Below are 72,089 nucleotides of genomic sequence, written 5' to 3'. Positions count from 1 at the left end.
CATAGATTATAGAATGAACTCCATCTGGGATTTGGGGGAGAAATGTTTTTTCACAAATGCATAGAAATTTAAGAGCAGTAAGTAATGTGATATAAAACATTAAGAAAGAACTAGTTAATGCTTTCTCATCAATTGAAGGAGTGATTGTTCATTTCAGAACTTCAACAATGGCAATGAACTTACTGTATCTTTGTTCCATGATTAAATGTTACACATACTATCAGAGCCTAAGAATCATAACATTGTGAATTTGACTGGTGGGTGTATCAGTTTGAGTTGAAAATAAAAATCTAATATTTTCTACAGGACCATAGGCAAAGAATTGTGTAGAAGTTTTAGAATGACTTAGATATATTGAAATTTCATTTGTGTTTCTTTTTGGGGAGGGTACTGGAGATTGAACTCAGGGGTACTAGACCACTGAGCCATATTCCCAGCCCTATTTTGTATTTTATGTAGAGACAGGGTCTCACTGAGTTGCTCAGTGCCTCAATTTTTGCTCAGGCTGACTTTGAACTTGTGATTCCCCTGCCTCAGACTCCCAAGCAGCTGATATTAAAAGTGTGCACCACCATGCCTGGCTTCATTTGTATTTTTTTGAGGCATAATGACTTGCTTTTAACTTCTTATGTCACATTAAAGTCCTTCATTTAAAAAAAAATCAGCTTCTGCTACCATCCCTTAGGGACCTTGCCACTGTGACCTGAAGAGGGTCCACAAGATTGCCTCTTTACAATCAGGGATAGAAAATTTAATTTAAGAAAAAAATATTCGAAGTATTTATATAAATAAGAATGCTTGTTCATGTTTCTTGGTGGGCTGGAACTGCCATAACTAAACATCACAGATCGAATGGCTCAAAGAACATTAATTTTCTTGTATTCTGGAGGAGGGAATTCCAAGATCAAGGACTTCTTGGTGTGGGCACTCTTCCTGATTTACAGGTTCTGCTCTCTGGTGTCTCCTCTAAAAACACTAATCCTGTTAGATCAGATCCTTGACCTTATGACCTCTTTTCACTTTAATTACTTCCTACTTCAAACATAGTGACATTGGGATAAGACCTTCAGGATATGGATTTCAGTAGGGACACAATTCAGTCCCTAGCACTTCACCCCTGGGCCCCCCAAATTCATGACCTTATCAACATATGAAATAATTCATTCCTCTCCAATAGCCTCCAAAGTCAACTTGTTCCAACCTCAACTGTGAAGGCTGAAGTCTTCAGGCCCACACGTCATCTTCTTTGGATTGGTTCCTCACCTTCCAGGCCCACCTGCATGGCAGTATCAGCCCCAGCACTGCCGGGTGGCCTGGTCCCTTCACACCTCCCAGCTTGTCTTCTAGGGTCCCACATCCTGAAACTGAAATTGCCCCTTGTGTCTGGGGTGGTTGTGGCAGCACTGGTGACCCCCGACTGCTTTAACTTTGATTCCCTTTTCTTGAACAGCTCACTTTCAGAGTTGAATGGTTTTCTTTTCCCACTCCATCCAATGAAAGAAGTTCAACAGCCTTGCTCCATCCCACCCTGCTTTCTCTACCCCCTCAGTCCAAACTAGCAGTGTCACTGCTGATAAAAACCCATGACTAATCCTGGTCTCTGGTCCTGAGGTGGTTTGACTGATTAGATCCATGCGCTTTACTCATGATCTCAAAATCATTTATTCATTGGTGCCCTATAATCATGCATAACACTGGAATCCATTGCTCCATATTTACACATGCACATAGCATAAGCTGATCAATTTCTTTCATCAGTACCTCCCCTTTCAGTTTCTTCCTCTCTCCCCCTATTGCTCTTCCTCTTGCTCTACTGGTTTCTCTTTTATTTTTATGAGAACCTCCCCTGCTCTTTTTTTTTTTTTTTTTTTTCCTTTTTCTAAGTGTCCATTTATGGAAAAAATATATGACCTTTGATTTTTGGAATCTGAATTATTTAGCTTCACATAATGGTATCCAAATTCCTAAAAAAATGACATAATCTGCTCTTCTTTATGACTGAGTAAAACTCCATGTTGTATATATACCACATTTTCTGACTGTTCATATGTTGACAGACACCTAGACTGCTTTCATAAATTGACTATTATAAATTCCACTATTATAAACATGGGTATACATGTATTGCTATAATGTACTGATTTTAATTATTTTTGTTAATACCAAGAAATATAATAGCTGGCTCATATGGTGGTTCCATTCCTAGTCCTTAGAGAATTCTCCATATTAATTTTAGAAGTAGTTGTACTAATTTACAATCCCATCATAGTTTGTAAGGGATCATTTTTCCCTACATTTTTTTCCAGGATTGATTATTTTCTGTATTCTCGATGACTGTCCTTCTAAATGGAATGAGATGAAATTTCAGTGTGTTTTTTTCTTTTATTTGCATTTTTATGATTGTTAAAGGTATTGTATATTTTTTAAAACATAATTTATATTTCTTCATTTGAAAAGTGTCTTTTTAGTTTATTTGTCCACCTCTTGATTGGATCCTATTTTTGTGGTAAGATTTCTGAGTTCTTTATATATTCTGGATATTAATCCTCTCTTGAAAGAAGAGCTGGCAACAATTTTCTCCCATCAAGTAAGTTTTGTCTCTTTGTGTCCTTTGCTGTGCAGAGGCTTTACAATTTGATTTCATTCCTTTAAAAAAAATTCTTGATATTATTTCCTGAGCTTCAGTTGTCCTTTTGAGGAAGACATTTCCTGAGCCCATATGTTGGAGGGCTGCCCCTATATTTTATTCTAGAAATTGCAGCTTGTGGTCTAATTCCTTGGTCTTTTGATACATTTTAAGTTGACTTTTTTGCAGGGTGAAAGAGAGAGAGAGATCAGTTTCATTCTTCTACTATGGATTTCCAAGTTTTCTAGCACCATTCATTAAAAAGGTTGTTTGTTGACTATTGTGAATTCAGCTCCTATAAACATGGGTGTGGCCGTCACTGTAGTATGCTAATTTTAAGTCCTTTGGGTTTAAACCAAGGAGTGTAAGAACTGGGTCAAACGGTGTTTCCATTCCAAGTCTTCTGAGGAATCTCCACACTGCTTTCCATAGGGGTTGTACCAATTTGCAGTCCCACCAGCAATGTATGAGTATACTTTTTCCCCACATCCTCAACAACATTTATTGTTGCTTGTATTCTTGATAATTGCTATTCTGACTGGAGTGAGATGAAATCTTAGAGTAGTTTTGATTTGTATTTCTCTAATTTCTAGAGATGAATGTTTTTTCATTATACTTGTTGATTGATTGTATTTCTTCTTTTGTGAAGTGTCTGTTCAGTTCCTTAGCCCATATATTGGTGTTTTTTTGGTGTTACATTTTTTGAGTTCTTTATATATCCTGGAGCCAAACAATGGAACCAACCTTGATGCCCTTCAACAGACGAATGGATAAAGAAAATGTATATATATACACAACAGAGTATTACTCAGCCTTAAAGAAGAATGAAATTATGGCATTTGCAGTTAAGTGGATGGAGCTGGATAATATCATGTTAAGTGAAATAAGCCAATTCCAAAAAAACAAAGGTTGAATGTTTTCTCTGATATGCAGATGCTGATTTACAATAAGAGGGGGCACCTAGGAGGTACTTTGGATTTGGCAGAAGGGAGTGAAGGGAGGGGAGGGAGTGTGGGAGTATAAAGGATAGTGGAATGAATCAGAAATTATTACCCTATATGCATATATCATTACATGACAGGTGTGATTCTGCATGTACAACCGGAAGAACGAGAAGGTATACTCCATTTATGTCTTATGTGTCAAAATGCATTCTACTGTAACATATAACTATTTAGAACAAATTTTTAAAAAATTTTAAAAAGGTCATCTTTTCTCCAATGTATGTTTTTGGTGCCTTGGTCAAAGATTGCATGACTTTCTGTACGTTTGTCTGTGTTTCTTTGCCTAGCATGTTCTCTTTATCAAATCTCTATTCAAACACACATTTGGAGTTCTATTCAAAGAATAAGCTCTGCCTTTCGTACTAAAATACTCTAGACTTGGTGGTTTAACTGACATAATATTCTTTTCTCACATTTGGACACCTTGGAAAGTACAAAATCAACATGCCTGTTGATTCAGCTTCTTGGTTTGCAGTTGCTGCCGTCTCAGAAACAGAGAGAGGAGAACGTTCTAGTGTCTTCTCATTTCTTTTATTATAAGGACACTAATTTTATCAGGTCAGGCTCCACACTCATGTCCTCTTCTAATCTCAATTGATTTCTTACTCCAGATTTAGTTACATTTGGAGTTAGGGCTTCAACTTATACATTTTTAGGAGGTACGGTTTGCTTCACAGCATTGTGCTCTCTTATTTGGACATCTCATTGTAACTTTTGAGCTTTGGTGTGATATCTAAGGCTGTTGTGATCACTACCTATCACTTGGGGCAATGGGTTACTCAGTCTCACGGGAGAGACTTATGATGTGAAATCTCAAGGCCATTTGCCTGAGGATAAGAGAAGTAAACAATCACCTTTGACCCCCACCCACCAAGACAGTGCATTAACTGTTCTACAGTCTCACTTTGAATAAGGGCTCATGGTGAGTGGGCCCCTGGCTGGTTCCCATGGTCCTTGCACATGACAGTTCCAAAGAAGCTTAAGGCAAGGAGTGAGCTTCATAGAGAGGTGCTATCTGGCTGTGCCTGTGCAAAGCTGGTTGGAACCTTTTAGAACTATCAGCCTAGTAGTGGCTGATCTAAGAATTGAATCTAAGAGGCTGAATTGGTGACAAAAATATGTTAGCTCAGGCTGTTACAGATTTAAATGGCACAAATCTTATACACTCCTTTCCTTAAAAGAAAGGAATCTGTGTCCCTTCTCCTTGAATCTGGGAAAAATCTATAATGGAATATTAGAGAAAGGAGGCTGTGACAGTTTTAAGAGACTATCAGCTTCTAGTAGGTTTGTCCTTTAAAATATGGCTAGTTTTGGAAACCAGGTATTAGAGTGAGAAGTTCAAGTGATGTGGAGAAATCTCCTGTAGACAGATTTGGTCAGTAGTTTTAGCCTAACTCTCATCCACCACAAGCCCAGGGACTGTGCCATCTTAGATACCAATCTCAGCTCCAGTTGTTATCTGATACAGGAGAGAATCCAGGTGAAAACAGCCATCAGAGACCTCTGAACCCACAGGACTGGGAGATAGAAAGATAAATCAGTGCCACAAGTCACAGGATTAAGGCACCAAGTTGATATGATTAGGTAATGTTATTTAATATTCAACATACAAGACTCATTTGAAAAGTGTTATTTTACTGATTAAATTTTTTACATGGTTGCATTGTTTTCAAAGACATATGAGCATATTTAGCTTTCTTTTTTGATGTTTTATATGTTTATATATGCTTTGATATACATACATATTGTAAAATTGTTAGCATAATGAAATTAACACATCTATAACCTCACATAGTTGTCTGAGATCTCCATTTGCTTCTTACCTCATGTATAGTTAATCTATTTCAAAAGATAAAACCTCATGACAGTATATTCTTGATTGAAGAAGTACAGATTAGCAAGCTGGGGAGCCATGGAAGAACATAAGTCATAACTATTCAATTTTTGTTTCTAACAAATTGAACTTTTGTTCTTAAATTTTCCAAAGATTTGAACTATTGCCTTTGTAAATTCCTAGTGTTCATCAGCAATTGACAATCATTCCTGAGGATTACAGATTGTTTAGACAAGCTATTAGATTTGCCACATTTTCTCTGTCCCTGAAGAAGCTAGAAAACACCCCTTTTGCAAACCAGCTTTATTTAAGCTACTCACAACATGACCAGTTTTGTTAGTGACATTAACAATAAGATGAATTGCAGAAATATTTTTTTGATTTTCTATTATGTGACTCATTATTTCTACTTTCATTTATATTTAAATTATGTGGGTAAGGATGGAGAATATGATCTGAAAAATGACCTAGTACATTAAGAGGAAATTAAAATCACCAATTAGTATTGTTCTCCAAACTGAGTAAAAAAAATTTTTTTTGACTTTATATTATCTTTCTGAAAAAGCTTCTGACAGCTGGAGTTTTATACATAAAAGTATTCTGCTGTTTGGTTAAATGTTTTTATTTTGTTATGGTATTACCACATTTTTGTTTAAATTTCAGGCAGGCACCTCAAGGGGGATTGCATCATTTACTTATAATATTATTCTTCATGATATAATCTATAGGATATATAATTTAGATAGATACAATGATATAATCTATAAACATCATCTTCATATCCAAGTGATTCATAAAATTATGTCTATTTTATGAGTCACAGAAATGGGAATATAGCTTCTATTAAAATAAAAAGTGTCACGTTGCGGAAAAAAACATTATTATGACATTAACTAATTGTGGTTCATGGAAGTTAGTGCCACTAATTTCCTATTAGAGTTTATCTTTTCTGACATCCATACTCATGGTCATTCTTCTATTCAGGATTTCACTGGTGAACTACAGAATCCATTCCAATCATACATGTGCAAACAAGTGCGTACACACACACACACACACACACACAAACACTTAAGGTATTGATCATATAAACCACATGCTCTCTTAGCTCCCTGAGTTCCAGATCCTGTAGACATTGACTGACCAAAGGAGCTCTACTGCTTTAAAGCCAGAGGTCTTTTCCTGACTTCCCTCTCTCCAAAACTTTAGAGGGCCCCAGAAATTAACTCCTCAGAGTATTAATGTCTACTGCAGCAAACCTCTATTAGAGAGCAGACATCTGTTTTTGGAGAAGATATATTAATTGTAAACCAGAGCCTAATACTGATAGATAAAATCAACATTATAAAATAATTACGTGATAAGGTTACTGGATTATGCAGGTCATACTGTCCAATAATGTTATAGTTACAGTGAAAGTCTCATGTTTCAAAAAATGCTTTGCTGCTGCATATTCACCACTGGAAAAAGAAAAGAAAAATGATGACCACAGTTAAGAAAAGAAAGTAGGTATGTTTGGATCTTGGCCTAACTGAAACGCATGATCATAGTGAAAACAGCCTTTTTGCAAAGTTAAAAACTATATGTGCTTGAGAAAAATATTTTTGCTCATTATAATACCTGGGTACATCATGTTATAATTAAGATTGTGTCACTCTTTCCATTATAAATCACTATTTTAAAGACCCGTAAAACAGCTGTAAAAATGAGCTCCAGGCTCAATTTGGCATGTAAAATATTAACCCAAGAGAACTTATTTTTTTTAATTTTTATTTTATTTTTTTACAAAACTGTATTTTAGGCCCCTTTTAAAAATGAGGCAAAATTTAAAGTAGATTTTTTTTTCAGGTACCTTTTTGGCACTTCATAAATCAAAACTGGTCTTGCTTGTTAAAATACAAATCTTCCAAGTACTTGTGAATTGGGAGAGGTAATCACTTTGAGTGCTTCAAATGGCTCCTTTAAAAGAGCCTTAAATATTTAAAATATTACATGGGATCACTAAATATCTGAAGAGTTTTATAAGCCTCCTACTAGAAAACCTTTTGCTTCTTTCCTTTCCAGGTGGTATTAAAGACTTTGGAGAAGCCAAAGTACAGTGTAAAGTACTTTGCTATTAGAAGTATGATTCACTGTTTCAGAAATTCAGATTCCATGACAGCTTCATCTGGCAAGTGAAGCCAGCTATTTGTGGAGTCTTGTCTACCTGTGCCTACCAGGCATGCACAGAGCTCAACCTGGATGATACACACTTGGCTAAATCCATCCTAAAAACTTCAACCAAGTGAACCTGGTTATCTCATTATTTGAAGAGAAGAACTTACAATATTCTCATCATTACAAAGAAAATACTTCATCACTAGTGAGCATACCCTAAATGTTAATCAAGTGTCCATTTGGTCCAGTAAGATTCAACTACAGAAGCAAATGAAAAGTTCGCACATAAAGATCACACAGGAAAAAGAGCCAAAGGTTAAGAGATTCTGTGTTCAGGCGTTCTCAAAGGTACAGGGATTTATTTTATTTCAAGTGAAAGTCTAATTGACTCTCAAGGCAAGAAAACTGATTTTTTCATTAGACTCTTACCTGCTGGGATATCTTTCCTTCAAATCTGAAGAGAATGTAGACAGTTGGATGGTATTAGATATCACAATCATCTTCATTTAAAGATAAACTTGATGATCAGTTCTGTGTTTGAATTCATTATCATCTGTGGTCATTAACAGAATTCCTTTTTTAAAGTGAGTCACATTTTCAGGTCTAGCAATTGAATTATCCCTCTTTATTGTGTTCTTTGCAAGTGAAAAATGCTAGGCTAAATATTTTCATTTATACTATCTCTCGTTATTCTGCCAACAACTCTGCGTGTTAGTATTTATTGGCCCTGAATACAGCATAAGTATAAACCGCTGCCCAGTTATATTATTCCAGCCCTTTAGGACCAATCAGATCAGAAATGGTACCTTCTGCAAGTACCCGTTAGGAAGAGTGTATGTGTTTTATAACATGGCAACATATCAGCAAGAGCCCTCCTTTTTGAAGGTGGGAGGTCTATGTCCTCTGTTCTTAAATCCAGCAAGTCTATGTGACAACTCTTGCCACTAAAGTACAGCAGAGTTGACTTTATGACTTCCAAGGCTTCATGGTTAAAACCCATTTGGCTTCCCTTTTAATCACTGTAACACTGGTGGGGTCATTATGTCAGAAACTCAAATACCCTGAGACTGTCAAGGCAAAAGTGACCCCACTTAGGAAAACCACACATGGATGCTCTGGTTAAAGGTTCCAGCTGAGCCCAACCTTCAAAGTGTCTCAGCCCAGACAGGTAAGTGAGTGAAAAAGCTCCTGATCATCCCAGCCTCCAGCTATGTTTTATATTTGGGCATTTGGGTCTTTCTTGAGGACCCCAATCATTATGGAGCAGAGAATATCATTCTTGATTGCATTATTTGTATTTCTGATAGACACAATCTGTAAGCATGTTACGATTATCAGTAGATGAATAAAGAAAATGTGATATGATACATATATACACATATATGTCAACATACATATACATACATATATACACACAATGGAATATTTTTTCAGTCATAATGAAATACTATCATTTGCATTAATGGGTGAAACTGGAGGTTATTGTATTAAGTGAAATAAGTCTGAAACAGAAATGTAAGTACCTTGTGATTTCCCCTACAGATCGAATCTTGAACAAGGCACACTGGCACAGACTAAAATGCTGGTTACCACGGCATGGGAAAGGTCGGTACGGGGGAAGGTGGTTGAAAAGATGTTGGTCAACACAAAATTTCAGTTATGCAGGAGGAATAAGTTCAGGAGATCTATTGTACAAGATAGTGAACATAGCAATAACACCATCTTGTATACCGACAAATTAAGAAAGCAGAATTTAACTGTTCTCCCTATAAATTACTTATAGGCATATGAGGCAACGTACATGTCAGTAAAATCAATATGGTCATTCCATACTGGATACACATATCAAAATATATTGTTCTATACCATAAATAGATATAGTTATTATTTGTTAATTAAAAAGTTAAATGTAAGCAAATGATTGTTCCCAAAGACTTTAGAAATTAGAGACAGACACTGCCACACCCTTGCTACCAGTTATTAAGGGAAAAACTTTTAAGACTCTAATCTGACTCAAAGACAAATGCACAACCTAATTTGGAATATCTGCTCTGTGAGCTCTTCAAAATTATTGTTCTTCAACATTGATAGGGCTCAAATCACAATTATGCACGACAGGTTCTCTCGAGGCTCTATTCTGTTACTCTCTGTCATGCATCCAGAAAACTTCCTAAATCTTAATCTATTGGGTGCAAAAACTCAGAGATATAAGGTTAATGCTGCAATTAAATGCCTCACTAGAGTTAGATACCCTATTCAAACAGGAGTGGAAGCTTTCATGTATTTTAACAAAATCTTATAGTTGTAATGTTTTTTAAGCCAACAGTATGGACTACTTTTAAATTTACAGCCTGTTCATCAGGAAAATTAAGGTTTTAATGTGGAGATGATAGCTGATACTATAGGTATGTGAAGTTTCTAATGTAAAACTGATTGACAATTCTTAGATTAATCATTCTTAGTTACTGATTGCTTTAGCATTTAAATCTAATATAATGAGAACAGATAAAAATCACTCTGTCTATGCCAATGCATTTTAAAATAAAGACATAACAACCAATAAGTGTTTGATATGAAATTACAAGTTAACCAGCTTTTGAATTTGATCAGACAGTCCTGCATATAATTTTGGATTCCTCTAAGCCAGGTAAACTTAGGTGAACTAGTTGGCATGCTGAAACCTCATGTCCTTCACACTGGTTGATTTTATTCATGTTCATTGGGTGCTCACTTTGTGCCAGTAATTGTGAATGGTTCACAGGACACAGCAATTAGCCAAAGTCAGACACTGTGCTGTCGTGGAGCTACAGTCCATCAAGGCAGGCAGAACTTCATTAGTAATTCCAAAAATGAAATTGCAACTTCAGTAAGTGAAGTAAAATTAACAACATGTAATTGAGAATACTGAAACAGTTTAATGAATTAATTTTTTCCTTTCTTGGGAAACTGACGTTGAAGTCATAATTTAAAGGCTAAGTAATATTAACTGTGGAATGAGGAATAGAGAACTATGCTTTCAAACTTCAGATGACAGCAAAGTGTGTGCTCATTTAAGGCTAGAATCTTGGGCAGGAATCTGAACATATATGGAGTTGTTAAGAACTCCAGCTTTTATCCTGACAGTCATGGACAACCTTTGAAAGAATGTTACAGTTTTTCATATCACCAGATTTTTTTTTTTTTTTTTTTTTTTTTTTTTGGTGCTGGGGATCGAACCCAGGGCCTTGTGCTTGCAAGGCAAGCACTCTACCAACTGAGCTATCTCCCCAGCCCCTCATATCACCAGATTATTTCTTTAAAAGATCAATAACTCAGATTGAACCACTTTGGAAAGCAGCAATTCCTCAAAAGACTAGGAGTGGAACCACAATATACCTAGCTATATCACTTCATGGTATTTACCCCAAAGAACTAAAATCAGCATGCTAAGGTAATACAGACATGCCAGTGTTTATTCCAGCAAAATTCACAATATCTAAGATATGGAAATAGCCTAGGTGCCTGTCAACAGATACGTGGATAAAGACAATGTGTATATATATTTACAGTGGAGATTCACTCAGACAGAAGAATGATCAGTTTTGTCATTTGCTGGTAAATGGATGAAACTAGAAAACATCACTCTGAGTAAAAATGTCAGAGTCAGAAAGTCTTCTCTCATATGTGGGAGAGAGACAGAGGGGGATGGGGAGAGAGATGGGGGTGGGGAGAGAAAGAGAGAGAGAGAGGGGAGAAGGAATCTCTCAAAAAGAGAAGGGAGACAGTGTACAGGAAGAGGATCTAGACAGAAGGATGGGAGGGCATGGGCAATTCCTAGGAATTAAATCTACCAAACTGTGTCTATGGACAAATATACCACAATAAATCTCACTTTTATTTGTAAATTTAATTCACTAAATAAAATAATAATAATAACAATAATAAAATGGACAGTAGAATAGAGCAAGTGAATCAGGGATTGAGAAGGGGAGGGAAGGTACCTGGGAATGAGATTGATGAGATTATATGTGCATTACAAATACAGATTAATGAATTCCACTATTATGTATAATTATAATACACCAATAAAATACATACTGTTTGAAATTTTAAAAAGTTCATTTAGTTTGCATGGAGAGAACATATAGAAAAATTGAAAGGATAGGTAATAAGAAGAACTTAATAGGATGTTGCCCAGGCAAAAGATGGCTGTGGATAAGAATGTAAAACGATCTTGATTCTGATCCTCATTCCATAATAATTGTTCTTTTAAAAGCTTCCAGTATCAGCCCTATAAATGAAAATGATTAAACAGTTTGTGTCTTCTTAAGCTATCATTAGAATGTTAATAAATACAAATTAAACTACCTAGTGTTTAGATACGTGTGTCTGAAGTCCAAGTCTTGGTTGGTTTTGTTTTGCTATTGAGAATACTGTGGGGTGGATAATTTATAAAGACCATAGTTTGATTTCCTTTGAGTTGTGGGAAGCACAGGGTCACACCCTATGAATGTCTTCATGCTGCATCATCCCATAGCAGAATGTGGAAAAGAAAATAAACAAAAGAGCAGGAGAGCAAGAGGGAGTCAAATCCCCTGTTAAATCAACCTACTCATGTGATAAAGGCAGGAATCCATTCATGAAGATAGAACCCACAGACCTAGTACTTTTTAAAGGTTCCACCTTTCAACACTGTGGTGTTGGGGATTGATTTTCCAACACATGAATTTTGGGGTACACATTAAAACCACAGCAATGCATAAATCAATGAATTACAAAGAAAGCATTTAAAGTAGTATAAACAACCTGTAACTCACTCAAAGGTTGACACAGTTGTATCAGACAGAAGAGGTCAATGAGCATAAGATCATTAAATAACCCAGCTAAAATGGACCTTAGCCATAGTGTGTACACAGTAAGACAGGATTTTGATTTTGATTATTTGTTTACTGTGTAATTCCTAAGATTCATTCTGGAATTTCATCGACTTTTACCTTGGTGCACATTAAGAAAAATGTATCTCCAGTGACTGCTACTTCATTTCTGTCCCCTGTTAAAAGTAAGAGGGACAATTTCATGCCACATGTTGACAGTTTATGAGCAGTCAGAAAGGAATACTTGATGTATACTGTTTTTGGCACAGAACAGAGATAAATGAGTCAGCCATGTCCATTTCAGCACATGGTAAATCTATCATGTCTACATAATGCCACAAGAGAATGTAAGAAGCTCTACTGTCATAGTCTAACCACCAGAAGACCTGACAAAAAATGTAAAAGCGAACTTGGGAAATACAGCACACCCAATCTGTCTCTGGCACAACACAATGTTTTCAATTAGGAAGAGATAACATACGGCTTAAGAGGTCTTTGAGGGTGATATCACTCTGTATGTACCCTGCCAACATCTCTCATGTTATGAACTTAAGGATCAAGTAATTGCACTAGACAAGCAAACCAAATGTTGGGCTAACCAAGGCAAGTGAATCAGGTTTAGATTTTCCTAATTAGGATTTAATGTGCTTCTCCAGAAAATAAACTAAAAAGGAATCTGGACTTAGAGTATCCATGTCCAAGACACTAAGAAAACACCAGCGCATAACTTTAAAGATATGAAAGAGAATAAGCAATGAATTATGATAGTGAAATTTATTGCAACTAAATATAAAGCCATCAGATAATGTCTTCCTTCTTTCTAGGAGGACAAATTGTATTACTGGCAATATCAGTAATCCCTAAAGAAAGGGATAAATGCAATTTATACTCTGTCTTCATACAAAACAGTAGAAACACATAGATTTAAGTATATTACTCTTCCAAGTGGTAGTTTTAGGAAAAATATGTACATTTGGGCAGACATATGTATATATGAAGGGCCATGGTCTCCCACTCTCTGAAACTGTGTCCTGACCTCCATGTTGGCTTTAATTTTCCTCTCCATTGTAAGGATATTCTTGCACTTCAAATTTTGATATCTCTTTAAAATATTAAGGAAAGAATAAAGTGAGTTAATGCAACCATTTAGTATGCTTCAACTTTTTGGCCACCTAGAAATAAACCTAGTTAACCTCAGATACAGACTTAAATAGTATCTGTGTACGCACATGCGCACACGTAGCGCGCACACACACACACACACACACACACGGTTGTGGTTTAGATATTAGGTGTCCCCCAAAAGTTCATGTATGAGACAATGCAAGAAAGCTTAGAGGAGAAATGATCAGGTTATGAGAAACTTGACTCAATCACTGAATTAATCCCCTGATGAGATTAACTGAGTGGTAATTGAAGGTGGGTAGGGTGTGGCTGGAGGAGGTGGTCATTAGGGACATGACTTTGGGCTTTGTATTTGTATCTAACAAGTGGAGTCCCTCTCTCTTTGCTTCAGATCATCACGTGAACTGCTTCCCTCTGCCACATTCTTCTACAATGTTGTTCTACCACACCTCAGGCCCCAAGTAGTAGAGCCACTGTCTACACACTGAGACCTCTAAGACTGAGCCCTCCAGTAAACTTGCCTCCTCTAAAGTTGTTCATTTCGGGTATTTTAGTCACAGCAGTGAAAAAAGGTGCCTAAAACACACCTGCACACACACACCTACCCCTTAATGAGAATAGTAGAGAACTCTTAATTTTTGCTATTCATACATGTTGGGTTCTGGTTTGATTAACCCAGAGTCTGTCCAGTATGCTGGTTAAAACTAGGCTATATTTGAATCCCAGCACTGTCTTTTATTACCTATTTTATCTTGGATTAGTTAAACTTCCCAAATTTAAAGCATGGACTAGTACCCTATCTCTTTCGAATGGATCAGGATTAATTAAATAATATTTATTTGTAAGATTTAAAACAGTGCATAGCTCATTACCAGCATTATGTTTTATTTTAATTTTAAAAATGGCATTACCTGAGACAACTATTATGTATTGTGATGATTAATTTTATGTGTCAATTTGGCTAAATAAAGGTGCCCAATTATGTCATACTATCAATGTAGATGTTGCTGTGAAGGTAGTTTTAAAGATCATGGTTCATCTGTAAATTAGTAGACTTTGGGAAAATAGGATTATCCTGGTAATGTGGGTGGGCTTCAGTCAATCCGTTAAAGCCTTAAGTGTATACGCTGAGGTCTCTGAAGGAATTCTGCCTGAGATTATGACATAAAAGCCCTGTCTGAATTTCCATCATGCCTTACCTTCCCTTATTCCGTCTCAGGATTTTGTTATCAACTCGTACATGAATTCCAGCCTGCTGGCTTGTCTACAGATTTTGGTTTTGACTACTTCCATGATTGTATAAGCTAGTTCTTTAAACTTTCTGTCCCTATGTCTCTGTCGCTCTCTAAACACACATACATGCAATGTTTATATTATATAGAAATCATTTTTCAAACACAAATATACATGCAAAAGTGTGTGTATATACATACATGTGTATTAATTTTTCCAATTGACCAAATTTATTTGCTCAATAAAAGTTTATTGAAGGTCTACTATGTACTAAAGAAACTATTTTTTTATGCTGACATTTCAAGGTAGATGAACGTTCCACTGCCACAGAGCTTTGAGTAGAAAATCTTTCTTGTTTAAAATTGTATTTCTAGAACCAGTATATTGAATTAGGTGTGGGATATGTGTGCACTGTTTATTTATTTAACCCATATTTATTTAATAGATGAGTCCTTCCTCCATTTCTGTCCATAGAAAACTTCAAAGTTAACCATTTAGATTAGTCAACTTGTCATTATTACAACAAAACACCCAAGATAATCTACTTATGCAGAAAAGAGACTTATTTAGCTCATAGTTTTGGATGCTCAAGAGTGTGTGCCTGTACTGACTCAGTTCTGATGAAGTCTCTTTAGGGTATATTACTTCATGGTAGATGGTACTGGTAGGAATCTGTGTGGGAGCAAGAGATTACATCTTGATTGAGGAAGCCAGAAATAATATGGATTGGGCCAGTCTGAGGTTTTTACAACAACCTTTTCCAAGAGCTACCAAGAGGTTACCAAGAACGAACCAACCAACCAACAAATGAATGAATTCTCTCTCTCTCTCTCTCTCTCTCTCTCTCTCCTTCTCTCTCTCTCTCTGTTGATTTCTTATTTTACTCAGATAAATATGGATTATTACTGTAGATTGAGAACTCTACATAGTCTAGTTCTCTGCTGTCACACTGATACCAATATTTAACTTCTTCTTCTTGGCAGACGTTCCTCCTTCTTAATACGTCCTTCCTGGGCCCCAAGACCTTTGTTCTTGGCTCTTCTATTTACCAAGAGCAATCTATATTTTTCACCTTCTTACTTGGTTAATATCTAAATTCAAATAGAATTTTTTTTCCAAAAAGGCCTACTTTGTTGACATTATCTGAATAAGAACCTCCTATTTTTCTATTCCTCATTGACATGCTTTGCCCTCTTAACTCTTATCATACCCCGCAACCTATCCACCAAATTGTACTCATTCAGTGTCTTTCTTTCCTACCTGTAATGTAAACACCATAAAAGGAAGGAGGTTCTCTGTTTTTTTCATTACTGAATCTCTGGCTCTTAGAACTCTGCGTGGTGCAGTATAGAATTGAGAAATAGATGTTAAGTAAACAGTTGAACTAATTAATACCAACCAACCGAACACCTTAGGAGATCTCAGAAGGGGCATTCTATGAAAATAAGCAATAAATATATATGATTTTATTTCTTTCCTACTTTTACATGATGGTGCTTGAGGATGCAATGCTTGGAATCTCTTTAATCTTCTTGAAGCAGAAGTAGAGGTATTACGAACAACACAAGAAAAGGAAAGTAGAAAATCCAATGATTTAGGCATGTGGTGATAGTAGTACAGCTAACCACCTGCAACTTCATTTCTTGATTTATCAACATACCTTTCTTATTGCAATATGCTGCTACTTGAAGCTCAAATCATGTACAACCACAAGAATGGGATCCTAATTAGAATAAGTTATACCCCGTGTATGCATGTCAAAATACACTCTACTGTCATGTATATCTAAAAAGAACAAATAAAAAAATGAAAATACTAGTATTCATGAGGTAAACAAGAGTGCTCCACAAATCCATCCTTATTACAAAGAAAATTACAATAGTGAAAAACAGAGAAACAAAAACAGACACAATAAACAACAGCAACAAAAGAAATGCAGTGAGATTGTGCATCCATTTGTGAAGAAAAGCAATATAGGTGACCTGTGAGAGATTATTAAAAATTTGACAATGAGATTAAAACAGCCTAAAAAATATAAGCTCAGTCTGGTGGAATAAAATAGGATAGCATGTCTAGATTCTAAACTGACTGTTATTCACTAGCTCTTAGACTTACTAAGCTTCTTAACCCAGCAGGAGCTACAGGTGCCTGTAAACTGGGAATAGTCCTTGCTGTTAGTACTATATTAATAATAAGAAAGTAATAAAATGACAACATGTTCAGCACATGAATGAAACTTGAAAACATCAAGCAGAATAAAAGATGCCATGTACAATAGTCAACATATTGTATGCTTCCATTTATGCAAAATGAGAGACTGCATAAATTGAGAGAATTTGACAGAAAATAAACTAGAGTTACCCTGTGTCGGGGGAGGCTGAGTGAAAAGTATAGAAATAAATAAATAAATAAATAAATAAATAAATAAATAAATAAATGTGCTCTACAACTAAAATAAATAAATATTGATCAATTAAAAAAACAAAAACAAAACCCTGCTCCCCTCAATAGAATCACAGGCTCTGGGACAGGAGTCCCCTGTGTTTCTCCTTTGCTAAAGAAGCAACATAAAATTTCTTTTTCTTTGTCTTGGTTATTGGATTGGCATCAGGGATGAGGGGCAAGAGCTGAGTTTTTGGTAAAAGGGCCTCACACTAAGTTGCTGAGGCTGTCTTTGAACTTTGGATCCTCCTGTTTCAGCCTCCCGAGTCCCTAGGATTATAGACCCAGGCAAGAAAGAAGACCCAGTTCACAGGTGCAGAGGTGGTAAATTTCGCCATCCAAAGATGAGTGGGCAGCTACAAGCAGCCACTTCCCTTCCTTCCCTTTGCACAACTTGCTACCTGTGTGGCCTCAGTCCTCAGCATCCTCTTCAGGAAATTCTGGGAATTCACCTTCACTCCCTGCTTTCCCTTTTGTAGAGGAGTGTGCAGTGCTGGGGATCAGCCCAAGGCCTCGCACATGCTAGGTAAAGTGTCTACCACTGAGCCACAGCCCAGCCCCTTCCTCCGTAAAATAAATAAATAAAATAATAATAGCACTTGCTTCAGAGTGGTTCTGGGAAGATGATGTGTAATAATGAGTGTAAAGTACTTGCTTGGAATTATCATTGTGATGTTAAATTTTCCACGTTAATGTGGGGACCTGTAATTAATTTGATAGGCAGGTAGAAGCCACTCTAATTTTTTTATTTTTTTTTTTAACAGACAGGCATTAAATAAAAGCATCACAGATTCAGAGCTACCAGTGTTCTCTCCTCCCTTCTTGTCCAGGAAAGCTAAATAGCAGTCTATTGAAACAAACTGTCTTCCATAAAGATAATATTTGAAAATATAAAATGGTTTTATTTACTTTGAGCATATACAATTCTCAAAAGGAAAGAGCTTTGAGAGGAAGGAATGATCTAGGAGAGATTATTTGTAAATTATTTACAAGTAAAAGGAAATTATTACAACTGTTAAAGTTTATTGTGTTTATAAACTTTGTTTTCATCTTTCATTAATGTACTCCATCTATAATCATATTTATAATAAAACTAAATGATCCTTAAAATTGGAATGTCAAAATAAATATATAATTTGCTGAAGGTGTTTAGGAACATTTTATAGCAATTTATTCTCTACTCTAGGATAGTAACTCTAACTTTATGCAGTATAAATATTTTTGTCAGCTGAAGTAGCAAGCAGACTCATTTCTCCCTGAAATTATTTTCTGCTTAGACATTTTCATACTTTCTCTAAACTCCACAGATATATTTTCTGGATCAAATTGTCAGATATCTATTGGTTCAATGACTTTTCTAAACCTGGAAAAGATAAGATTGACATGAAAAAATATTTAGTAGTCCCATTCCATGTAATGATGGTCGGCTTCAAGTAACTCATCTGCCTTTCAGAACAAGTTTCTACAAAAATAAAATTGAATGCAATGCTTTATCATCTTGAATTTGCTTTAACCAAAGCAATTACCAAAGTCTTTGGTAATTGAAGAAGTAGGCATCTATAACTTTTTTAGGGGTTCATTTATAATCCTTTGAACAATTTACCCTTTTATATGTGTATATGTGTGTGTATACATATTCATACATATATTAAAGGTTTAAATATGTATATATGTATATACATGTATATACACATACATAATAGTATATTGTATATATACATATATAATGTACATATATGTACACATATACATATATAATGTATGTTATATATACAAATTACCATTGAATTTGTATGTGTGGCTATAGAATAGTAAATTGATATATAATGATAGAGGGAGACTACAGTTCAGTCCAAATTTTCACCTGCATCCAAATTGCAGATGTTTGATCCTATGGAATGTATATTTATTTCTCTTTTCTATGGTTTGAATAATTTTATAACTTGATCATACTAAGCATCTTTTATAACTGTTCTGATTAAATACATGTGGTTTACCTATAAAAGGGTAATTTCAAAATAATTCCAGGGAAATATCAACATCCTTTATAAACACTGAGAACAATCACAGAAAGACCTTATAATACCTTATGGAACTAGCCATTCCTTCCACTTGTAAATAGCTGGAGGATTGAGACAATACCACGTGGCCACCGCCATCACCTGGTGCTGTTGTTGGCAGATGGCCATTTAGCTGCTAACTGGGGAATCTAACTGGGGGTGAAGTGAAGTGGAATTCCATATGGAGTCTACATTTCTTTTGCATCAGCAAATATATTCACTGAGGACATAGCAGTCATTACAAAGCTGGTCAGACTTTCACAGGACAAAAATTGGAGGGGTGTTTGTGGTATAATTTTTATTTACTAAAAAATATGAGGAAAAAAATCAGGCTTATTCATTTAATAATGATTTGGAAAATTTCTTCCCTGAAAAGGTCTGAGAATTTTAAATAATAGCTATTTAAATTCTTCATTTATCTAATCTTTACCTCTGTGCTTACTTTTTTGCCTCATTCAACATTAGCTTCCACTCAGGCAGATTCCTAGAGACATGTGCATCAATTAAAGAGTTTATAACATCTGTTAGGGAAATAATTTACCCAAAATTCTACCCAGATTCATCCAGCTAATTATTTTCCAGATTCTCTCACATCTCACTCTCAAGAATTATTGGTTTAGTAAATGTCTGTAACAGAAGGAAGGACAGTGTGTTTTGATCCTCAAAAGTTTTAAGGCATAAAATTTGAGAACAATAGTTCTAAAGTCCTTACCTGCCATCCTATTTTCCTATCTTTATTTTTTTTTTTTTAATGCCAACACATTTTGGGCAAAATATTACCATTATGTGTCTATTTCTTATCATTTTTAAAATTTTTTCCTTCATCTGAAAACCCAGAGGAAACTGGGCTTTCATATTTTAAATGGGCATCATATTTTAAATGTAAACACATGGGCATCATATTTTAAATGTAAACACATAATTTCCATTCATTCTCAGTCCTATTGAGTTCCACACTGCTTAATATGTTGCCTGTTCCCTCTGTTTTTCATCTATTTTCTCTCACCTTCTTCTAGTGTTTTTTTGCATACACATGTTTAAAACCACCAAGGAGTCATTTTTCTTTGTTTCTTTTTTTTTTCCACTAGAGTAGAATGTGACAGCATTTTTTAAAAAAGACTATAATGAATACAATTAGAAAAAAAAGGCAGAATACATTATACACTTTAAAATTATTATTTTGTGAAAGGAGTGTGTGTGTGAGTGTGTTTTTGTGAGTGGTATACAGTCTGAATTGTTGGTATATGTACTGGATCAGGATATAAAATGGATTTTGAATGGGAGATCCTGGTTTAGAAGATGGAAAATTACTGCTGTACTACAAATCAGCTACTAAATATCCAAATTTTATGCTTCTATTTTCATGTGGGAAACTGAATGGGCTTCGTAATGTTAGCTATTCTTATTACAGAAATGATGCATATGTCTTACTTTTTCAAAAGTTTACCTCTGATCTATCCAGATTTGGTCTTTATTAACATCTGTCTTGTCAAAACAATATTTCCCCAAAATCTGACCTATTTTTGCTACCATCCTGAGATTTTACAAGTCAATTATGTTTTCATGGTTAATTGTTTGCCATTTTGTTCCCTAGGACATCCTCTTAGAATGAAACCCTGCACTGATTCAACAAGATTTCCATCATGCCCAAATACATCCATTTCTGATCTTTGGAGCTGCATAACCCATGTGTCCTGTGCAGCTCTTAAGCACAGAATTGACATGCAGTGAAGTGGTTAGAAACATGCAAACACCACCAGTCTCCTTAGCTTCAAAACCAGCCCTCGACCTTCATGTACATGGACCATGGAAAGATAATTGGCTTTTTATTTTTAGGCCTCATTTTCTTCACCTGCTAAAAACAAACAAACAAACAGAGAAACAAACAAAAACCCCAAAACTCCATGGGTTTGATAAATAAATAAGTAGATGGAGTGTTGCAGCTAGTAGGCAGCAAAAGCTTAGGAGACCATAACTATTTAGTATAATTTATTGCAATAATATTCTTTTCCTTGAGGGAGCCATCCAACGCACTTCTGCAGTAAGAGAGGACTGCATTGTGATGGCACAAGTTTCCCATGTTAAATATTTGCCAAGAAAACATCTGGAGATGAGCTTAAATCTCAGCAAGAGAAGCTGGAGAACAAGAGGCAGCAGAAATCCACTATTCCATATAAATATAAAAAGCATCCAGTAAGAAAATGCAGGACAAGCACCAACACAAAAGCAAAATAATGATTATGGCCTAAGGAAGATAGGAGGAAGGAAGGAAGGAAGGAAGGAAGGAAGGAAGGAAGGAAGGAAGGAAGAGAGGGAGGGAAGATGAGAATATTGATAGAACCATTATACTTGTGGCTTTGAATATTTAAAGTGCTTTACAAAATAGGTTTAGAGTGTTTCAAAATGAAAAAGCCTACTTTAAAATTTTGAAGTTCATATAATTGAAAAGTGAATGAACTGATGTTTATTTCTTGAGTTGGAATAAAATGAAAGTTTCAATATGATGGTTTTATATAACAAATATTACTTGGATGACAATACATATGCAGGCACCATAAAGAAAATTGTGTGGTACTGAATTGTAAACATATCATTGAAATAGAGAAAATAGCTCTGTAATTGATACCAGCAAAATAAACTTCAAAGGGGGAGAAATTGTACTTCTATAAAAGATGTGGTGAAGCTGATTAGCTGTGGGAAATTTTAGAGGTTTCCTCTCTAACAAACTGCAGGAAGAACTAAAAATTCAGAATAAAATCGCAAGTCATTGTTTTGATTTTAAAAAATATGTTTAAGTATTTGCTTGATCTTTAGAAATGGGGTGTTATTTTTTTTTTAAATCCGAAAAGATTGAGTTAATCAAAATCTGAGAAAAGACTGAGAATTGTCTGCATAAAATGTCTAACTTCTTAAAGTATTTTAGAAAACCACAACATTCATTCACCCAATGCTTAAACATACAAAGAACACTTATATTATACATTGTCAATAAAGTATAATTGGTCCATCTGTTTTGGAAAATATTTTGATATTATTTACTAACATTTAAGAGACATTTACTAACATTTAAGAGGTTCTTGGAACCTGGCAACTTTATCAAATAGTTCCAACGAAATTATGGGCTGACAGGTACTGAGTTATCAACACAATTTTTCACAACAATCCTATTCCCATCAGCATGATATGAGCATGTGAGTCTCAGTATACAATGTTGAAGGAAGTCAAATAACCTGGAAATGTGAAGCTTTTGTGATTTCAAGTAGATAAAGTTCATTGCAGCATGTACAAACATTTTGGGTTGGAAATCAGGATGGTAGGTGAGGATAAAGGGGTAGGAATTATAGGAGGGTCAGGACACAGGACCTTTAAAGTGCTGACAAAGTTCTGGTTCTTGACCTGGTTGTTCCCCAGTTATTAGTTTTCTGGTCATTCATGGAGTGAGACTTTGGACTGTGTTCAGTCTTTGGTAAGTAATTGGAATGACCAGGAAGTCATGCTGCTCAGAGAGAGAACTATCCCGTGAGCAGTTAGTTGATGGTCTTTTAGATCTGCCACAGCCTGCCTGAGGTGGCCCGTGATCAATGGCTGGCTGGGCATAGAATAGTAGCAGATTGGCCTCTTCTGTTGCACGGAGGTTTCCTCAGTGGCAATCTTTGTTCTTGGGTTCCCTAGAGGCCTGTGGAAGACTTCCTCAGAATAGCTATACATTTAATGCTCTTGATGTGTAATCCTTTATTTTTTTTCTTTCTGTCTTCTCTCACAGGTCTCAGGTGTACATCACAGTCTGTGGTCTTCTTTCATTACTCTTACTTCTGTCCTTGTATCATCCCAAAATTCCACCTACAATAAACCTCTTGCACCTTTAATTTGATCTTGGAGTCTCCTTCCTGGAAAACCTGTGGGAAGCAAAAGTGATAAGAAGAAAACTTAACAGCTGTCAAGGTATTTTTGTAACTGAATAACTCACCTTCCAGTTTGTAAGGAGGACTCAGTCTTGTGCAGGATGTGACTTAGTCCCAGGAAGAAGATTGCTTAGTTCCTTAAAATTTGATGAAATGTTAAATTGAGAAAATGATCCTTGAGGTAGGGAATACCTTACTGCTTCAATGATCAGTCAATTCAAAGATGTGTAGGACCACAGTGCACTGACATCCTGCCGAGTGATAATGAGGGTGTGACAGTATGAAATTTTGGTTGGATAAGAAGAATGGGTCCTGATGATCTTTTGAACAGCCTGGTGACTTAGTTAATAATAACATATTGTTTGTTTCAAAATAGTGAATACAATGGCTTTTAAATGTTCTCACTGTGAAGAAATGAAACATTGTAATTAATGAGAATATCAATCACCCTGAATTGGGCATTCTACAATGCCTGTGTGCATCAAGACGTCACATTGTTGCTTGAGAATATGTATAATAATTATATGTCAATTAAAAAAATCACTTAAAGAAGAACTAAGAGCCAGAGGACTTTTGGTGGTGAACAAAGAGCTTTCCCCCCAAAGTGTGGTGAATAAATACACCAGAGGGTGAACCCCTCATTAACAGAACTATAGGATTCCCAAAAAAGGGCATTCTCAGTCAAGGCAGATCATTTGTGCCAAGGAGAGAATCTAATGAGAAAACTCTCAGGTTCTGAGATGTGGGGTAGCAAAAGCAGGAAGAGACTTCCCAACATGGCCATGCCAGAGACCTCCCTGAAATCTCGGAACCTCCAGAAGAGGTCTCTGTGCCTTCAGCCCTTAAACCTGTGAGATGTTCAGAATTCAGCTCTTAATATTGTTGGATAGTCAGCCATAAGTAGGCAAGCAGGGAATGACAATGAAGGGCCACAACAGCCACAGGTAGCCTTATCTGACAGTTAAGCACCTGGGAGATAGGACTTTGGTATGTCAAATCTTCCCCTGCCATAATTACATCCCCATAAGAAAAATTTTTGTTTCAAGGTCACGTCACAACCACCAGGTGACCTGCACCCTCCCTTATTGAAAAGCATTCACAACCCCCAACCACCTTGGCAACTAAAACATCAAGATCCTCACAAAGAAAACTTGCTGGGGGCTCCTCAAGGGTAATAAACCAAGAACAGGTTAAAGGGGAGGGAAATTCAGGCAAAAACAGGGGACTCAATTGCCTCTGTGAGCATGACACCATCTCTTTGAGGTGGTCCCTGCAGCTCCCATGGTGTCTGTCAAAAGTCAGAACGTAGACTTGGGTGGGACTCTGGAAACTCCCCAAGGACTTCCAGTAAAACTAGAGGGCAGGAGAGGGGTGCCATTCCCCTCTTCTCTGAAAGGATCCACTCTCTTTCTGAAAGTGTTCCTTTTCCCCTTTCCATGTCCCTTTTAATAAACTCATGCCTGTTACTCTGAGTGACATGTCTGAAATATTTTTGGCGTCATTGCAAGAATCTGGTTGAAGGGGGTCCCCAGGCTGGTTCTGTTTCATGGCAGGCCTCTTGCCTGCAACAACATCAACTAAAATCTTCGTGTTAATTACACACACACACACACACACACACACACACACATACATATACACATAAAGAGTGAGGGAGAAAGAGAGAGAGAGAGGGAGAAAGAACCTGTTTGGTTAGAACAGTAGAATAGCAGGTAGGAGTTACTTTTGAGCAGGCAGGGGATTCAAATTTATCTACTACAATCATTTAAAGAAATACTGTTGATGTGATACAGGCAGACTCACATGACAAGATGCAACTTTTGCTTAGGTTATAAGATGCAGTAGAAACACAAGAACAGAGAGAAGACTATTCTGAGGAATGTTAATAGTTGACTTTGGCCTTGAAAATTGCCTGTGATATCAATTGTCTACTATTAAAGATTCTTTAAAACTTAAATCTAAGATAACTAGTGAGCAAAGGTGAAATTTCAATGTGCACTGAAGAGTTGAATCACCTATCATAACAAATATTAAAGGAGGTGAGATAGCTAACTGCACAGTGTGGGAAAGCAGATCTATAAGTTGACAAGTCATGGAGCAGGAGAGTGGTAGCCTTGTGTCACTTGTAGTATGTAATCATGTGCATCATGTTAAAGATAACCAAGAAAAGCAGTAACTCTTTAGTTGTTCTCCCAGTCAGTAAATTGAAAACACGTTATTATATCCTTATTATATCCCCTTAGAAAAAAAAATACACCTTTTTTTTTTAAAAAAACAGGCATACAACTCAAAAATTCTGGTGTTTAAATTAGATGCCACTATGGTTTAAACATGACTTGAGCATGACTCTCATGTGTTCATGTATTGGAAGACAGGGCTTCAGTGTGGTTGTGTTGAGAAGTAATGTGGAAGCTTTAAGGGGTGGGAACTAGGCTGGGTGAGTAGTGCACACCTATAAACCCAGTGACTCAGGGGGCTGAGGAAGGAGGATCACAAGTTCAAACCTAGCCTCAGCAACTAGACCCTAGCGGCTTAGCAAGATCTTGTCTCAAAAAATAAATAAATAAATAAATAAATAAATAAAGTGCAAGGTGCGACAGAGTGCTGCCCCAGGAAAGGATTGATGTAAACTCATGAGACCCTGGTTAGTCATGAGGAGGATGCTATAAAAAGGTCTGCCTGAAGTGACCACAGTCTCTGGATTCCTATTTCAACATGGTGGTCCTATTGCCCAACAGCACCTGTCATGATACCATCTGCCATTCGGCCCTCCCCAGAAGCCAAATCCTTGGCCCACCTGATCTTGAACTTTAGGCCTCCAAAATAATCTTCTTTTCTTCATGTATTACCATTTGGCACAACAGTGGAAAACAGACTTGGCTGAAGAGGCAGCTGCCCGGTTAGTCACAGGTGGGAACCTGTAGTTCACAGAGCTAGGCTTTGGGATAATAGTTGGCCTCTAGTGTTCTAACCTTGGTGCCTGAGTTTCAAGTTTCTTGGGCTTCTGGTTCATGACGCATGAAGTGCATCTACAAAGAGAGCACCAAGGGTCCTTTGCTGTTTCTCACTTTCCAATCAGCCGTTTGTAGTTTCAACATGTCATTTAGCACAAGCTCAGCATGGCTCTTCTGCCTATTCCTTGGGTAGCTGTCACATAGTAACACTGAGGTACAAAAAGCATGGTCAAATTGACTGTGAGCTACTTGTCAGAGCATTTTCAGGGAGGGACAAAATGTAAAATGTGGATTTTTTTTTTTTATTTTAAGAAAGCAAATAAAGATGCTTTGTTTTATAGAGTGTTGTCCAATCTACCCATGCTAGGAAACCAGATTTCTGAAAGAGAAACAAGTTTCTTTAGGGCATTGCCTTAGTCTATTTCATTTTATTATGGCAGAATAACACACACAAGATAATGGATAAATAGAAGAAATGTATTTCTCAGTTTGGGAGGCTTGAAAATTCAAGATTGAGGGTATTTTTGCTGTATCTTAAAATGGCAAAAGGCATTAGGTGTTAAGAGACCTAGAGAGGGCAAGGTTGGGTCATTCCTTGTCTTTCTATGAAGCCACTACTCTTATTGTAGGGTCCCCAACTTTTGGTCACCTAACACTAATTGTATCTCAAAGGCCATCCTCAACAAATGAATTTGGCTGGATGTGTGGTGTATGTGTGTAATCCCAGCAGCTCAAGAAGCTAAGGCAGGAATATCCCAAGTTCAGGGCCAACCTCAGAAATTTAGTGAGGACCTGTCTCAAAATTAAAAATAAAAAGGATTGGGAGTGTGCCTCAGTGGTAAAATGCCCTGGGTTCAATTCCTAGTAGTATATATATATAGTAACACACACACACACACACACACACACACACATATGAATTTGGAGAGTGCTATAATTTTAGTCTTGAATTTTTCCCAAAGGTCTATAGTCCATGGGTTGACTTGGTCCCCAGAGAAGTGATATTTTGGGATGCTGTGGACATTAAGGAGAAGCGACTTCTGGGTATGCCCCCGAAGGGAATATTTTTATTATTATTTTTTCATACATATATATAGGGTAATAATGTCTGTCTCTTTCTACCATCCTTCCCATTTCCACTTCCCCACCCCTCCCCTCACTCCTCTCTACATAATCCAAAGTTCCTTCCTCCTTCCCTACCCATCCCCCACTATGGATCAGCATCCTCTTATCAGGGAAAACATTTGGCCTTTGGTTCCCAAAGAGAATTCTGAGGGACCCCAATCCCTTTTCTCTCTTTCCTACTTTCTGGTCATGAGGTATGGACATGAGGTAAGCAATTTGCTCTGACACATATTCTCCACCATTGCCATCCAATATGCCCACCATAGTTCCACTGGATCTTGTACTGTTACCTGAAATATACAGCTTTCTCTTATATTTTGTGTCTCTTTTACTCTCTCCCTCACTCCCAATATCTTTCTCTCTCTCCATCCCTCTCCTTCCCTCTGTCTCTTTCTTTCCCGGTGACAAATTGAGATCTAATCTGTAGTTTGGGATTGAACATTGGGCCTCACACAAACCAGGCAAGTGCTCTACCACTGAGCTATATTTCTAGCCCCAACCTTTTCTCTTTAGAAACCTTTACTCTTTAGTTCATTGATTTATGTATTTTGTTATAGTAACAGAAAGCTACCAAACACAGGCATTAAGTTTCCAACACATAAAATTTTGGAGGACACATTTAAACTATAGTAGGCATATTACAAGATAGAATGCTAAATAAATTTGTCTTTGATTTTAGGGCACCAAGTAACAAACTTTAAAAATAAAAGTAAAGCCTGGATCTCTGATTCCATATATAGAAATGACTCAGCTTCAGCTACTATTATCTCCAAGTTATAAATGAGGAAAAATATTATTTAGTCACTTATTTTTATTTCTTTTTATTCTTAGCTGACAGCACTCTTATTAAAAAAATTATCCTAAGTAAATGCTATTCACCACATTAGTAAACCTAATGGAGGAACTCCAGATGTTATCTCAGTAGATACAGAAAAAAATAATTTAAAAATACTAATGTATAATCTTTATATATGCAAACTGTGATTCAAGATAAATGTTAAATCTGAGAAAGTGCATTACCTTGAAACCTGAAGCAAACATTGCAACTAATGGAGGCAATTTTGGGGCATAAGGTATGAAATTAAAAAGTAGATTTAGACAAAACACACATGATGTAAAACTGATTATGCCAAATGACAAGGTTGACTTAAAAAACTGAATGAATGCTAAAGGAGCAGTTATAGTTTCTCTCCAAATTTTCTCTGAAGTCTCAAAGTCATGAGAATATTGGAGAGTCACCAGTATTCTATAGGGATGTACAATATTAACATGTAGTACCTGATAATCTATAACCTACCCACAACCTTCTCTCATCCTGCAAATTGGCAATCTAAATCTAAAAGATGCATTAACATATTTTCTTGATTCTTCTTATGGTCATGATTGGAGATTTCCTGGAGCTTCCTGAAATGGCAGGAAGTTGCCTGCATTCCCAGTGTCTGTGAGAGCAAGCAGAGCCACCCTGCAATGCTTCCAGGGGGCATTCCCTCACTCTGCTGAGTATTTGTCAATCCCATGAGCTATGAAGCAAACACTCTCTTACTTGGGCTTTCTCTGGGCCAAGCAATGATGTGGAACATAGCTTGCCTTAAGTGGTCTTCATGTGAACCCACCAAGAAGGGAGGCGAACTGCCTCCATCTGAGGGAATATTTCCAGAAGGCATGTAAAGGTGGGTAGGAGACACTATCAGATAGATCGTCTTAGGGAATTATAGCTTGTGAATGCTTGAGGGAGAAAATATGAAGACTTTAACAACAGACCTTGGTAAAGAGACTAGTTGGATAAATACCACACTCAGGGACATTGACAACGAAGGAGAATCTACAAACAATGCCACTTAGGCCACCTAGATATAAAGAATTGTGTCCCCTCTCTCTAAATAAATATTCTCTTGTTTTATCAATTCAGGAAGAGCCCAGATATCAAAAGAAGAGAAATAAATAACAAAACAAAATGACAGATAGACAAAATCCAGAATTTTAACCCATCCTTCACTAATTTTCCCCAGCTATGGATTAGGTCTCAACTTATCAAAGGAGAAGAGGTGTCTCCAAAGAAGGGGCTGAGGTGAGGTGTTCCCCGAGAGAAGGTGGAACTCCACTCAGGATGAGCAAGATTCTTGTGTACGGGATGGAAAGGAATTTCACCATGTGTCAGTTAGTCAGTGTTTTGTTTTGTTCTCTCTCTCTCTCTCTCTCTCTCTCTCTCTCTCTCTCTCTCTCTCTCTCTTTCTCTGCCTCTCTCCCTCTCTCTCTCTCTCTCTCCCCCTCTCACGCTCTCTCTCTCTCTCTCTTTTCTCTCTCTCTCTCTCTCTCTCTCTCTCTCTCTCTCTCTCTCTCTCTTTCTCTCTCTCTTTTTAGTAAAGTAGATATATATTAAAGGGAGAATGGGGACAATCTTAAGTGATTCCTTTGGGGGTAAAGAAAGGAATAAAGCATTTCAAGGGTGAATGTGGAGCACCTCAAGAATGACAGATGCATTTTGGAGGGGTTCCCAGGTCTTTTATAGGAAACATGGTGAGGAGTGGGTGTGGGATGGTCTGTCCACGGATCTCAAGAAGGGTTCTGGCGGGCTGGTTAATCTCTGGATCCTTAGGCTGAGATGATCGTCACTTTCTGGTCAACAAATAACATTGAAAAGTCCTCTAAATTATAGATTCCTCAAGATACTCTTTTTGCTTAATCTATTTATTGGGAAGTTAACTAACAGTGCACACGTAAATTTACAGATTTCCTAGGACTTTGAGAAGTAACAGGCTTGGAAGAGAGACTGACAGATGGAGTGACATGTTTGGAAATATATGTGGAACTTCTGACTTCCTTTATGTCTTCTTTCAACCTGGAAAAGTTTTAAGAAATTCCAGAGGATTTTTTAGAGATTTTAAACATTATAACATGTTAGTCCTTTTGGTATGAAAACATATCATACTTGATTTACAAATAATGAAATTTGAATCTTAATTTCCTATAGTTATAAGCAGTATGAAAGATAAAACATCATATATATATGTTTATTTACATATATAAATAACTGTAGCAAATGTGGACTTCAGGATCACTATGATTACATAAGCAAGCTGATGAGGCTGTGTTATAGGACTCAAAGGCACATGTGCTCTTCCCAGAGTAAAGAAGACAAAGACAGGAAGAAGACAAGGGAAGAAGGGAGAGTAGCAGGTGTTCATAGACTGATATTTTGATTAACCTGATTGAATGCATATGGATGACACAGCTGGATTTGTGATATAAAACCAGATTTTCTTCTGGTTTCTGAGCAAAAGATGGTCACTCAACAGAAATTAAAAACATAGCACGATAATTGTCATAATAAAGAACTTGAATCTTTAATCCTAGCTCTGAATTTTAGCCCTCTGGTTAAATAGAAAATAAGAACAGGAGTATTATTTTTTCTGTTGGAGTTTATTTTGGGTATTCTCTATGCTTTGCTGCCCATGCAGAGTTCACTTCTCAGTTATTGGCTCTGATTGAGAGGAGCTTGTGTGATGGTATGTGGTAGCTGCAGAGATCGCTCTTAGTGGAAGAAATGAGCATCAACTGGATGTTAACAACACAGCATATTGACTGAGACAATGACTGTGTAACAATTTACTCCCACTCATTTATAGTGACTTTTCAAATTTATGAACTGAAATGTTTACATGTTGATATCAACACTTTCCTGGCTGTTTTTTGTCCTGGGGTATTTGCAAAATTCCCCCTTTCAAATGCATAAGAGATAAAGGACTCTCCAACAAGACATCTGACACTGTTTTATAAACTATGGCCTCACTTGGTCTCTGCCAATTTGTTTTCTTTCAAACTTTTAAATTTAGGACAACTATGTTGTGGTATTTAAGCTTCTGTGTGGCATGGCATTTCTCCAATAGAAAAAAAAAATGTAATGCAAGCAAATCTTCCACCACACATTCCATAAAGCACCTGCCCTGCCTGTAAAGCAGGCAGTCACCAGTGAGGGGTAGGCAATATTCTATCACTGATTAATATGGGGAATTAATATCCAAATGAATGAATATATTCCTTGATAACTGGCAATATTCAATCACTCATGAATGGTGCATTTTTGATTGCTCTTTAATAATGAAAAATAAATAATACTCAACAGAGTTACAAATCTTGTTTCACTTTGGGTAAAGTAGGGTTTGCTACATTTTTAATTACTTGAAAGAATAAATCACCAATTGGACTGAACAATATATCTTTGGTTTCTTTGAATAATTTTGTTTCCTCATTCTCTGTGTTAGCGTCACATTTAGAAATTGTTCATTAAAGCCATGAATAATGATGTCATTCATCTCCTGTCTGATTCAGCTTTAATAATTAGTATGCATTATGCTTATTAAAGAACATTCCACTTCCATCATCAATTACTGTTGTAGTTTCAGTCTTGTCCTATTTGAGAGAAAGAGAGAGAGAGAGAGAGAGAGAGAGAGAGAGAGAGAGAGAGAGACTCTAAAATCCTTTGATCATTCTCCAACAGTCATCAAATTACTTCATACTTGGCTATATCCACCAATTACAGGATGTGTCACACGTTCAAATCTATCATATAAGGTTTTATCTGAAAATGTGTATTCCAAATATAGCAGCAGGTTACCAGGGGATCTAAAATGTCATAGTGTTTCAAAATGTGACTCATATTTGGCTAGCAATTTTTAGAATTCAAGATTAGAAATTCATCAGTATACCCTAATAAACTCATTATATTAGGTCATCAAGAGAGTAAGTAAAAGGGTTTTTGTTTGTAAAAAATAAAGGGACAGAAAAGATGTCTGGTTTTTAACTAGATAAAACTTTTCAAATGCTCAAGATACCACTTTCATTGGTGTAAAAGTAAAAGTATTGCTCTATTTTCCTATTTTAGTATACATAAAGATGCGGATTTACAAGTCAATTAATCTTTTTTCTTCTTACTTATTATAACCACAAAATGTTACACCTTTGCATGTCAATTCTACATTAAAAGATTATTCTTTTCAAAATTGAATTTACTTACAACTGTTAATTACTATACGAGAACAATTCTTAACGATTTTGCTAAAATCTATTCTTTTTCATTCTGTTTCTCAATTGGACATGATAGTTATTTATTTTTAAAATCTTAGTTATTTTGCATGGATGACTATTGTGTTAGTCGTATACAAGATGCAATGTATATCCAACTTAGAATAGTGATGTTGTTGTATACTTAAGAGGCTTTATGTTAAGTGGAGGGTGTTTAAGGATATTAAGGGAAAGAGAAGTATTTGTTTCTTTGGCCTAATTTGCTTATGATATTCATATCAAAATTCCTTGGTCTTCCTGGGGAAATGCAATGTATTTATAAGCTGCTTTCTTTAGGACAAAGTAAAACCCAGAACTCTTGCCATGTTCCTAATCTAAAGAAAACCTGCTGATAAGCCAAATTATGCTGAAATGTCTGCTATTTTTGGATCTTAGCATATTTGCCAAACGTGTGACTTGCCTTAACTGTGTATATTCTGTAGCCAAATGTCAACAAGTACAGTTTCATTATACTGAAAACCCTGGCTTTAAGTCTCATTTTGCTGTTGAACACATATTTCATAAAAAACTAACGTAACTCCAGTGTCAAGTAGACTTAGTTACAATAATAACAAATGTCACTAAATACAAAATTGACCTTTGACCTAAAGCCAGGTCTTATCTGACACTAATATTAGATATCAGTGAGAATAATATCCCACTTCAAATGATATGAAGATAGAGAAATGTGCAAAGCCTATAGACTTTACCCTTTTTCTCAAACTTGGAGTTACAACTCAGTACATGTACGATGGATAGATTTTAGAAATACACTAAAAATCTCTAAGACTTAAGTGGAGGACCCATTGCAAGTACAAAATAACACAAGTTCTTGTCCAAAAATTAATTCCATTGTTTTTGATATATAATATCAAGCACCGTCTTGGAGTGAGAACGATCATGAAGATGTAGCATGTGTCTTACCATCCTGATTAGCTGAAGATAACATGCTGAAACACTATTGTACTCATAGTTTAAAACTGCATGCAAAATTCATCTTGTTTTCTATGTTCATGGACAGAGAGCTCATCTTTATAAAAAACTGATTTAATATTTCAAATCCATTTTAACTTTCTCTATACCAAGAATTTTTCAGCCCAGTGACAAGGATGGTTATAAATGAACCTTTTCTGAATTCCTATCACATTTTAGCTTACTATTGTATTGAGAAAGGGAGGAGATTAGACTCTCTATATTCTTCATTCTTTAGTAGATTTTCGCCCATCAGAAAGTCAAGAACCACTTAATGTTCCATTCTGTTCTGGTTCTCTTCTACCCCTGTGTTCTTTTATCATTATCTTTCTTTTTGTGGTTGTTTTGTTCTAGGTTAGCATTTTAAAGAATGAAATTAAAGTTTTAGTTTTAGTTGGTTTTGCCCCGCGATGTAATTTAATGGCAATCTGGATAAATCTTAAAACACCATTTCTAATAGAACAACAGCCTAATAAACTTGTATGGAATTTGTTAAATATGTCTGAAGTAGTATGCAACTTGTTTCTAAAACTATTTTCTAATTTTATTACACAGATAGGAGAAAATTGCTATTCTAACAATTACAATGATCTCAAATGTTTCTAGTCTCAGGGAAAAAAAAAACAGATATAATTAACACAGGGAAGGGTTTTTTTTTTTTAATTAATTTCTTTAAAATGAATTGTTCTTTCACCCCCATTTTAATTGTGACATAAGTGACTTAAATTTTGCTGGTGTTTAGGTAAATACGAAATTCATGGAAAAAGGAATTTTGAATATAATTTATATGATTCACCGAATATATTTACTAACAAAAAATTTTAATTGGCATTATTTCTTTGCCACTTCACTGTTGATTTTGAGGTCTTTAATCTACAGACATAGAAAAAATTTTCCAAGAATTCTAACTGAATTCTCTAGGTACCCAGTTCATGCTTACTATAGTTAATAAATATTCTCCTAAACTTTATAATGTTATTACTTAGGTTTATTAGTACTTATATTCTTAAAAAGATAAAGTATTAAAATACCATCAATTTTGGGTTAATATTTTGACTTTTTATTTTAACATAACATATTAACTAAACCAGTACAATGAAGTCGAGTATGAAATCCAGTATCACTTTCACTTAGTTTCTGCTTCTGCATAGCTTACATAATCACAAAACAATTGTTAAAGGAAGAACTTTGGTACATTATAGCAACTAAATTATAGATTTATTTGAATTTGAATTAGTGCTTTTTTTTTTTCTCGGTTTCAATCTAGTATCCCATATCGTCATTATTTGCACGTCTCATATGACTCTTTGAATCTGTGACAGTCCCTCAGTCTTTCCTTGTTTTTCATGACCTTGGCACTTTTGATTAGTGTTGATCAGTTATTTAATTTGCACCAGCCTGGTGTTTACTCATGACTGTCCTGGTTATGAACTGCTGAGAAGGATACTCTGGAGATCATGTCTCTCTGCACCTGTGTTGTGTTAGTGAATATCTATCAATATATATTACTGGTGATGTTAATCCCAATTACTTGTGTATATTGGTATCTGACAGGGCTCTACAATGAAAATCACTGTGTATTCTTTCACATTTTCTAAGTATTGGCATGGAGAAGAGAAGGTCATTCATATCTATGCAGGTATCTTGCTTAGACAAAAATGTTTTCCCACCAAATTTATTCTCCACGAGGTAATCTTGTCTGTACTGTTTTAGCAGTGATTTTCTATTTCCATAATTTCTTCTACCATTTTTAGTTTTAGAACTATTTTACAAGGAAAAGGTGTTTCTTCTCCTTTGTATTATTACATTTCAAAATATCAGCATAAAATCATGCATGCTGGCTTTATCTTTGAAGTATATTTTATGGTGGCTCCATTGTTCATTCCTGCCACAGAATTCTACGAAGTTGGCTTTTTGGTTTGATCCTATGCTCTTTCAACATGCTCCCTTCTTTTGGATTTTTTGTTTTATGTGTTTATTCCTCTGCTTTAAGAATGTCCTTCACTCACAGCACCACAAAATGCTTCAGACCCCCCACTATATATTTTCATCACCCAATTCCACAACCACCTATGACTCTAAGTAGTTTTCATTCCTTATGTTGGAAAATGATGCTTAGAAGTGATAAGCTAGGTGCCAAGTGTACTCATTACTAATGGTGTGCCATTGCTTTGAGTGGCTCCCTTTGGATAAAAAATAGTAAATATAAGTATGTGCACTAATCCATGTGTTTATATCTATTTATTATCTATCATTTTTATATTTGCATACTCTATGCCCATATGCATGCTTGTACATAATCTGTTTCAATACCACAAGATTTATTCGATTTTCCTCCTTATTTATGATTTCTTGAAAAAATAATCATAATTTACAGCATATTTCCTTATTTTCAACATTAATACTGAAATAGAGTAATTTAAGAATTGATAGTCCATTACCAATTAAAATAAAGTGATTTTGCATAGTTTGTTTTGTCTTAAATCTTATACTATTCAGTTAAACACAAAGTTGCTAGGAACAGCCACTTTCTTTCCCATAGCCTTCTGTGAGATAATGTAATTCTTCTCCACTACAGTTAGATTCATTTGGGATAATCTGCTTCTATTTTTCTCCCATGTACTGATCGATATTTTTTAACACATAAAATAACTACTCTTTGTGGCCTAGAGTTTTCTATTTTCCTCCCATGTACTTATTGATATTTTTAACATATAAAATAACTACTCTTTGTGGTCTAGAGTTTTATTTGATTTGACAAATGCATGCAAACATTTTCATACAGTAGTGTTTTATCACCTCTGAAAAGTAGAAAGCCCGGTAGGCCATTTTCAGAATATGGTATTTGGCCTTAATTGGATCTAATTGTAGCCATTTTAATTATAGCCCTTTCCTTTGCCTACCCCCAACTTAAAAATTAGTTAATCACATAAACTGCAAACCCAGCTCCTCCAATCAGGGCAAGGGGAAGCTCTGTGTTAGGGACAGCTCGTCCAGGTAAGCTTTTTTTTTTTTTTTTTAATTGTAAGCAAATGGGATACATGTTGTTTCTCTGTTTGTACATGGAGTAAAGGCATACCATTTGTATAATCATAAATTTACATAGGGTAATGGTGTTTGATTCATTCTGTTATTTTTTCCCTTCCCCCCACCCCTCCCACCCCTCTTTTCCCTCTATACAGTCCTTCCTTCCTCCATTCTTGCCCCCCTCCCTAACCCTAACTCTAACTCTAACACTAACCCCTCCCATCCCCCATTATGTGTCATCATCCGCTTATTGGAGAGATCATTTGACCTTTGTTTTTTTGAGATTGGCTTATCTCACTTACCATGATATTCTCCAATTGCATCCATTTGCCTGTAAATGCCATAATTTTATCATTCTTTATGGCTGAGTAATATTCCATTGTATGTATATATACCACAGTTTCTTTATCCATTCATCAATTGAAGGGCATCTAGGTTGGTTCCACAATCTGGCTATTGTGAACTGAGCAGCTATGAACATTGATGTGGCTGTATCTCTGTGGACTTCTGCATCTGCAGAAGAATAATTATTTTGCATTGTGACCCACATTCAAGCATGAGTTCTAATGTCTCATAGTACATTGCTATTTATAACATCACCCCAAAATGTCTTGTGATTCCTATTTATAGTCAGTTCTTCCCAACATTTCCCGAACTTTTAAACCAGGGTTGATCTACTTGGGGACTATTTTCTCTTTTCTAGAGTTTCACGTATGTGAAATCATGAGATTTATAATTGTTTAGGTCTGGCTATTTTTTTCCATTTAGCAAAATGCATTTAATTGTCATGCATGTTATAGCACGAATCAAGTATTTTTGTTGTTGTTTATTATGACTATCATTTTCTTTGCCAGGGATTTTTTTAATGAAGAAATTTCAAGTTTCAAATTTTAATAGGTTGAATTTGATCTCCCTTTTTTAAGTGAAAAACTTCTCTGTTCCAAATTTGAAAGTATGTGGCATTCATTCATTTTCTTTCAAATTTGTGTCAAGAGAAGTTTCATTGTTCCCTTTCACAGTTCACCTAAGGTGCTGTTAGCAGTTTTACAAGTTAACTGTTGTTTAGAAGTGAATAGATCGTGGTCACAATTACTTGCCAAGGTATCCCTGGAGAACGATACATTGATACCCAGAAACTAGACAGAAATGTGGGAATCAAAAGACAGGTAAGAGCTTGATCACTTGTAGAAATGAAGAGAAGTTATCAAAGAGTACGCAGTGTTCAGAGCTGAGTTCAAACTGTAACTCTAATAATGCCCATCATCCACGTGACCTCTGGTCTCAACTCCTCACTTATAAAATGCGATAACAAGGGGTATTTTGAACATTAAATAAATATGGATTTTAAAGTGCTTATGAAAGTACTTTTACTAGTAAGTGTGTAATTAATGTTAAAGATATGTATATATCTATTTACCTATTTCTTAAAAAAAACCCCCTCCTCTGAAATACATATTTCAGTCTGAGTAATTTAAAACTAACTAATAAATTCCTGAGTGCCAGAGTAGCTATCTACTGAACAGGGAGAAAGAGTGAGGAAAGGACTATTCTATTTGATATTCTTAATGTTGTGACCTACGAAGATTCTCTAATCTATGATTCATGTACAATTCTTCATTTGTATCTAATAATTTCAAAAAGTGAGGTTATAAAAGGATCCCCTGAACACCCAGTGTTTGTGTTTATAAATGACAGCTTTGTTAACTAGTCGTGGATAAGTCTGTAGAAGTATGTAAAAGATATACAGAGAGGATGAATCCATTCGTACTCTAATTTCAAAATATTTCTATTTTTGACATTCAAAGTTGATCCTCAGCTCTATGACAACCTTCTTCCTAGTCACACAAGTCTACAATGACAAAACAAAAACTAATATATGGCTGTAACTTGTGAAATTTTCCAAACATTTTCACATTCCTTGTCTTGATATTTTAACACACATGAACACAAACACATTCACACACAGAAATCTTGTGAGGCAGACACGGGTGATCTTTCCATTTTATGTATCTCTGGGCTCACATTTACCTCCTTAGAGGTTATCCTGTCTTTATTCCCTCACCCTTTCCATTCTAATTTCTTGCTTCTGCTGAGTAGTCACCATCAAGCACCCATGGATCAATCTACTTAGAACTTATTAAAAGGATAGTGAACCACGATAAAGTTGGGTTCATCCCAGGGATGCAAGGTTGGTTCATCATATGGAAATCAATAAATGTAACACATCACGTCAACAGATTTAAAGTCAAGAATCAAATGATCATCTCAATTGATGCCAAAAAAGCATTTGACAAAATACAGCACCCTTTCATGTTCAAAACACTAGAAACACTAGGAATAGTAGGAACATACTTCAACCTTGTAAAAGCTATCTATGTGAAACCCAAGGCCAACATCATTTTAAAAGGAGAAAAATTGAAAGCATTCTCTTTAAAAACTGGAACAAGACAAGGATGTCCTCTATCTTCACTTCTTTTTAACATAATCCTGGAAATGCTAGCCAGAGCAAATAGACAAATGAAAGAAGTTAAAGGGATACAAATAAGAAAAGAAGAACTCAGACTATCACTATTTGCTGATGACTTGATTCTATATTTAGAAGATCCAAAAAATTCCATGAGAAACATTCTAGAACTAATGAATGAATTCAGCAAAGTAGCAGGATATAAAATTAACACCTATAAATCAAATGCGTTCCTATACATCAATGATGAATCCACTGAAAGAGAAATTAAGAAAACTACCCCATTCACAATAGCCTCAAAAAAATAAAATGCTTTGGAATCAATCTAACAAAAGAGGTGAAAGACCTCTATAATGAAAAATATAGAACACTGAAGATTGAAATAGAAGAAGACCTTACAAGATGGAAAGATATCCCATGCTCTTCGATAGGCAGAATTAATATTGTCAAAATGGCCAGACTACCAGAAGTGTTATACAGATTTAATACAATTCCTATTAAAATCTCAGTGATATTCTTCATGGAACAAGAAAAAGTAATCATGAAATTCATTTGGAAAAATGAAAGACCCAGCAAAGTCAAAGCAATCCTTAGTAAGCAGGAGGCATCACAATACCAGACATAGTAACAAATACTGCCAGGTTTTGGCACCAAAATAGACAGGTAGGACAATGGTACTGAATAGAAGACCCAAAGATAAACTCACATGAATACAGTTTTCTCGTACTATTCAAAGGCACCATTGGAGAAAAGATAGCCTCTTCAATAGATGGTGCTGGGAAAACTGGAAATCCATAGGTAACAAATTAAATTTAACCCCTATCTCTCACCCTGCACAAAAATCAACTTGAAGTGGATCAAAGATTTAGGCACTAGAACAGAGACACTGATCGTAAAAGAAGAAAAAGTCGACCCAAATCTTCACCTTGTCAGTTTAGGAGCTGTCTTCCTTAACAAGACTTGGGGAGCACAAGAAGTAAACTCAAGAATCAATAAATGGGATGCATCCAAACTAAAAAGTGTCTTCTCAGAAAAGAAAATAATCAGTGATGTGAAGAGTATGCCTACAGAACAGAAAGGAAATCTTTACCACATGCATCTGCTATGGAGCATTAATCTGCAAAACATATAAAGAACTCAAAAACCTCAACACCAATTAAACAAATAATCCAACCCTTCACAGAAGAACATATATAATCAATCAACAAATATTGAAAAACGTGCAACACCTCTATCAATTAAAGAAATGTAAATAAATCAAAACTATTCTAAGATTTCATCTCATTCTGATCAGAATGGCAATAACCCAGAATACAAACAACAATAAATGTGGGCCAGGATGTGGGGGAAAAGTTATACTCATACATTGCTGGTGGAACTACAAATTGGTATAACCCTTGTGGAAAGTAGTATGGAGATTCCTCAGAAAACTTGGAATGGAACTACCATTTGACCCAGTTATCTCACTCCTTGGTTTATACCCAAGGAACTTAAAATCAGAGATGCAGCCACATCAATGTTTATAGCAGCTCATTTCACAATAACCAAACTATGGAACCAGCGTAGCTGCCCTTCAACAGATGAATGGACAAAGAAATGTGGTACATATACACAATGGAATATTACTCAGCCCTAAAGAAGAATGAAATTATGGCATTTGTAGTTAAATGGATGGAATTAGAGAAATCATGCTAAGTGTAATGAGCCAACCCAAAAAAACCAAAGGCAAAATGTTTTCTCTGATATGGGGATGTTAATTCACAATAATGGGGAGGGCTAGGGAAAATAGACATATTTTGGATTAAGCCGAAGGGAGTGAAGGGAGGGAGGGAATATGGTGGTAGAAAGAATACTGGAATGAATCAGAAATTATTACCCTACATACATATGTGATTACATGACAGATGTGATTCTACATGTACAATCAGAAGAATGAGAAGTTATACTCCATTTATGCATGATATGTCAAAATGCATTCTACGGTCATGTGTAACTAATTAGAACAACTTTTTAAAAAAAAGAAAAAAAATGACTTCTGTATACTATTCTAGGTACCAAGAATAGTACATAAAAGATAATGAATCAAGAAAACAAATACATCAGATATAAGTAGTATCTTTACTTCTAGGAGGAGGTACCCTTATAGATAAATGCCAAAATTGCATATGATATGAACTGTTTTAGAAAGATAAAGAGGTCATTCTAGGAGACAGCAGAGAGATATCAGAGGTGGCAGACCAGGAAAGCCTGCTGGATAAAGAAATGCCTGAACTGATCACTGGATGATGAGGAAAAAAGTAAGTTGATGTTAAAGAAGGCAGGGCATTTTATTTGCAAGGAAACTAAACTGTAAAAGTACAATTCCAAGAAACAGATTGGGACTGTACGGTGGTTTGGATCTCTGAAGAGAGGGATGTTTGCTGAGTGGAGTGAAATGATGTAAGATAGTGAAAAGGTCAAGTCGTGAAGACTCCAATGATAAATACCAGAACTTTAACCCAGAATCTTAGGAATAAAGTGGATGGACTTTAAATCTCCAAGGAACATGCAAATAAATTTAGAAATGTCACTCTGACAATAATGAAGAGGGTGGATTAGTTATGAGTTGCAGGAAAGAGTGAGGTCAAGCATCCAGATGAAATGATATTTTATAATTTAAGATACAAATAAATGCATTTGGTTAAACAATTTTTATGAGAGGTGAATAAAATGAGTGTAGCTAGAAATGCAGAAGTCAGAGGCATGGATCAGAGGCAAGGATTAAAATTATCAATCCTGGAAAGCACTGAATTGTCAGGTGTGGGCTTGTAGGCAAATGAACTTCTCATGCATGCAAATATAAATGTTAAAGAAAGGGCAATTCAAAAGTAAATATAGCTCTGCTTATATTGACTTGTCTGTGTTCAGCAGTAGGTATTTAGGAGACATGTAAGCACAAATGAAGTGCTTAACAATGGATTTGAGAGATGGATATGGAATATCAGCATTCATTAGCATATACATGAATATGAAGCAAAAGGTTTGCATGAATCTCTAGAAAATGGACATAGAAAAGATAGAGAACAATAAAGGACATATAAGGAACAAAAATAAAGAAGACCATACAGGAAACATGGATTAGAAAGAAAAAGACATTACACGTTTAAATAAGAAAGAGCCATATCTATTATCATTGAATTTGTAATAGTAAATCACTGAAGCACTTACAGGGAGTTTTTGTGTTGACCAATTACTCGTGTTTTGGACTGATCACCCCTGAAAATTCAAATGTCAAAGTCCTAACCCCCAGTGCCTCAGAACGTGACTGCCTTTGGAGAAACAGTCTTAAAGGGAACGGAGGTTGAATGGGACTGTTGGGAGGGCCTGAGTTCAGTCTGACTGGGATCCCTAGAAGACAAGAACATTTGGACCCACAGAAAGACACATGCACGAACAAAGGAAAGAACCATGTATATAGACAGGGACACCTTGAGAAGGCTCCCATCTGCAAGCCCAGGAGAGAGGCCTCAGGAGAAAACGACATGCTGACTTCTTGACCCCAGACTTGCAGTCTCCGGAACCATGAGAAAATGAATCTCTGTTGTTTAAGGAGCCCAGTATTGGGCATTTTGTCATGGCAATACTAGCAAACCAATCTCAACTTAGAAGAAAGACTTTTTACCAAAGGATGGGGTCCAAATGAAGAAATAATGAATATGATATAGTTATAATCTGTTAGGGAGCAGAGAAATTAGAGAAAAAGATTTTTAAAAAACTAGGTTTGGCAGGTTGGTTTGTCTTGTTTAAGACTGGAGACAGGTGAACACATTGCTGAACTAAGTAGAAAGAATAGAGATGAGCTGATGTTTTCTTTCTTTTTGGCCCAAGGGTCTAAGCAAACTCAAAAGGAGGATAATGACTCATGCATGGGATTTTAAAATTTCTTTTTCATTTTTTGAAGCAACACACTAGTAAGTACCAGCCACATAACACTAGGAAGGGCAAGGCTATTAAGAAAAATGACAAATAGATGCAGTAGCTTTTGCAAAAGCATGGAGACAGCAGGGTGCATGCCTGTAATACCAGCAGCTCTGGAGGCTGAGGCAGGAGGATGGAGAGTTCAAAGCCAGCCTCAGCAAGGGCAAGGTACCGAATAATCCATTGAGACCCTGGGTCTAAGTACAAAATAAACCTGGGGATGTGGCTCGGTGGTCTAGTACCCTGAGTTTAATACCTAGTACCAAAAAACAATACTAAACAAAACAAAACAAACAAACAACCCCAAAAGAAAACAAAGCAAAAAGATAGCGTGGAACAATACTTCCAAGGAAATGTATTCATCCTATAGTTAAAGTTATTTGCTTTATCATCTCATACACTAAATAGGATATATTAGCTTGTCTAAAGCTTGTAAGTGTGTGAATTTAATAACTCTATTGTAACTTTGTAATATCTCTATTTATTGCAATGTAAAATAGCACAAACAGAATCTATATTGATTTGTGGTCCTGAGAATTTAATGACTGAGATTTCCCAGAGACTCTGAGTATGCTAGTTTCCTATTGGTTTTGTATCCCATTACTACAAACTTGGTGGCTTAAACCAACACATTTATTGTCTTACAGTTGTGGAAGTCAGCAGACTGACACAGAAATCTCATTGGTGTTTTCAGGATGGGGCTCCTTTCTGGAGGTTCTGGGGATAAAATCATTTCCTTGACTTTTCGAGCTTTAGAAATGGTCCACATTCCTCCGTCATGACCCTTTCCAACTCCAAAGCCAGTAATGGCCCTTCTTGTCTTTCTCACTTTGCATGACCCTATCATAGACTGTTGACTCTTTAAAAATTTAAGGAAATTCTGACTACAATGGGCTAATCCAAGATAAAAATGAATATGGTCATTCTTCCTATTTTTTGGTAAGATAAGGAACATTTTCATAATGAGAGAATAAAAAGTAGAATTATTAAATATAGAAATGACCTATGGTTATTAACCATGGCATTAGGGTTACTCGGAGTTGTGAGTTATCTTTCATCATAATATAGTTATAGAAAACAACATAATAGCTTTCCACTTCCTTTCTTGATAGCTTATATTAATTATTATCATGATTTCTCTGGTTCCAGTTGTGGGAGATACACAACAGTTTCTGGTATCTCTGTATAAATGTCATCAACTCTCCTATCAACTCTGCAACTTAGGTATTTTTCTACTTTGCACAGTCTTTTTCCTTGCCTGATGTTACAACAGCAGAATTGGATTTGGACTTCAAGTTTTTCCAATTCAAAATCCAGTGTTTTTCTCCATTTTTCTCAGCTTAAAAATTAAGTAAGATTTCTCCTCTTTCACTGACTCATTGCCTCAAAGAACTTTCCAGTAATCTATCCATCCAATGATTTTAGCAGTCACCCCCGCAGAACTAGCAGTAGTACATACTGAAGTCCAGCATTTACATGTTTATGGTGTATCTGCCCATCACAGGTAGACACAGTCTGTCTGCCCCACCTGGGTGCCTTCCGTCAACTCTTTCACCCAATTCAATTGTCATAAATCTCTTTCCAAATAGTTCATTGATCAAAACATGTGTCTGGGCTGATTTGAAAAATTGCTTTCAGGTTTTTAAGTCCTTTTGCTTCCAGATTGTAAGGTTCTGGGACATTAACAGAAGTAAAGTGCTGTGTTTATTACAGCGTGTCATATGCTCTCAATGGGATCTGCTGATATTGACCTTAATTGCTTAACTTAGGTAGTGTCAAACAGGCTTCTCCATTGTAAAGTTAGTTCTGTTTTTCGACATTGTCTATGCTCTGTTCTTCAGAAGAAAGGCACCTGCTCACAGACTACTCTTAACTACTCTTTATGAATGATAGTTAATTTGATAGGAATTCCACACAGCAGATTTGCTTCTTCCCTTTTATTTGTTCAACCATGCAGTTATATCCATATTAACTCAATAGTTATTTTGTACTTTATAGTATGATCCAGCATTGTTTTATTTTGTTGCCTAAATTTTTCCAGCTCTTTCAGATTGTTCTTCTGTTCATGTTATATCTCCGTCAATGCGGGTTGTCTTTTCTTCTTTATATATATATATATTTTTTTTTTTCTTTTTTGAGCACTTCCTGGAACTACCAGTTATCACTCTAGACTGATCTTGAATATTTATTCTATTTTTAAAAACTGTTAAATGGTTTTGATTCTATGAACCCAGTTTGGGAAAATGTAGGGAATTTATAAATCAAGAAATAATATCAGCATTAATAGCAGTTAAGCTATCCCTGATTAATGGCAATATCAGTGATCTTCCTTTTTCTTCTTTTCCTATTTATGTTATTATGATATATTACCTATATTAAGCACCATATCAGATGACAAGACAGAAAAGAAAAGTAAGTTGAAGGCAATAATAGAACTCTGTTTATTAACCAGGAGCCGTTGTGTTGATGGTCAGGACACAAAGGCAGTTCTGAAGAGCTGCAGCTGCCCTCTACTGGACAATGGTCCAAACCCTCCAGAGATAAGGGGCAGTGTCCTTTTGGAACAGAAGACCCATGCATTTCTGGGTCCTGAGAGATGTGGTATCTCAGGAGTTAAAAATGCATTTGGACTTTTGAAACAAAAGATACAGATTGAGCATAGCTGTGTATTTGCTGGATCACTGTGTGAACTTAAAATTCACCTCCTATAAATGTGAAGTTCATGCTGTAGATTGTGAATAGAAATGGATATGTGTGAGAATAGGCCCAGAAAAATATTGCACATGCTGGCTTGCCAATATTGTACCTCTGGAGTCTGATCTAAAGAAAATATCTTCTTGGATGAGAATATCTTGTTCATGACCTCTCTAAGAATGTGGCCATGTCTGCTACAGAGCTTAAATAAATAATTCTGAGACTGTTCATTGCAAAAATCCTAGGGTAAATAGCCTACTTATTTTTCGTGATACATAATTAAGGTTTAATTGTCTAGTGTGAATTTTTGATGCAGGACAAAGATTTCCTATGTGATTCAGCCAAAGCAAATCAATATTTTGAATCCCAAATGATCAAGCACACATTACCCTATATACTAGGTGCTGTTCTAAGAATCTGCTGGTAATACAAAAGGAAAAATTGTAAAGTTCTTGGCAGAAATGGTGCATGCCCCTATGAGTAGAGTCAATAAAGAGTAAACATGATAAACAAGTAAACATATTGACTGGTAGGTGGCAAAAGGAAGCCACAGTGGAGTCAGTGTGATTGGGGAGGACCAAGGGTGAGGATGGGAACAGGTCACCATGCTCAACAGAGGAATCAGAACAGAGCTCTTTGGGGTGAAATTTGAGGAAACTTGAAGTAAATAAGCAAAATCCTTTCTAAATCTTGGTTTATTCTAGTAGTGTTGTCTTTTACATAAAACAAATGCTATGGTCTTTTCATTCCTCCAAGAATCAATGGCAGACCTCTTAATGAGGCTCCCAGGCTCTGTGGATTCAGATCTTTGATGGTTTCTGCAGCCTCACCTCTCACTACCCACCTCTGTCTTACTCTGATAGAGTCACATGGACTTTAGGGTTTGTGTTATTGTTGCTGTTTGTTTATAATAATTTAATTAAGTGACCAAACTCATTCCCAACTCCGAATCTGAAATATTCTATTTCATGCACTTGAATTGTCTCCTCTTAATTATTAACTTCTCTGTCCCATAATTACCCTTCAATTCTCAATTTAAATGCCATTCTCTCAAGTCTTTTCTTGATTACTCTATCATAAGTTATCGTAAGTAAAATGCAGTTGTGATCACAGCATTGACTAGTTGGACATCAATCTCAGAAAGAAAAGAAGACATGGGGCAGTAAAAATGGAAAGTCCCAGAACACCTCATTTTCTATGCTGTCAGGAGAGGCAGCTTCCCAAACTACTTTGAGAAGCCACAGAGAACACGTAAAGGAACATATAGGTGCCGGAACATATAGGTGCCATGTTGGTGCTTAAAACCCATATAAAAAGATTTACTCTGGACAGTAGTTTTCAACGCTAACTATATGTTACAATCACTAGGAGAGCTTTATGAAAGTAGAAAGGAAAGGCTAGTCCCTGGAACAATTCTATCAGAATCTCAGGGGAGGGAATCTAGGTGTTCAGAGTTTTAAAAATTCCTCAGATGTTTCTAATGTGCAGCCAAGTTTGAAAATCACTAATTTTAGTAGATGTAATTTATTTTATTAACATGCAAATATCCACAGAGGAATGTCATCTATGTAAATATTTAAACATAAATTTGAATAAAATAAATGTAACCATTTATAAAGAAAATAAATACAAATTAAGTTAAACTAAATTAAATGTTAGATTATCTCTGGTTTATATGGCCAGTGAGAAAATATTTTTTGTGCGTGTACAAAGGGAACCAGTTGGAGAGAAAAGGTTACAGAACATTCTGTCTCAGTTGGTTAATGACTGGTTGGTAAAGAGTAGGAAGAGTTCTAGGTAGTAAGATATCAGCAGCAGGATGAGTCAGAATACAAGTGGAATGTGCACAGAAAAGAATGCAAGTAAAGTTGACAAAGTATGAGAGCAGAAATTATAAACCACAAGACAATCTCTTTGGGAGAAGTAGTCATTGAGGCCATGACCATAAAGCTAGAAACAAAGATCTTCAAATTCTCATTAACCAGAATATCTGCGCCTATTATAATCTGAATGAAAAAGGCGTCTGAGCAATTGTGAGAATGTGATTCCTGACTTAATTTTATATTCCTGAAGGAGATTTTCATCAACTGAGATACTTTACTTAATCAACTTATGGACTTTCACCTATTAAGAAAAAAATTATGTCTGTATGTAACCAATTAAGTTCAAAGTATATAAAAATTATTTCAGACTTAAAGTAAGCAATATGCTTTTCATATCAGTAATTATGAGTAGCAAAGAAACTTAAGTACATGCTTGGCATATAAGAACCAAAGATGATAATTTATTTTATCTCTTTTGTAAAGGAAAATCAGATTTGAGATTCTGTAACCCAAGTGTATAACAAGACATTTTGGACCAATATTTTCCAGTTTTTCAATACCTGAAACTTTTCAGGCACACCCATGCATAGCTCTTAATCTTGAACAAATAGTCTGGCGGATAAGAATTGACTTGCTCCTCATGTCAGTTCAACTGAATTAAGTCCAACTTTGGCTCCATAGCTGCCTCTGAGAATAAAGCATGGCAAGATCCCTCTGACATCTTATGTCAGTCAGTGATGAAAGAGGAAGAAAAACATACATGTTAACAGCAAAACATAAAAGGAAAACCTAGCCTTACACAGTTAGACTTTGTAGTTTTCCCAAAAATGTCTGGTTACAGACATCACAAAACAAAATTATGAGGAAGACAAAACAGAAGTTGAACTTAGGGACACCAGGAAGCATATACTTAAGCAACATTCAATCCTGCTTTCTATCTCTCATTTCTACCTTTCACTTGCTAACACTTTTGATTCTTTCCTCTACAAACTTTCTCGCAGTGAGTGAGTGATAAGGATAGCCAAGAGAAAGATTCTGATTGGTTCACATGCCTATGCTTGCACAAATCATTGTCATTAAAGAGTATAATATTTTAAAAGATGGCACTAGCATTAAGGTAGTGGTCCCGTTCACATTTGGGTAGGAAGCACCTATTGTGTAGTAGATTGCATACATGACCCTCAAAGATAAGTCTCTGTTAAATCTCTAGAACTTGTGAATGTTCTCTTATTTGGAGAAATGGTCATTGCACATGTAAGTAAGTTAAGGATCTTGATATGAGGAGATCATCTTAGGTTGTTGCATTGCATTTAATCATTATTGTCTTCAAATCTTTAAGTCTTCATTTTTTCTAGTCTTTCATGACTTGAAACTTTTGAAGAGTTAAATATTTTGTAGAATTTGTCTCTACTGGAATTTTTGAGATTTTTTTTCATTATTACAATGAGCTTATGAATTTTGTAAAATATATTTCAGAATATGTTTCACAGCATCATATAAGAGATGGGATCTTTTGGAGATAATTAGATCATGAGAGTGGAGCTTTCACTATGAGATTAGTGTCCTTATAAGAAGAGATTGATAGAACTCTCTTTTTTCTCTATATGAAAATACGGTGGAAAGAGAGCTATCTGTGAATGAGGAGGATAGCCCTCACCAGAACATAATCATATCGGCACCCTGATCTTAAACTTCCTACTTTCAGAACTTTGGGAAAGATTCTGATTGGTTCACATAACGTAAGTGTGATTGTTGTTTCAGCTACCCACTGACCCACAAAGCTGTTATCTCATTAGAAGCTCTTTCATTTCTTTCAAGCTCTTTCATTTCTTCTTGGATAAGTTAAATACTCATCTAGATATTTTCTTAGCTTGAGGCAACAACTAGACATCCTGGATTAATTTTCATTCATATAGTATGATTATGGAGAGTTAAATCATGTTATGTGCTTTGCTCATTTCAGTAAGGGTTGAGCAATTGACTAAAAGTTGTACCTTATTTATTGTCAGTAAGCTATGGTATTTCCTGAGATATATTCTCAGTCTTACCTGTTTCTTCTGGTCTCTGCTCTTTCCTCAGTATGGAATTCCAGTTTCACATCAGGGTCCACATCTCATTACAAAATAAAGCTGTTCTCCAACCTCCCCTGTTGACATGGACTGGGCAGTAGCACAGCCTCTTTGTTACCTACCGTCACGGAAGTTGTAGCAAAACCAGGGCCTTGTGAAAAGCTACTTGGCCACAGATGGAAATCTGGTTTCCCTAGTTACAGTTGTGGAACAAAGTAATACAATTTAGAAGCATATGGACCACTGAGGTAAAATCAGGAAGAAATTGAGGAGTCAACATATTATTTTGCATCGTTTCTCTATCAATCCCAAAAGATAATATCAAGGAAAATATTTTCATTATCCTCTCTATAGATATTTCTTCCAGCTGGTCAGTAAATGACATTTTGTGTGTGCGATTTTATTCCTCCTCTAATCATCCTTAGCCAGGCATTTCACCCATTCCTAATGTGTTACTACATAGGCTTTATAAGGCTCTATTACCTAGCGGTGCTTTGCACATCTCCCTTCAACCACAACACATGTACAAATGCCCAGTCAAGTTACATGTTTATTTGGTTGATGTCAGGAAGAGCAGATGACCATGTCCAATTATGCCGATTACTTCCTTCAGTCTATCTTGTACGTAGCTAAAATTTCTGCTCTTGAGCCCCTGTTTCAATCAGGGACATATCAAGTGCAGCTGTTGCATCAGGACCTGCAATTCTATAGGCCTGCCAACTGGCACATTCCATCATGTATCAGGAATTCTTGGGATGTGAAATCCAAAGTATCAGTCAAAGGCATAACAATATCCCTATGATGGTATAGAATGGAGTAATTGTAAGTATTTATTCTTTCTGAGAGGTAGAAAGCTGGAAATCATATTTATGTGCAGTCCTTTGCCAAAGGTAGACGTTGACTTTCCACAAGGGCGTACAGAAATGTATGGGAGCCTGTGGATTCTGCTGAATTATTTCTCATCCTCTGAAAGGAGAAAAATAAAAGCATCTAATGGGTTAAAGTAGTGACCTCCAAGGATTCAAGTCTCTTAAGAACATCAAAATGTAATTCTGTTTGTGAAAAAAAATAATCTTTTAAGGTATAATTAGTTAGTGGCCTTGAGATGAAATCATTCTGAACCTAACATAGTCCCTAATTGCATGAATTAGTGTCTTGTAAGTAGGGGAAAAGAGAGAGGAAGACAGAGAGAGAGACAGAGAAACAGAGAGAAATGTCATTGAAAATAGAGGCGTGGACTACAGTTACCCTCCCACAAGCCAAGGAATGTCAGGAGGCCCAAGAAGCTGAAAAAAGAAAGGAAGTGCTCCTTCCGAGAGCCCTCAGAAGGAGTGTGACCCTGTCCACACCACAGTTGCAGACTTCTGGCCTCTAGAACTGTGATAAACTACATTTCTGCTTTGTAAAGTCAGATTGTTGTACTTTTTATAGCAAATATAGGAAACTAATGCAGAACACAAAAAGAGATTCCAGAGAAGTTCAGAAAATGTCAGTAAGCTAAGAAATCTAGGCAGAGACACAGACATCAAGGAGCTTAATGTCACATCTCGTCTGTCTTCTGTGCTTGTTTGCACCTTCCTCCTAGAAAGCTGGCAACAGTCCTTCCATCTGGAAAGAGGAGACATAAATTGGGTAATGGCCACTATATTTATCTCTTATGTGATAAGTATTTTATAAGTTTTACTATCATTTAATGATTAAAAGATTACATCAGGAGTCAATCTAGCAAAACAAACAAACAAAAAAAAAAAAAACCCAGAATTTCGAGGAACATGGATATAAAAATCAAAGTGTAAAACCCAAACTTAAGACTCTACAATGTATTGTCTGAATTTATAAGCAATGTACTGACTCAAGCACTTTTTAACTGTTATTACTTATCCTTATGTTTCTGTAACTTTTCCTATATAATTCTGCAATTCCTGATGTGAGATGAAATATAAAAATAGAACAAATGTATTTATTGGAAATACCATTTCTATTTCTGCTTTACTCTATAGTCTATATACTATACAATACTACTTTTTTCCAACTGTGGACAATTATACAATTTACCCTAAATTTCTTTGAGTTTTCTGGATATTATTCTGCAGAAACAATGAGTCAACAAAATGAGCTTATTTACTCTATTTTTTTTCGTTTTTGGTTGTGCTGGGGATTGAACACAGGGTCTTATGCTTGCGAGGCAAGCACTCTATCGACTGAGCTATAGCCCCAGCCCTTATTTACTCTATTGATTGACCTTGGTTTCTTTATTTGGGTATACTGACTTTTATAGTTCTACCTAAAGAAGATTCTGCATTTCTAGACTATTTCTTTAGGGAGTCAATTTGTAACCCTGGATATAAGCACCAACAAACCAAAACAGTCAGAATAAATGGGAAGCTTAACACATTGAAGAATGAATGACAGAACTTCACATGTATGAATAATGTGTCACTCACAGCTGTTGTGGTTTCTGTCTAGATGGCAAAACATGTGGTCAAGCCCTTACCTACCTATTCTAGTCTGAGGAAATTATCTCAACATCTGGTGATTCTTTCATGATTACTCATGTATTTCTTTCCATGGTATTACCTTCTACCCCACATTTACAAAGAAGAGATAGGCAACTGACAGAACCCTGTACATATTTAATCCAAAATTTCCCTAAATCTCTTAAGATAGGGTTTTTGTAGAAGTTTGGTAACTTTTAGAATTGTGTGTGGTATTATTTCTACATGAGCTTATTTGCAAATAGGCACTTCCACATAATTAAGGGAGCCATTCTGGTCCATTCCAAACCAACTGAAATGATGATACACTTTCAGGAATCTATCAATCAAATGTGTTGGTATTAAAGTTCTTTCTGCCTTTACTGGCGAATTATAACTTCTGCAGAACGGACTTACCTTGCTTGGTGAAATTGCCTCACCACAGCACATAACCTTCCTTTTTTTAGTCTCACTATGCTTTTTTGCAATTAAGTTATGCACAACTCTGGGAAATATACCAGTCTCCAGGAATTCAATATAAATGCACAGTGATCTGAAACCTGAAGTAAACATAAAATGCCAATCAACACAGGAACACCATCTAATAAAGCAGCACTTGTAGCAGTATAGCAATGCTTCTCTCTTCCATAGATAGTCTTTGCCATTCCTGCCACATTTTATTTCCAACTCTTCCTCCTAAAACAGTGGGACTTCTTTGGTTATGAATCATTACTGCTAAGATGAGATAATTTTTCAGGAATGATTCCCAAGGTGGTTTTGCTCCAATGAATATTCTGTTGAATCATTAACACCAGGATGAGCATTTTAAATTTTATGTTCCATGATTTCTACACTTGGATAGTCTATGAGAAATTACCTATTGTCAAAAGGAATGTGATTTTAACTAGAATAACATTCATTCTATAATAACAAAGGATAAATAAAAAGATTACACTTTAACATATTAACACTTGAACGTACAATATACAGAAGTGTTATTTAAATAACGTCTTAATAATGTTGTGATCACATTTTTAAAAGGAACATTGTACACTGAAAATCATAAATCGCTCTCAAATCAGCATTTCCTGATTATTTTATCCAAAAGTGAATGTCAAATTTATATAAACAACTTTATTTTATACCTAAAAAGCAAATACAAAATGCAAACTTTTATAGTAACTTTAGAGGTAATGTACAAACAAGTATATTTAAATGGAATGACTCATCTCTGAATCTATTGCATTGAGCATGATGAAAGCTATTATAAATATTTGAATTGTACTGAATACAAAAATTCAACTCAACAATAAATACAATTTTCAGTCCTCTCCCTCAGACAGCTCATCCTGTAGGGGAGAAAAGAGAGCGAAGGTAGCTTCATGCAGTAACAGAGGATATAGACTAGAGAAGCAGAGAAAATCTTTACTGCCCAAACGGGAACTGAAAAGAGGTTGTCAGATGGATTTAGAAAAAAAGAGAGTTTTAAGAAACCAAAAACATGTATAGTTCTGCAATCGTGAAACAGTATTGACCATTCTGGGAAGGGCAACAAAGAGAGAGAGAAGGATAGAGAGAGAGCATCACCAAGGGAGAGGTAGAGATGATAGAGGATGATAGAGATAAGAGGGTCATGCCCACACAGAGACAGAGGAAGAGAGATGCGAGAACCCATGAGCACACTTGGGTAGATATATGTGTGTTGCTTGTGTTTGTGTGTGGAGAGTTACGTGTGTGTGTGTGTGTGTGTGTGTGTGTGTGTGTGTATGAAGGTCTTTTCTCACCATGTTAGGAAGTTGAATATTAGCATGCAAGACACAAAGAGTTAATGGATAGAATCTTTACAAGGAATTCATATTATGATGTAATCCATTTTTAGGAAGGTAATTTTGGCAAAAGAATCTTTTGTAAAAGGCGGATTTTTTCCTTCTTGAATGTAAGTTTATTAGGTGCAACGAATTCCACAAACAATTCTGTAACAAGAAGCAGAGGAAAGGACTCTTCAGAGAGAGATGTGAAAGCAGACGCCCAAGGCAGGGCAGATGCTGTTACTGGATGGGGCCATGCTGATCATAAAATTTATTGTCCATCCTGGGATACTTGAAGAGCAGTAGGGCACACTAAAATTAACATTACTTAATTTTAAAATTTTTATTGGCAAAAAAGTCGATTTTTGCATTACTGTATTTAAAATAGATTTACTTTCAAAATATTTTTAAAAAGAAATTTTTCTGTTTTCCACTTCATATATTTTTTGTTTCTTTTTTACAACAATAGGATTCATTTTGACATAATAATAAAAGCATGAAATAAAATTTGTTCTAATTTAACCCTCAGCATTCCCCTTTGCTTCCTCTCCCCACCACATTCCCTTCCCTCTACTTTACCGATCTTTCTGTTATTTACTTATAGTCTAAAGTAACACATTAAAGCAGCATTGAAAAATGAATTATTGTAAGCAAAGTAATTATGGTCAATATTTATATGAATCTGTCTAAATACCAGGTCACTGGTAATTTTATGAAGTTTTTTTTTTGTTGTTGTTGTTTTTCTGTTTTCCAATTTTGAGTTATGCCTTTACGAGTACAAAAGTGTATACAATTGTCAGCAAAGTTTTATTTTGTTTTATTATAAAAATATTTTTATTAGTTGTTGATGAACATTTATTTAATTTATTTATTCATGTGTGGTGCTGAGAATTGAACCCAGCGCCTTACACATGCTAGGTAAACACTTTATACCACTGAGCCACAACTCCATCTCCAAAGTTTTATTTTAAAAATTCACTTTAAAATAATTTTTCTTTGTGGACACTAATATGTTTAATAGATAAAACTTCTTAGAAAAATGTAGTAGATTGAGGATGCTTTCAATTTTACTATTTATTTCATATTGAAAAGTTTTAACATTTGAGTCCAAATACTTTAATAGGTGGTAGTTTTTCCTGCCTTTAAATGTTCCTCAACAAATATCTCAAAAAATGGGATTCGTCATGTAAACTATGTTGTCTTTACCAGATGCTAAAAAACGGTAGGTTTTCATTTCACCCATCAGTTTTTTCACACACGAAAAAATGTTGTCTAGTTATTAGGTAAATATATAAATTATTAGTGTATTTTCTGTAAAATTTGCAAGCACTGATCATGCCAAAATGAAACAAATAATGCAGCAGTTTTAATGGTTTTAATATCATAATGTATTAGGATACAATTATCAATTGCATACCATACAAATTCAAATGGGAATATATTTCTACCTCATATGTCTTCATTGGATGCTCAAATATATTAGGATTTTTTAATTTCACTCTATGGAAGTGCAGAATGTAAACACTTTCAATTAAATACACTCTAGTAAAACTAAGAGCTCCGTGAAGCTCTGCTCATGAGTGGAGTCCTCTAATAGAAGAATCTAATATCACTGATGAAACCTGGATCCATGAAGATTTTCCTCTGTTAAAGGCAACAGTTATTAGTGTTTTTTTTTTTCAAATTATTTTTCCTGTAGTGTTTGCAAAAGGAGCATGAAGTTGAAAATAAGCAAAAGTGATCCATAATAATAGTCATTTCATCCTAGTGAATACCCCATGCTTTAAAAAGTGGAAAGGAAAGACATCTGCGGCTACATGTGTTAACTTGGCAGCTTGTGCCTAAACTTCTTAACCAGAGATTTTTGCAGTAGTTGCTGATTACTTTTTCTCAGAGTTTTGTCTTTTGTTTTTCATGTGACCAGTGAAGTCATTGTGGCTCCCATAGTGTAGATTAATATCTACAACATTTATGCAGAATCACTCTTTATCATAGACTGTCAAGAAAAAGAGATTCAACCTTTACCTTTTTATAAATTATGTACTTTATCGTTTTCCTCCTTGTTGCCTAAAGAGTTGACTGCAAAATTTAAAAATCAAACAATTTCATTCCCAAACAATGAAACATTTTCTATGCCTTCCCCTGAATAGACCTGAAATAGCAACAGTTCACAGTTAGTACATGTGAACTATCCTCATGAAAGAGGAAAAGGAGCAGCACAGATGAACTGTTAAGTCAGTAACTATGGGTGGTCTCAGATTTGACCTTAACTGCCAGTTAATAAGTGAGTCTGACACTGTGTCGTATACATATACTGATAGAAGACCCCAGGCACTCAAGAGACATGAATGCTTTATTACTCACACAGTTACTGCTCATCTGTGTTCCCTTTCTCACACACAAATCCTCCACAGGGTTACTTAGATAAGAGTTGCATATTCTCCCGTGTGTGTAGTGCACATGCAGACAGTATGGAAAACCCATAATTAGGAGACTCTGATGAACTGAACTGTCAAATCTTCTTATAGAAGGAGATAACTCATCACCCAAGAAAATAAACAAATTTGTTTTTAGGAAGAAGGAGAAGGCAATTCCAGGTTTATTATTCTGCAAGGGCAGCAGATCTGCTATAGAAAAGGAGGGGAAAACTTACTGTCCTATGATGTAGCCAGGGAGGAAGGTATTCTCATCTACTGTGAATTAGTCAATTATTCTTGAGCAAAATTCATGAGCATCCTTTGCTTGGAAGGCCTAATGTGCCAAATCCAGAGAAACTTTGACTATCAGTTTAGTGGATGAGCAAAATGATTTATCATACAAAAAAAAAAAAAAAATTGAAAATTGAGTACTCAGTTGGGTAGTGGGATATTTTCCTCTCTCCTGATCAATCCCACCTCATGGAGGGTGTTCCAGTATTGGAACATCCCTGGATTTCACAAACCTTCAGTCCCTTTTCCCCAGACAGTACTGCTTGATAAGTCTGCAACTGGGAGAAGCATGCTTTGCTCTGTTCCTCTAACTTCTCTCTGTTTTGAACACAGTTCTCAACTGCTCATGGCCGTGGGAAAAGCTCTGTAGTCTATGTAGGCAATTGCTGTAGACTGGAACTGAATCCAATCTAGTGCAACCTGGGACTGAGTGGTAAGTTTGATACTGAATTTCTTCAAAACATTTGATAACAAGTAAAGAAATGAGGAATAAAGACAGCAAAATGAAGTACAGGTTAGGTTAATAAAATAATTGGAAAAGGTTTGAAATGTTTTTGTTTGAAATATTGAGCCATAAGAAGAAAAATACTTAAAACAAATATATAAGTGAAATGGGTTTGTTATGATTTAGATGTGAGGTGTCCCACAAAAGCTCATGTATGTGACAATGCAAAAAGGTTGAGAGGAGAAATGATTGAGTTATGAGAGTCTTAACCCAATCAGTGAATTCATCCCCTGACAGGGATTAATTGAGTGGTAACCGAAGTGTTAGGATGTGGCTAGAGGAGGTGGAAATGAGGGCATGACTTTGGGTTATATATTTGTATCTGGCAAGTGGAATTCTCTCTCTCTGCTTGCGGATTGCTATGTGAGTGGCTTCCCTCTGACACACTCTTCCACCATGATGGTCACGTGGAGCCCTGAGGAATAGAACCAGCCTTCTATTGGACAAGACATCTGAAACTGTGAGACTTAAATAAACTTTTCCTTCTCTACAGTTGCTCTGGTTGGGTAAGGTTAGTGGCAAAAATTGGACACATTGCCTAAGGTGTTATCTCAGAATGGCAGACTTCTCTGTCACTGACTATCAGCAAGATATTTCTTCTTCCTCTGAATTAGTTATATTTTCATGGTTAATCAAAGCAAATCACTTGCTATTTTTAAAATAATTCTTTTTTTTATACATTTCACATTTTTTTCTCTGTGTTTATTTTGAGCTTTTAATTACTTTCTCAAATTATATTTATTGGAATACTTAAATTATTAAGAAGATTAAAAATCCAGTTCATTAGTTCCATCTACTTTAAGGAAAATATAAATTTATTTGTAGAAATAACTGCAAATTCTACACAAATATTTTTAATGAAACTAAACTAGTTCTGATATGAGTTTCTTAACAATTCTCTGATATTAAAAGTTTAAAACACCTACTATGGAAAAGTGACTTATTCTCTGGCTCAATGGGCCATTGTTAAAGAGAGTATGTCTTGATTCACACCTTTTGACTTGTAAAGTCTTCGTAGCAGTGATGAGTCATAAGTACTTAAGAGCTATTAGTTAAAAGATGTTTCACACTTTTCTCTTTCATATAAAAAGTAGAAGTGGAATTTGAATAAATTCAATGAGTATGCTTCTCCTCTTTTAACCATATAATCCTGAGTCACTGAACAGTGAAACTCTTGAATCTGTGACACATCTTTAATGATACATCATCATAGTAGGGTGTCAAGGAACCTTTGAAGCACTGTAGTTTTGATGAAGTCAATTCTATGGAATTCTTTTTTACCTTAATATTTGACTTTGATAGTCAACCTATCTTTTAAAACACAACTGAAGTGATATATGCACATGCATGTACCTATACAAACACATAAAACTTACAAAATTACAGCATACTTAAATTACATAAATGTACTTAGGTTTAAATTCTTAAAATCTCAATACCAACTGTTTTTAAACATTATTTATGAGACTGTTCACATGTATGAATGAATACATATATATATATATATATATATACTCTTTCCTTTAAGTTTCCTTGAAAAAAGCTCTAGAAAAATGTATTTTTAACATCAAAACTTAAAGAATTAAATTTTTTTATAATTTAAACATGAAATAGCATCTATATCTTTGCTAAATATGACTAAAAAATTCAGTCTTTTTATTTGAATCTATAAAGAATAATTATGTTTCTCCATAATTAAAATACTTGCGGTAGCATTTTGAATATGTTTGATTTTAATTTACTCCACAGGAAAAGTGTTTTAGGAGAAATGTCTTTTGGCCACATTAGCATCCATTCTCCTTTCAGAAAGTAATACTGTGATTTATTCTCAGGTCGCATGATTTTATAGTCATTTAATCTCCAAATCTTGAGATCAAATAATTTCATAGTCATTTGATCTCCAGACCTTGAGTGTGCTAATTATTCTTACCTAGACAATCAAAGGTTTGCATTTCCTTTCATGAAGCAGATTAGAGCAAAGGGAGGATCTTAAGTCTCCAGACATAGGCACACACTGAAGCTTGTACTTGACCTTATCTTCAGCTCAATATTCCTGCTAAGCTAAAACTTATTTGCATTGCTAACATTTTCTTCTTGGTTCTCTGAATTTGTATTTTTTTTACCTATTTTTTTTTGGATATCCATGTCTCATACATGTAATTGATGGAATACTCCATTTCCCAAGGTATGTTCACACAGGGCAGAGACTACAGTTTGAATCCTATTCCTGGCTTCTCTCCATATTGTTACTCATTTTCTCCACAGAAGGAAATGTGATTATCTGATAGGTAGTTCAGGGGAAGAAATGGAGCAAAACTAGACCAAAACTTTTTCCTATCTTCTTCTCATAGTCCCCCATCAGCAGTATGCAAATTCATACTTGCTCTCTTGTTCTGGGTTAAGGTTAGTAAGGAGACCTCTGTCCCTGTGGTAGAGATACAAAGTTGCCCCAGATTTTCCTGTAGTCAGAAAAGAAACTTGTAATATAGTAAGAATCTTGAACATCTAGTCAAGCATTTAAGTCAAATCTCCAATACAACTTCTGTAAATAAGAAAGTTTTAATTTGAACTACATCATCTGACATTAGTCATTTCATGAATTCATTTGGAGAAGGGATGAATGGGATAATACCAACTCATCTTTATTGAATTCTGATGGTTATGTCTCCTCAAGCTACTCAACATACTATGGCTTAACTCTCTTCTATATCAGAGTATATGTAACATATCTTCTCTCACATTGTGACTTTTTTCAAAATTAGGTTTTTATATCACAGTCATTTTATTATAACAGTCATGAGAAATTCTTCCCATTACCAATAGTACTGAGAATATATAACTTTCCTTTTTGCAGCTTTAAGACTCAAATATAGTATACAATATAATATAATATGTAATACTGTATTTGAAACATTTTTTCACAACATTTTCATCGACTATTTACTTTTCTATGTCTTTCTAGAGCTTTTCTTGATGTTAACTTTTCTTATTGACTATTATAATACCAACATCCAGTTATATAAATAGGTAAAGAACAATTATTTAAGAAATACATTAAAGAAAGAACAATTGGAATGATGAGTTGATAAATAAATAGTTCAATGTAGTGGTGATAAATAAAATATTTTAATATATTATTTTGCATTTTTATGATAGCTCTGTTCAAAGTATAAAAGTGCAACAACATCCTCTTTTTAAACATGAAGACACCAAGATTATCTGATTTCAAAACTTAAGAGTCCATGTTTTTAACATGTATATTACACATGAATTTCAGTTAGCTCTGATTTAAAAATCCTAAAAATAGTAGTTTAAAAAAAGAAACACTGATGTGTGATGTGTTGACAATTCTAACAGTATCTACAGAGCAGGACTCAGCTGAGACATCTGATCTGTACTTCATGCAGAGTCAGCTGGGATCACTCACACATTTTTATTAAGGGGCAGGCTGATTGGGACTGGTTGGTCCAAGATGGGCTCACACACAGTTGTGAAAGTTGCCCTCAGTGGTCAGCAAAAGTGATCACTCCATTTCTCTTTCAAAGTTATCTTGGATTATTGACTGGTTTTCAAGAATAAAAGAGTGTTACGTACAAGACTTCATAAATGAAGTCTGGCTTTGAAATCCTAAACAGTCACTTCTGCCAGTTACCCTGAAAAGGTTCAAAAACAGAAAAGAAACAGACCCTGCCTTTTGGTGAGAGGAGTGATAAGGAGTACACACAGATACACACAGAGAAAAAGCTTTATAATACTTTTTACAATCTACCATATATAATATTAACTTACAATTACTAAAGTAGAGGAGACTAATATTTACTAAGCATCTATCATAGCCAGGTATTTTATATGTTAATTATTTTATTAATATTATATGACCTCTATGTCATGTCTGTTATCCTTATTTCACAGTTAAGAATATTGAAATTCAATATTGAAAGTTAATTACATTCCAGTGCCCTTTGCTAATAACTGACCCAAACTGCCTTCAAAATTCAAATTTGCCTGATTTCAAAGTCTGTGTCCTGCCATAGATTGCAAGTATAAGTGAAATTGATAAATAATATATCAGAGCCAGAAGAGTTGAAGTGGGAAGCAATAAGAATAGTTTTTCTAGGAGAATACTATCCTTTATCTCTTAGTATGTCAAAAACCCCCACAAAACTGGAATTTTAAAACAACCATTTATTTAGTCATCAATTTGTGTGTTGGCAATTTTGGCTGGGCTCAGCAGTGCAGTTCTTCTGCTGTTTTGGGCTGGACTCACTCATATGTCTGCAGAGAGCTGACACTGAACTAAGCAACTATGCCTCCGGTCACTGGTCTTGAGCAGGGGCTAGATTAATGGCAGGAAACAATGGCAGTGGCAACACACAAGTTATAGTAGGAGAATTCTCAAACAGCTAGAAAAATTGTCTAGTGACACTGTGAAGATGATTTCCAGGTAGAATATTGACAGTGTTATTTGTTTTGTTTCTTTAAAAAGATACAAGGAGATAAAAAGATAAACTGAAAGAAATATTTTGTGATCAGAATACAGAGGAAATATACTGGAATCAGGACAGGTCCCAAGCTGAAAGACAAATTTCTTCTTATCGTTTGTCTCCACTGTGTGTAAACAATTCTCAAAATAACATGATGCCCAGAAAAAAAAAGATCATTCAAATGACTCTTCAAAGCCTTAGAAAAAGTTCAGGTACAATAGACCTTTACAGCAAGAATGATAGACTCCAAGAGTTTGAAGGACTTGGTCTCATACTAGCCCAACACTTTTCCCACTATAGAGAGTGATTCTATTGAAAACGACTGCAGTTATGCTGTTTTTTATTTGCTTTATTTTTTTAAATTTTTTTTTTTTTTTTTTTAGTTTTCAATGAATCTTTTATTTTATTTATTTATTATGTGGTGCTGATTATTGAACCCAAGTTCTCACACGTGCCAGGCAAGCACTCAACCACTGAGCCAGTCACAACTCCAGCCCCAATGCTTTATTTATTTGTTAACTTTTTATGTGTTAGGATATAATCCAGTGCTTAGAAATTCCACCAAATCTTTAAGAAAATTTGTCAGAAGTTTGCCACCAGTTGGAATTAAGAGGAGCTAGAAATACTCAAACTGAAAAAGAAGCAGGATAAGGAAGTTCAGTGACCAACACAGGTTGCTTCTTATGGAAAAGGAAGATGGCTCAGGGGCAGACCTAGAGGTTACAGCTAAGGTCTGTGGAGTTCCCTGAACTAGGGAGCCACTTCTTGGAGCAGGAAAACAGCAGAAGAGGAACTTCTCCTAAGGAGAAAACCAGGCCTTAACCAAGGAGCACTCTATGTCCCTAGAGTAGACACAACAATTCTTGCCTTTCAAGAATTCAAGAGTTCTGTGTATCATTGACCTTCCATTCTTTCTCTTTCTAAGTGGGAGTCTTTGTTATGATTGTGTTATAATTACATCTCCCATGTAGATAACTTCCTTGTTATATTATAGGTCTTTGGATTAAGAAGGGCTACCACCAAACTTGAAGTGGATCACAAAACATCAGACTTTGAGTCTGATGTTAAACTAGAGGATATTTTTGAAGGTCTTGGGTTGGGAGCGAATTTATTTTTTACGTACATGATATGTGGATAGAGGGCAGATTGTAGTATACTGTAGAAATGGCCACAAATCATTCTCTTTCTTGGATCCTTTGTTTGAAAATGTGATATTACAGATTATTAGCTTCCCAAAGGAGGTAAAGTGAGTTATTTCCCCAGGTCTGTTATCAAGGTTATCCACATGGTTTGCTATGTATATCAAACATGATGCAAGTAGTTTTGAAATGCACTTGTATGCCATAGTTTGCCCTTGTAGTGCTTGGAAACTCATCAAGTATGTAAAGAAGCCTGCACTAGCCTGTTAAATGATGAGACACCTATGACACACTTAACTTTATTGAACCAGTCAACTGCCATAGCCCAGAGTACCACCTAACTGAGCAACAATGAGTCCTTTTGAGCTTAACAGACTCCAGAAAAGACCAGAAAAACCGCACCAGTGGAATATTCCCCTAAATATATGACTTTAGTTTCAAGTCAATAATTCTGGGATTGTTTTTCTTGGATTGTTATCTAAGTGATGGGCCAAGTAAGGATCATTGTCGCTAATGTTGTATTTTACCCATATTGTTCAAAGTTTTGAGATGGTTGTATCCTTCACTGCTTATGAATAATTCTCAAATATCACAGATTTTCTAAAAACTTCAAAAGTGCTTATATATTAAAAAGCAGAATTACTTTTTTTTGTCTTTAAAAGCAATAATGTTATTTGAGTATATCTATTTTGAGAATTTCTCAAATTATCCTTAAGTTATAAGTAGAAGAAGACTTCAACAAAATAAGAACTAAGAAGCAAGATGAAAGAATTAAGGTTAGGGTAATTCACATTTCTCAACGTAGGTAACCAGAAAAAATAACGTTAATCATGTTATGGTTTGGATGTGAAGTATCCCCCAAAAACTCACATGTGAGACAATGTAAGAAGGTTCAGAGGAGAAATGAGTGGGTTTTGAGAGTCTTAACCTTATAAGTGAATTAATCCTTGATGGGATTAACTGAGTGGTAACTGGAGGCAGGTAGGGTGTGGCTGAAGGAGGGGGGCACTGGGGCGCTTTTGTGGGGTATATATACATATTTGTATCTGGCAAGTGAAATCTCTCTCTCTGCTTTCTGATCTCATGTGAGCTGCTTCCCTCTGCCACACTCTTCCACCATGATGTTCAGTCTCACCTTGAGCCCTGAAGAATGGAGCCAGCCTTCTATGGACTAAGACCTCTGAAACTGTGAGCCCTCAAATAAAGCTTTCCTCCTTTACTGTTGTGCTGGTCGGATCATTTAGTCATAGCAGTGAAACAGTTGACTAAAACAAGTCACAGGAATATGAGGTAAACACATTACCTCATATACCTTTACAAATTTTCTCAATATTAGCAAGCAACCAAAGAGGAAAGTTATTTATGATATTATCATCAGATTATTGGAAAGATTTACTTTTAAAGTTTGCATCAAGCATGGCAAAATATTATCCATGCATTTTTTTTGGACAAGATATTACTTAGTATGTTTTTCTTTCAATTCTGATGAAACAAAAATAACTCAAATATTTTTCTCATATTACAGGCGACTTTTTGACACCACATGTAAAGTAAAATGTCATTTTCTGTTTTGCTGTAAGTGGGCACTTTTGCATTCAAACTTGTTGCAGTGAGACGTGAATAGGGATGCATGATATTCAAAAGAAATTACGTGTAAAATCATGCTATATTGAGGCTTCTAGGAGTTTATTTCTTTTCAAAGTTGGCTGTAGAATTTTGTGGTTTGGTTTGAATTCAGTAACTACTCCTAGTGTTTCTATGATGCCAAACTCAGGAAAATACGCTGCAAGTTTATGGAGGATGAATCCTTCAGTCCAAGACTGAAGATTAAAAAGATACCTCTTCAAAAGGTTTTGTTTAAAATATTTTAAATATAAAGAAACAGATGTATAAGTTTCATTCAATAGAAACTTTCATTTTGTTTAAGTTTATTTGAATAAATTTTTTTTAAAAACTGAGTTTTACCTTCATAACTAAGAATAATGCCTAATGCTCTACAAAATCCAAAATTAACAGAAATGTCCATGTTGCCTTTTACAGCTGTGGTGGAAATAGAGGCTATAAAGGATGCTATGTCACTGCTTTTTGTTAGACTTTTTATTTTCTCCTGGAAATTACTTGACAATCATTAGGCACTTTGGGGATTTTCAGAGGTACTGGTGTGTCTCCAGTATTTGGTCACTCTGAAAAAATAAAAATCCCCACATTAAGAAACATTCCTTGACGTGTGGTAGACGCCTGGATATGTGACGGTCCACAGAACGTGGCAAGTCTGCCGTCAGACTGCGTGCCACATCCTGTCTGAGCGAGAGCCATGCTCAAAGTCTCTGAAACTTCCCGGACATCAGAATGTGTGACTCCTTCAGCTTGAACCAAGCCCCGGGGTTTCTGGACTACTCTTGGTCACCATCAGACTAAAACCACATTGAGTATTCAGCAATGAAGAACACATTAATTTTATGTGATTGAAACATATGACTACAAAGAGGAAAACATTTGGTGTCAATATTTTGTCACCATCTCTCTTTTCAAAAATAAATTTTCAAATTTCAACATTTCAAATGTCCCAGTTTACTTCCTTTGTGGCAATATTTCCGGTTTCCTATATACGTTTTAAGACTCTGTACAAGTAAAGTTGAATATTCATTCTTAGTTTCTGTATTTTATTACACAAATAGTAGTAACTATACGTATTATCTTTGGACTCTTGCTTTTCTCTTTATTCACCAACCACCATATCACAAATATCCCTCGACTTTTACATCTAAAGATTTTAATAATAGAAAAGATCTTATTTAATATTATTTAAAAGATAATTCTATTTATTTAAATAAAAATGTTTTACGTATTTGCACAGAGAGCATTCTATGTGTGCTATTAATTTATGGATATTTCCTGTATAAGACATCACTAGGACAACAAAAACTATTATTGTAATTCTTATTGCATGCATGTGTGTATATATCTGTAGGACAAATTCCTAAATGCACTTTTTTCACAGGCCACGTGTGTTTCCAATTTCAGTAGCTAGTACCAAGTCACCTCTCTGTGATTATGCCAAATAACCCTTTTGCTACTTGAGAAGGTGGCTGTTACCAGTACTCTCAGCAACAGAGTGTGAGATCCAACTTTCTAAGCTTTGGCGAGCCAGAATGGTAAAAATTGGTAGTCTTGGTTGTTCTTTCCTTTATTTCAATCAGTATAGCTGACATTAAACCTGCTTAAAATTATTTACAACTTGAGGTGGCCCTGTAAAGAAGGTAGAAGTGAAAGGAGGGAGGAGCAAAGAAGGGATGAAGAGGAAGAACAAGAGAGGGAAAGAGAAGGAGAAGAAGAGAAGGTAAAAAGGATGAAAGGAGAGAAAAGAAGAGGAAAGGGAAGAAGGAACAAAGACAAAAGAGGGAGGGAGAAGGGAAGATAGGAAAAAAGAAGAAAAGGAAGGAGGGCAGGAGAGAAGAATGGAGAGTAGGAAGGAAGAAAAGAAAGGGATGGAAGGAAGAAGAAAAGAATTGAGAGAAGGTCAGAAAGAAGGGAGGGAGGGAGGAAAGCAGCATAATAGGGCCCAGTCCAGGTGTGGAAGAGTAAGACCCAGCCAAAGCAGAGAACACTTAAGGGCAAGGGTACACTTCTAGTACATTAGTGCCAGATAGTGGAGTTTGTATCCAGTGCATTGGATCATTGCTGTTGAAGTTCGCTGAACAGAGACCTTCAAGGGCAGGATGAGCATTAAAGAATAATTGGCAGGACAAGATGGTGTGTAGTGAAGGAGTCCTGGAATCTTAAAATGGGTCAGGTGCTATTTGCAATCTTGACCTAAGGGGATATGTGTGGTGGAAGTGTAAAAATCTTAGTGTATAATACAACTTAAAGACTGTACAGATGGATGGAAGGAAGGAAGGAAGGAAGGAAGGAAGGAAGGAAGGAAGGAAGGAAGGAAGGAAGGAAGGAAGGAAGGAAGGAAGGATTTGGAGACTTTGAGTCACAGTATGTTAGATCTCTTGGAAAGCAATGCTTCTGTTTGCCTAGAACAAAAGTGGAACGGGTGATAGAACTGGACAAAGTCAAAATAATTTACAGAAGCACCTCTTTTAAATAATGAAAATACATATTATGGGTAATATATTTAATCTAGCTAGCCAAGAAAATGATTGAAATGAATGATTGTGTTAGGTGACAAACTCAGGGAAACCCTGAGGGATTTGTTATTTGGGGGGGAGGGGGGCGGTTACCAAGATTGAATGGAGGGGTACTCAATAACTGAGCCACATCTCCAGTCCTATTTTGTATTTTGTTTAGAGACATGGTTTCACTGAGTTGCTTAGCCCCTTGCCATTGCTGAGACTGGCTTTGAACTTGTGATCCTCCTGCCTCAGCCTCCCAAGCCACTGGGAAGTACAGGCATGCACTACTGCGCCCAGCTATCCTGAGGGGTTTTTGACCTCGTTCCTGTTTTACTCTCCAATGGCTTTCTCCCTCAATTACCCAAATTAAATCTACGATCTACCTGGAGCATCTGAAGTCACTATATATGTATAGCTTCAGGGAAACTTTCCCAACACCAAATCACCACTTACGACGAGTCTCAAATATAGAAACTTTATAGTCACCATGGACCTGACTCTCTTGAGAGACATGATCTGCATCATTTCCCCTAACTTCACTTTATGCGAATGATTTATATGTAAGCTGTATGAGACAGAGGTATTTTTCTTGTGTATTACTGCTTTCTTGGGCCTAGAAAATGCTGGGTACATGGACGATACATCTTAAATTTAAATATTTCAGCATTGAGTTGGCTGCTGAAGGGATCTCTCTGTTGGATGTGTAACTGCATCGTCAAAGGGCTGGGAGGCTGTGCAATCTGAAAGAACCACCTCTTGTCTTCCTGGAAAAATAATGCTTACTCCGTTTCTTTTAAAGCCACAGCAGCAGCTCTCTGAACTCAAAAGTGCATCCATTCTCCTTGCAGAATCGGGTCCTGTCAGTATGGTTTCTATTTATTAACTTTTTGTGTTTTGTTAATTTTATTTTTTGCAATGGAAGTTCTAATTATCATTACTTAAAATGTCGAATGTTAGCAATCCAACTGCTTGAGTCAATCCAAAAGCATTTAAATTTGTTTTCCTCTTACAGCTTCTGAGCCCACCCAAGTTCACTGCAATCTCTCAAGGCTGGAAACCCTGCATTTTGTGGGCCAGCAAATTTGGAATTGATTTAGTCGTACCTGGATCCAAGTTGATTTGTCATCAAACTCCCAGACTTAACTGTTTAAGTCTACAATATATTCAGCCTCTACATCCCCAGAGTCACAGAGATTCATTGGCCTGGCTCTAATTTTCACTTGGAGTTTACTACTTTTTCATTCGGGATTTGTGATAAAAGCAAAAATATTTGTCAGAACCCTGCCCGCCAGGAAAGCTAAATTTAACGTCCTGACTTGTATTGAAGAAAAAGTTCATTTTCCCAGGGTTTGTGCACTCTGAATTTTCATCCATAGCCATTAAGACCACAGTGTTTTCCCCAGAGTTATCTTTCTTCCTTCTTTCTTTTGGCAAGACTTACCTGGATGCGAATTTCCTGCCTGTGGGTGGAAAGGTTAAAGCAATAAGAGCTCAGTCGCAAGCGGTTGCTGATTCTCCCTGTAGCCTGGTTTCTCAAGGCACTTACGCTGATGTGGCATCCTAACACTCTCTAGGGCTTACAGGAAAACTCTGCTCTGTGCCGGAAGCTGCAGTGAGCCAGCGGCTATGAACTTGTGGCCCAACCGCAGGAATCAGGAACTTCTGAGTTGGAGCCCAGACCCAACCAGCCTTACTGAGTGATCTCAGTCAAATTACTAAATATTTGCTTGTCTCTCATTTTCCGGCTGTAAAATGGGAAAAAAATAATATTTGTTCATTCAAGTTAAGCAGTTTACAACTTGTTCCGACCCTATTCTGTGCAAATTTTCATGTATTTTTTATTTATATATATATACATATATATATATTTAACAACAATTTTTTAAAGGGAAATTGGAATTAAATTGTATCTTTTAAGAATTGCCATTTAAAACTGCCATTATTTGGCATGAACATAAGCAAGTCAAGTACTTTGAACTCTACTTGAATACTCCTTGGATATTCCTCGACATTTATAGTGAAATGTCAAGGGAGACAAAGCTTTCTGTCCAGTTTTTTTTCCCTAGCTCAGTTCCAGAGTTTAGAACAGTGCCTAACATCTATTAAATGTTTAATAAATATTTGCTGAACTCATTAGGAAACAAATAAAGCAATGAAAAGTTAAATAATTGCTCAAGAAATTTATAGACAGATCTTAATTTTAGCATATACAGTCATACACAGACTTCACAATTTCTTAAACAAGAAATAGAAACATAACAGGAAAAATATATGGACATTATAGGCATCAATTTATGATACTATACTATAAAATTCTTTATTCACCCTTTGGGTATCTATTATTCAAAGGCTTTTATAATAATATGGATAGTCTACAGAATTCAAATTAAAAGATTCCTATTTTATATACTTTCATACCCAACAGAGTATTCATCATTTATTAATATGTTCTTAATGATCTGCTTTATTTCAGAGACATTGCAAGAGAAAATATTTGACAAAAATTTGTAAAGGAAAAATTGTTGAATTAGAATAAATACATTTAAGTTTTGAAAGAGTAGGAAATTTTGTATAAAGGAAAATGGTAAATTAGGCATTGACAATGCCAAAACATTTTTCTAAAAATCATTTTGTTTTCTTACAAAATTCATTTCTTGTTCTTAGTTGTTTGATATCACTCCAACATTTATAAATAATTTCACATTTACTCAGTTGTCTTTTTCTTAAATCAATTACTGTAGCATCATACAGAGTTTTTAAAAAAGTAAGAAATGAGATAGCAGTATCAAGTTAGAACTGACTAAAGGACAAGGAGACATAAGTTAAAACTAAGAGATCTCTGAAATATATGAACAATTAAGTATACTATTTATCTTTTATCCTTGAGGATCTCAAAAGGAACATACAATGCATCATAGTAGACAGGTTTTAGTTTGAAATACGAGTGCTGCTTATTCTTTTATTTGGGAAAAAAGATGTACTCATCAGCCCAGTATTTAACATTAGTTTCCTGTTGGAATCCGAAAATTGAAGCCCACTGGTAGTGACTAATTTATTGAAAACAACTGAACCAAGGTCTACGTTATCAGACTTCAGTAAGAGCAAACTCATTGCCTACTTTCATGCAAGTGTTTTAGAGATACTGCAGGAGTGAAGATTGCTATTGATATTTGTTCTGAACACAAACAATGTCCAACAATATCCAGGTTCTCATCCAACTTCTTATCTGAAGAAATTGAGGATTGATCCTCTACTCTGATCTCAACAAGGCCATGATCAAGGTACTGGTGGGCCAGGAATTCTATCTGGAAGATCTGGAAGAGGATTTACTTCTAAGCTTATTCTGGTTGTCAGCAGAACCCAGGTGAGGCTCCAGTTTTCTTGCAGGAAGATGGGACCTACTTTTAACTTCTAGAAGTCTCATTTAGATCTTTGAATGTGGGCTGTATATCAAACAGTCAGCAGCAGTGTATCAAATCCTTCTCACCATCAATTCTTTCTGACTTCTCTTCATCTCTGCCTTCAGAGAAAGCTTCCTGCTATTAAGAGCTCATGTGATTAGATTGGGCTTTCCTGGATAATCTAGAAAATATCCCTATTTAATGTCACTCATATTAACTATATCTAAAAAATTTGGAGCCATTTAATTTAACATATTCACTCGTTTAGTCATGGATATCTTTATAAAAATTCTGTAATAATTAATTCTGTAACTATTAATTGGTAGAATTGTTACAATAAAAGGACAAGAAAACTTGTCATATCATAGAAATAGAAAAATTGGTGTACGTTAAAGAATTGTGGAATATAACAGATATTTAAGAGATGGGAAATGATGTGGCTATAATTTTGGGAGACTGGGCTCAGCTTGTGACAACAAAGGCTCTAATTGCAGAATCAAAAAAGACATAGTCATCAAAGTGACTCAAATAGAACAATAAAAATTTAGGGCAAACCTCAAAGAAGTTTCAGAAAATGAAACATGAGATCCTGTATCCTTTACGGTAAAAAAAAAAAAAAAAAAAAAAAATTGAAGGTAATAAAGAATGAGACAGGATTTTATGATGACAGAGAATGAGTAATTTATAAGAGGTTAAGCATAATAATACAAAAAATTCAATTGATGCATTGTTTTACAAATTTAAAGATGTTTTCAAATACAAAAGTTATTGTATGGTACATGCCCAGAATTTTCTAAAGAGTTCTATCTTTAGTTATGTTTATTAGCACAAGACCTAAATATGAAATGATGTGTTTGATTACTGTAGTTGTTAGGGAATTTACTTATTTTATCAGAAGAATAACAATTCTTTCAATAATCGTACAAAATAAACACAACTCTAGGATAAATTTTGTAACTGTCTGGTAAGAGTAAACAGTGTGTGGTTATTATCATGTCTTAGGTAAGGACTTTCCCTCTGTTTCAGTGCTTATAAGGCCCTCTTTGGATATTTAAAATTCTCCAGGAATCTTGATCAGTGAATCCCACCTAGGCAGTCAGGATGGTGCTTCTATATACAAATCCTATTTACTAGATTTTTGTTTGTTATTTAGGATTACCCTTCTGTACCTTTCTGTATCATTATGATCCTATTCTCATTTCTCAATACTGGTAAATCACATACAAAAATACATTAAAAAGATAGTGCACCATGATCAAGTGGGCTTTATCCCAGGGATGCAAGGTTGATTCAATATCTGGAAATCAATAAAGGTAATTCATCACATCAATAGACTTAAGAATCATATGATTATTTTAGTAGATGCTGAGAAAGCGTTTGATAAAATACAGCACAACTTCATGCTTAAAACACTAGAAAAGATAGGGATAGTAGGAACATATCTCAACATTGTAAAGGCTATCTATGCTAGCCCACAGCCAACATCATTCTTAATGGAGAAAAACTGAAAGCATTCCCTCTAAAAACTGGAACAAGACAGGGATGCACTCTTTCACCACTTCTGTTCAACATCATCCTTGAAACACTTGAGCAATTAGACCAAAGAAATTAAAGGGATACAAATAGGAAAAGAAGAACTCAAGCTGTCACTATTTGCCAATGACATGATTCTATATTTAGAGAATCCAAAAAACTCCACCAGAAAACTTCTAGAACTAATAAATGAATCCAGCAAAGTAGCAGGACATACAATCAATACAAATAAATCTGATGCATTGCTATTCATAAGTGATGAATCCTCTGAAAGAGAAATTAGGAAAATCATTCCTTTCAGAATAGCCTCAAAAAAAAAAAAAAAAAAAAAAAAAAAAAAAAAAAAAAAACTTGGGAATCAATCTAACAAAAGAGGTGAAAGACCTCTACAATGAGAACTACAGAACACTAAAGAAAGAAATCGAAGAAAACCTTAGAAGATGGAATCAACATTCTTGATATAATGAAAGATTTTTGAAACAATTCATTTCCCGGAGTCTAGTCAAACCCAAATGAACTGAAAAATTTGAGCAA

The sequence above is a fragment of the Sciurus vulgaris genome (genome assembly GCF_902686455.1).
Source record: "Sciurus vulgaris genome assembly, chromosome: 10".
Lineage (NCBI taxonomy): Eukaryota > Metazoa > Chordata > Mammalia > Rodentia > Sciuridae > Sciurus > Sciurus vulgaris.
Note: the sequence above shows the minus strand (reverse complement) of the source record.